At 37.6% G+C, this 72089-nt stretch overlaps 2 protein-coding genes across 2 annotated transcripts; one reads left to right on the forward strand and one right to left on the reverse strand.

Moving 5' to 3' along the window:
• Positions 1-2851: 2851 nt before the first annotated feature.
• LOC127121202 (uncharacterized) lies at positions 2852-4486 on the reverse strand (the record flags this gene model as incomplete). The annotated part of the gene is made up of 1 exon (XM_051051773.1): positions 2852-4486. A coding segment is annotated over exon 1 (1635 nt), but the record flags the coding sequence as incomplete, so codon positions are not given.
• A 20648-nt stretch (positions 4487-25134) lies between these two features.
• Positions 25135-38268, forward strand: LOC127122135 (uncharacterized). Its single transcript, XM_051052523.1, has 4 exons — positions 25135-25210; positions 25437-25655; positions 37463-37732; positions 38138-38268. The coding sequence occupies exons 1-4, from the start codon at positions 25135-25137 to the stop codon at positions 38266-38268; spliced, it is 696 nt and encodes a 231-aa protein (XP_050908480.1).
• Positions 38269-72089: the final 33821 nt, after the last annotated feature.

Below are 72089 nucleotides of genomic sequence, written 5' to 3' on the forward strand. Positions count from 1 at the left end.
TATAATTCAATAATTCAATTTATTTAATTAAATTATTAAATATATTATTAACTTAATTAAATAATCCTTTTATTTAATTCGGGGTGTTACAACTCTCCCCTACTAAAAGAGTTTTCGTCCTCGAAAACATACCTCAAACAAATAACTCTGGATAGGACTCCTTCATCCGACTCTCAAGTTCCCATGTCATGCTTTCGCCCGTAGCTCCCAACCAAACGACTTTAACCAACACAATCTCTTTTCCTCGGAGAGTCTTCGTTTCGCGATCTTCAACTCGTACAGGCTTTGTCTCTACTGTTAAATTATCTCGCACTTGTACATCATCCATACTAACCACATGAGATGGATCTGAGATATACTTCCGAAGCTGCGACACGTGGAATACATCATGCAAATTCGAAAGATTAGGTGGTAACGCCATCCGATAAGCAACTTTTCCAACTCGTTCCAAGATTTGATACGGACCAATGAAGCGAGGAGTGAGCTTTTTAGACTTCAAAGCCCTCCCAACTCCTGTCACAGGCGTGACTCTCAAAAACACATGGTCACCAGCTTGAAATTCTAAATCCTTCTTCCGCTTGTCATGGTAACTCTTCTGCCTACTCTGAGAAGCTTTCATCTTCTCCCGGATAAATTTCACTTTCTCGGTAGTTTCCCGAACTAATTCTGGTCCAAGTACTACACCCTCACCAGATTCGTGCCAACACAACGGAGTTCTACATCTACGACCATATAATGCTTCAAAAGGCGCCATTCCGATACTAGAATGGTAACTATTATTGTATGTGAACTCGATCAATGGAAGATAAGTGTCCCACGAACCTCCTTGTTCAAGAACACAAGCTCTCAGTAAATCTTCCAATGACTGAATAGTCCTCTCAGTTTGGCCATCAGTTTGAGGATGATATGCCGAACTCAACCTCAACTTAGATCCCAACGAATCTTGCAAACTTTTCCAAAATTCCGATGTAAACCTCGGATCTCTGTCCGACACAATACACAGGGGAACACCATGCAACTTTACAATTACTCGGATGTAAATCTCTGCCAACTTCGCAATTGGGTAAGTGATGTTAATAGGTATGAAGTGAGCCGACTTCGTGAGCCTATCAACGATCACCCAAATCGAATCATGCCCTCTTAAAGTAGCAGGCAGCCCCGTTACAAAATCCATAGAAATGCTATCCCGTTTCCATTCTGGAACTTCTAACGGTTGCATCAACCCAGCAGGCTTCTGATGCTCAATCTTCGACTTCTGACAAGTTAAGCACGCATACACAAAACGAGCCACATCCTCTTTCATTCCTGGCCACCAAAATAATTTCTTTAAATCCTGATACATTTTAGTAGCTCCTGGATGAATACTCAAGCTACTTCTATGACCCTCCTCTAGAATACTTCTCTTCAAAATTGCGTCGTCAGGAATACAAATTCTTTCCCCTAATTTCAACACACCTCTCGCATCAACCGTAAAGTCACCTTTCTCTGATTGACCACAACGATTAAGGATATCTACCAATTTCACATCCAATTTCTGTGCCTCTCGAATACTATCCATAAACTCATTATTAATCTTTAGCATTCCTAGCATCACACTCTGCGGTGTTACTTCGCAAACCAAACTCATATCCCGAAATTGCTCAATTAATTCCAACTCCTTAATCATCATTGCTGACACATGCAAGGTCTTTCTACTTAAAGCATCGGCCACAACATTTGCCTTTCCTGGATGATAATTCAAACCGAAATCATAATCCTTAAGCAATTCGAACCACCTACGTTGTCTCATATTCAGCTCTTTCTGATCAAATAGATACCTTAAACTTTTATGATCGCTGAAAACTTCAAATCTGGAACCATAAAGGTAATGCCTCCAAAGTTTTAGCACAAACACTACAGCAGCAAGTTCAAGATCATGCGTAGGATAATTCTTTTCATGAATTCTCAACTGTCGCGACGCATAAGCAATTACTTTATTATTCTGCATGAGCACACCTCCCAAACCCATCAATGAAGCATCACAGTAAATTACAAACGGTTCCTCCGGATTTGGCAAAGTCAAAACCGGCGCCGACGTCAATCTCCTCTTTAGTTCATTAAAACTCTCTTCGCACTGAACATCCCACACGAAAGCTTTACCTTTGCAAGTTAATTTAGTCAACGGAAGTGCTAACTTAGAAAATCCTTCAATAAATCTTCTATAATATCCAGCTAATCCCAAAAAGCTTCTAATCTCGGTAACCGACTTAGGAGTTTCCCATTGCAATACAGCTTCTACCTTGGAAGGATCTACAGCAATACCTTCTCTTGAAATTACATGGCCGAGAAAACTGACTTCTCTTAACCAAAACTCACACTTGGACAACTTCGCATACAATTTCTTATCTTTCAAAACCTCCAATACTAATCTCAAATGTTCCTGGTGCTCTCCTTCGGATTTAGAGTAAATCAAAATATCATCAATAAATACTACCACAAAATGATCCAGATAAGTATGGAAAATACGATTCATGTATTCCATAAATACTCCCGGCGCATTAGTCACACCGAAAGGCATCACAGAATACTCATAATGTCCATACCGAGTTCTGAATGCTGTCTTCTGTATGTCTTCATCTTTCACTCTGATCTGATGATAGCCCGATCTCAAATCAATTTTACTAAACACACAAGCACCCACTAACTGATCCATCAAATCATCTATCCTCGGTAGCGGATACTTATTCTTGATCGTTACTTTATTCAATTGTCTATAATCAATACAAAGCCTCATACTACCCTCTTTCTTCTTCACTAGCAACACTGGAGCTCCCCACGGCGACACACTTGGTCTTATAAACTTCTTCTCAAGTAAGTCTTCCAATTGCTTCTTTAATTCATACAATTCAGATGCCGACATTCTATACGGTGCCATCGAAACAGGCCTAGTACCAGGTACCAGATCAATAGTAAATTCAACTTCCCTCTCTGGCGGCACACTAGGAATTTCATCAGGAAAAACTTCAGGGAATTCTCTCACCACTAACAGTTCCTCTATCTTCGCTTTACTTTCAACCGACAACGTCGCCATCAAAGAAAACATCTGAGCTCCCTCTTTCATCAATTTTCGCAATTCTCTGAAAGGTAATAAGTCAACTCCTTCCTCTTCAGGAGTGGAAAACCTCACCGACTTATGATAACAATTTATATGAACATAATTATGCTCTAACCAGTTCATACCAAGAATTACATCCATCCCATCCAACTGCAAACATACTAAATCAACATAGAAATCTTTATCGAAGATCGACAAAGGACATTTCAAACACACCAAAGAAGTAGTTACTGATCCCTTAGCTGGGGTCTCAACAATCAATTCACCATCCAAAGCGGACAATTTTAAACCCAGTCTTCGAGCACAGTTAGCAGAAATAAAACAGTGGGTAGCACCGGTATCAATAATAGTAATTAAAGGAGTACCATTTATGAAACATGTACCTCGGATAAGTCTGTCCTCATAGGAGGTTTGAGTTCCGGTCAATGCGAATACCTTCCCAGTCTGAGATTTCTTTGGCTTCTGACACTGACTTCCAATATGCCCTTCTTCGCCACAATTAAAACAAATCACTTCCTTGTGCTTGCAATCAGCTATTGCATGACCAGTCTTACCACAGCGAAAACACCTCTTTACTTCAGCAGTGCACACATTACTCTTATGACCAGCCTGACCACATTTGAAGCAAACTATACCGGCAGGAGCACCTCCCCTACTAGTTCTCTGAGCCGGAACAGCTACTTGTTTCCCTTTTCCAGCTGGAGCCTCATACGGCTTGCCACGGTTTTGATGCTGCTTTCCCTTGCGGTCACTGACAATCTTGTAATGAGCATTATTGTCTTCTTCAAATATCCTGCAGCTATCAACCAATTCAGTAAAAATACGTATCTTCTGATACCCAACAGCCTTCTTAATTTCAGAGCGCAATCCGTTTTCAAACTTGATGCACTTTGAAAATTCAGCACCAGCACCAGTGTAATGAGGATAAAATTTGGACAGCTCCACAAATTTCGCAGCATAATCAGTGACAGACATGTTTCCTTGCTTCAGCTCAAGGAACTCAATTTCCTTCTTACCACGGACATCTTCTGGATAATACTTTCTCAGAAATTCCCTACGGAATACATCCCAAGTAATGTCTTCACCTGCCACGGTCAACCTCTCGTGAGTCTCTAGCCACCAGTCATCAGCTTCGACTGCTAGCATGTGAGTACCATACCGAACCTTCTGAGCTGGAGTGCAATCCATAACACGGAAGATTCTCTCAATCTCTTTCAACCATCCCAAGGCTGCATCTGGATCATGCTTCCCTTTAAACACCGGCGGATTCTCTCTTTGAAAGGTCGCCAAACTACGTGATCCAGCATCACCACCAGCATTTGGCAAGTTCTGCACCGCTTGTGCCATTGCTTGCATTGCGGCAGCCATTGCAGCGTCATTCCTTCCAGCCATTTCAACTTATCACTACAACACAACTTAGAAGTTAGACTAGTAACAATTACACAATTGTTAGACAGTAACGACACGACACTGGCCGGACAGACCGACCTGCTCTGATACCACTAATGTAACACCCTTCTAAATACCCCAAATATTTAATTAAAACAACAGCATATAAATCAATATCAGAGTAATCATGCACCAAGGGTGTCACATAATACTTCACATAATTCACCGTAAAAATCAGTCATGCTCATTAGTTAATTCAACATAAACACTTCTTTAAAAATTCGCAGCGGATAGAAACATTCAACAACTGTAATATCTTAAAATTAACATTTATTCAACAAATAAAACATCCCGTCCCGATGTTACATCTATCAGAGCATGACCCACTAGAACCACTCTAGACTTCAAGCACTAGCTTCTACTCAACTCACTGCTCGTTACCTGAAAAATATAACTGTAAGGGTGAGTTCCTCAATCGATATAACAAATATTATAAATCATCATGTTATGTTAAGTAACTTTACACGTTAATCACCCACATCATATCATGCATTCGGTAGCAACATATTCAACTCAACATCATATTCAAACACAACATAAATGCAACTCAAATGAGACTCGACTCTTCATGCATGTGGTACCATTTGGAGTAAAACTCCCAACTTAAAATCATTGCCATTTTAGTGGGCATCAAGGCATAAGCCTTCAACTTTCAACTTAAAATTTTGCCAATCCAGGCCAACGTGGTGTGAGCAAAAGCCCCATAATTTTGCCAATCCAGGCCAACGTGGTGTGAGCAAAAGCCCCATAATTTTGCCAATCCAGGCCAACGTGGTGTGAGCAAAAGCCCCGACTCAATGCATATGAATGTATATGGCATGTATGACTTGAAAGTTCAACAACATAATAACAACGACAACATAACAGCTTTTTCAGCAACAACAACTTAAAAATCAACTTTGGCTCATCAGCCTACAACTCAGCATTTTCAACAAAACAACTAAATTTCAACTTTGGCTCATCAGCCTACAACTCAATATTTTCCACAAAACAACTTATCAACATATTTGCATCAACCTTTCGCAACATAGACTCAACAAAATTACTCATCACAATTACCTATAATAGGCCAATCACCAAATATGGAAGACAACATGAAAATATCAATTTTTCCAATTTCCAACAGTGTTAACCGGTTAACGCCCTGGGTTAACCGGTTAACGCAGGACAAAATACAATTTCTGGCAAAACGCAACAGTGTTAACCGGTTAACGCTATAGGTTAACCGGTTAACGCAGGCAAAACTCAACATTTTTCACAATTTATAACAGTGTTAACCGGTTAACACCCTGGGTTAACCGGTTAACGCAGGCAAAACAGCAGTCCCTGCGCTAACACAAGGCAGAATGCAGAGTTTCCGCATTTTTCCGCCGTTGGAGGACTTCCGGACCTCCGATTCAATTTCCGTAAAAAGCTACACGTTCAGAATTTCACAATACACTCAAACACAAATTCGATTTCAGCTTTTATACAACTTATTCAACATAACTTCTCAGCATTCTAAATCTCAATTAGGGTCAATCGACGGCTTATCACTACCCATTACATGTTAATCGATAATACCCATTAAACGACGATAAACCCCCCTTACCTTAACAATCCGGCAACTCTTCGAGCTTCAAGCTTTTCCGTTCTCCAACCGTTGCTCTACAGCTCTTTGCCCTTTTCCTCTTCTCTGCAGCTTCTCAGTTTTCACGTAAAAACCTTTTTCCAAAATGAAAACCTTTTCTCTTATTCCACTTATATATTTTCCAATAATAATTATTATTCCAAAATAATAAATATAATTCAATAATTCAATTTATTTAATTAAATTATTAAATATATTATTAACTTAATTAAATAATCCTTTTATTTAATTCGGGGTGTTACAATAGACAATTGAATAAAGTAACGATCAAGAATAAGTATCCACTACCGAGGATAGATGATTTGATGGATCAGTTAGTGGGTGCTTGTGTGTTCAGTAAAATTGATTTGAGATCGGGCTATCATCAGATCAAAGTGAAAGATGAAGACATCCAGAAGACAGCGTTCAGAACTCGGTATGGACATTATGAGTATTCTGTGATGCCTTTCGGTGTGACTAATGCGCCGGGAGTATTTATGGAATACATGAATCGTATTTTCCATACTTATCTGGATCATTTTGTGGTAGTATTCATTGATGATATTTTGATTTACTCTAAGTCCGAAGGAGAGCACCAGGAACATTTGAGATTGGTATTGGAAGTTTTGAAAGATAAGAAATTGTATGCGAAGTTGTCCAAGTGTGAGTTTTGGTTAAGAGAAGTCAGTTTTCTCGGCCATGTAATTTCAGGAAAAGGTATTGCTGTAGATCCTTCCAAGGTAGAAGCTGTATTGCAATGGGAAACTCCTAAGTCGGTTACCGAGATTAGAAGCTTTTTGGGATTAGCTGGATATTATAGAAGATTTATTGAAGGATTTTCTAAGTTAGCACTTCCGTTGACTAAATTAACTTGCAAAGGTAAAGCTTTCGTGTGGGATGTTCAGTGCGAAGAGAGTTTTAATGAATTAAAGAGGAAATTGACGTCGGCGCCGGTTTTGACTTTGCCAAATCCGGAGGAACCGTTTATAATTTACTGTGATGCTTCGTTGATGGGTTTGGGAGGTGTGCTCATGCAGAATAATAAAGTAATTGCCTATGCGTCGCGACAGTTGAGAATTCATGAAAAGAATTATCCTACGCATGATCTTGAACTTGCTGCTGTAGTGTTTGCGCTAAAACTTTGGAGGCATTACCTTTATGGTTCCAGATTTGAAGTTTTCAGCGATCATAAAAGTTTAAAGTATCTATTTGATCAGAAAGAGCTGAATATGAGACAACGTAGGTGGTTCGAATTGCTTAAGGATTATGATTTCGGTTTGAATTATCATCCAGGAAAAGCAAATGTTGTGGCCGATGCTTTAAGTAGAAAGACCTTGCATGTGTCAGCAATGATGATTAAGGAGTTGGAATTAATTGAGCAATTTCGGGATATGAGTTTGGTTTGCGAAGTAACACCGCAGAGTGTGATGCTAGGAATGCTAAAGATTAATAATGATTTTATGGATAGTGTCCGAGAGGCACAGAAATTGGATGTGAAATTAGTAGATATCCTTAATCGTTGTAGTCAATCAGAGAAAGGTGACTTTAAGGTTGATGCGAGAGGTGTGTTGAAATTAGGGGAAAGAATTTGTATTCCTGACGACGCCATTTTGAAGAGAAGTATTCTAGAGGAGGGTCATAGAAGCAGTTTGAGTATTCATCCAGGAGCTACTAAGATGTATCAGGATTTAAAGAAATTATTTTGGTGGCCAGGAATGAAAGAAGATGTGGCTCGTTTTGTGTATGCGTGCTTAACTTGTCAGAAGTCGAAGATTGAGCATCAGAAGCCTGCTGGGTTGATGCAACCGTTAGACGTTCCAGAATGGAAATGGGATAGCATTTCTATGGACTTTGTAACGGGGCTGCCTGCTACCTTACGAGGGCATGATTCGATTTGGGTGATCGTTGATAGGCTCACGAAGTCGGCTCACTTCATACCTATTAACATCACTTACCCAATTGCGAAGTTGGCAGAGATTTACATTCGAGTAGTTGTAAAGTTGCATGGTGTTCCTCTGTGTATTGTGTCGGACAGAGATCCGAGGTTTACATCGGGATTTTGGAAAAGTTTGCAAGATTCGTTGGGATCTAAGTTGAGGTTGAGTTCGGCATATCATCCCCAAACTGATGGTCAGACTGAGAGGACTATTCAGTCATTGGAAGATTTACTGAGAGCTTGTGTTCTTGAACAAGGAGGTTCGTGGGACACTTATCTCCCATTGATCGAGTTCACATATAATAATAGTTACCATTCTAGTATCGGAATGGCGCCTTTTGAAGCATTGTATGGTCGTAGATGTAGAACTCCGTTGTGTTGGCACGAATCTGGTGAGGGTGTAGTACTTGGACCAGAGTTAGTTCGAGAAACTACCGAGAAAGTGAAGTTTATCCGGGAGAAGATGAAAGCTTCTCAGAGTAGGCAGAAGAGTTACCATGACAAGCGGAAGAAGGATTTAGAATTTCAAGCTGGTGACCATGTGTTTTTGAGAGTCACGCCTGTGACCGGAGTTGGGAGAGCTTTGAAGTCTAAAAAGCTCACTCCTCGCTTCATTGGTCCGTATCAAATCTTGGAACGAGTTGGAAAAGTTGCTTATCGGATGGCATTACCACCTAATCTTTCGAATTTGCATGATGTATTCCATGTGTCGCAGCTTCGGAAGTATATCTCAGATCCGTCTCATGTGGTTAGTATGGATGATGTACAAGTGCGAGATAATTTAACAGTAGAGACAAAGCCTGTACGAGTTGAAGATCGTGAAACAAAGACTCAACGAGGGAAAGAGATTGTGTTGGTTAAAGTCGTTTGGTTGGGAGCTACGGGCGAAAGCATGACATGGGAACTTGAGAGTCGGATGAAGGAGTCTTATCCAGAGTTATTTGCTTGAGGTATGTTTTCGAGGACGAAAACTCTTTTAGTAGGGGAGAGTTGTAACACCCCGAATTAAATAAAAGAATTATTTAATTAAGTTAATAATATATTTAATAATTTAATTAAATAAATTGAATTATTGGATTATTATTATTATTATTATTATTATTTTGGAATAATAATTATTATTGGAAAATATATAAGGGGAATAAGAGAAAAGGTTTTCATTTTTGGAAAAGGTTTTTACGTGAAAACTGAGAAGCTGCAGAGAAGAGGAAAAGGGCAAAGAGCTGTAGAGCAAAGGTTGGAGAACGGGAAAGCTTGAAGCTCGAAGAGTTGCCGGATTGTTAAGGTAAGGGGGGTTTATCGTCGTTTAATGGGTATTATCGATTAACATGTAATGGGTAGTGATAAGCCGTCGATTGACCCTAATTGAGATTTAGAATGCTGAGAAGTTATGTTGAATAAATTGTATTGAAGCTGAAATTGAATTTGTGTTTGAGTGTATTGTGAATTTCTGAACGTATAGCTTTTTACGGAAGTTGAATCGGAGGTCCGGAAGTCCTCCAACGGCGGAAAATGCGGAAACTCTGCATTCTGCCTTGTGTTAGCGCAGGAACTGCTGTTTCGCCTGCGTTAACCGGTTAACCCAGGGTGTTAACCGGTTAACACTGTTATAAATTGTGAAAATGTTGAGTTTTGCCTGCGTTAACCGGTTAACCTATAGCGTTAACCGGTTAACACTGTTACGTTTTGCCTGTAAGTGTAATTTTCCTGCGTTAACCGGTTAACCTATAGCGTTAACCGATTAACACTGTTGCAGTATGTAAAAATGGTTGATTTTTATGATGTAAGTGTAATTGGTGATTGGCCTATTGTATCCAATTGTGATAAATAAATTCGTGGAGTCTATGTTGCGAAATGTTGATGTAAATATGTTGATAAGTTGTTTTTGTGGAAAATATTAAGTTGTAGGCTGATGAGCCAAAGTTGAATATAAGTTGTTTTGTTGAAAATGCTGAGTTGTAGGCTGATGAGCCAAAGTTGATTTTTAAGTTGTTGTTGCTGAAAAAAAAAGCTGTTATGTTGTCGTGGTTATTATGTTGTTGAACTTTCAAGTCGTACATGCCATATACATTCATATGCATTAAGTCGGGGCTTTTGCTCACACCACGTTGGCCTGGATTGGCAAAATTATGGGGCTTTTGCTCACACCACGTTGGCCTGGATTGGCAAAATTATGGGGCTTTTGCTCACACCACGTTGGCCTGGATTGGCAAAATTATGGGGCTTTTGCTCACACCACGTTGGCCTGGATTGGCAAAATTTTAAGTTGAAAGTTGAAGGCTTATGCCTTGATGCCCACTAAACTGGCAATGATTTTAAGTTGGGAGTGTTACTCCAAATGGTACCACATGCATGAAGAGTCGAGTCTCATTTGAGTTGCATTTACGTTGTGTTTGAATATGATGTTGAGTTGAATATGCTGTTACCGAATGCATGATATGATGTGGATGATTAACGTGTAAAGTTACTTAACATAACATGATGATTTATAATATTTGTTATATCGATTGAGGAACTCACCCTTACAGTTATATTTTTCAGGTGACGAGCAGTGAGTTGAGTAGAAGCTAGTGCTTGAAGTCTAGAGTGGTTTTAGTGGGTCATGCTCTGATAGATGTAACATCGGGACGGGATGTTTTATTTGTTGAATAAATGTTAATTTTAAGATATTACAGATGTTGAATGTTTCTATCCGCTGCGAATTTTTAAAGAAGTGTTTATGTTGAATTAAATAATGAGCATGACTGATTTTTACGGTGAATTATGTGAAGTATTATGTGACACCCTTGGTGCATGATTACTCTGATATTGATTTTTATGCTGTTGTTTTAATTAAATATTTGGGGTATTTAGAAGGGTGTTACAAGAATAACAAACACTTAAAGAAAAAAAATTGTGTACAAACAATTGATATCTTTTCACAAAGAAAATAGACCTGTCAAAATATTGTGTCACCGACCGATTTCTTCAAGTCTCCAAGTCTCACTTATATAGCATAAGAAGAAGACCGTTAGAGGGAAAAATAGGGAAAACTCATAAAGAGGTTGTCCACTATTAGATATGAGAGGAGTGATATTGCGTATTGTCCTTCGCCCACAAAATCAGTGATACGTGTGATGTATAGTACTTTCCTTGCCCATGAAATCAGGTAGTGGAAAGGATGTTTGATTTGTACTATGTACTATTTTATCACGTTCCAATTTGATCTTATAATTAAGTTCATTGGATTTTGATGAAAGTTTATGAAACATGAAATGAAGAAACATAAAGCTGGATTCAGAAACTTCAGAATCTTTTGTCATAACCTTGACAGCGTCAGTAATCTGGCTTGAGATCTTTAGTATCTTCAGAATCTTCAAAGTCTTCAGAATCTTCAGTTAGAACCTTGATAACTTCAATCGTCTGGCTTGAGATCTTCGTAATCTTCAGTTACATAAAATAACTTCAGAATCCTTCCATTCTTGAGAAGTTTGGTGATCATAGTCACGTCCAGAAGCATGAGCTAAGACAATATTGCAGCAGCAACATAATGTCTCCTCAGAAGCTTCTTAGGAATGAATCAGCACAGAAACAGAAAGAACATTGCATCAGCAATATTGAACATATTTTAGAACTTCTAATAGTTGGTGCAGAAGTGAATTTAGAACACATAGTTCAGAAACTGATGACGTTGTACATCATATATTCAGAATCAGAACTGGTTGTTAAAGCTACACAATAACAAACCATTAGAGTACCAAAATTATTCTCAAACAAATACAATATTATTATCATCAAAACTTAAGGTATAGATGCATAACCAACTCTTGTTCTAACAATCTCCCCCTTTTTTATGATGACAAAACATGTATTTTGATGAACAAATTTGTACAAGATAATCACAAAGGAATACATCTTATAGAAGCACAAAGCTCCCCTTGAGATGTATAATCCTGAAAAGATAAAATCAGAATGAAAGAACATTTTCCTGATTAACCTTTTTTTGAAGTACCAGAGTAACTATTCAGTTGGAATCTGGTTTATCTTCAGAAGTTGATTAATGTTGTCCAGAGCACTGGTATGATTAGCATTAACATTCAGATGAGCTTCACTTCAGAAGCTTGGTTGAGTTCTTTTGAAGAAACCTTGAAATCTGGTTCTTTAGAAATTCTCTCTGAGCTAGATTGCCTTTGAAGAGCAGAACTTTCAAAAACCTTGATGAGAAGAGGAACTTTCAGAATAGAGAATTCTTCTCAAGAACTTGATTGCCCAATTTGATTACCATGGAACAACTTGATGCAAAGTACCCAATGTTCTAGGTTCAGGACATAGATATTAATTCTCAATCAGCATGAAGGTTGTACAGACTTAGATAGAAGACCATTTCATCAGAAACTGGTAGCTTATATTCTGATCTTTGAAACTTCATAAGCCTCTGATGTTTGAACAAAACCATTTTGATACTTGAACATAACCCTGCAAATCATTTAACAAACTATTCTTCGAAGTAGTTGTTAGCAAAAAACATTAATCAATGTTTGGGTTTTTAATTAAGGAATTTAGGTATATCAAAATAACTATAAATCTTCCCCTTAGATATGTTTCTCCCCCTTTGCCATCTATCAAAAATAATTAGACAAAAAATAATTAAAGTATTAAAGAGATTAATTAGAAACAAAAATATTTTTCATTGAAAAGCCAAAAAGAGGCAGAAAAGATACATCCGGTATTTAACAAAACAGAAATACAAAGAACTATAAGGAACTACAAACGAAATGCAGCAAGTAAAAGCAAACATTAAAGGCATACACACACACTTAGATAGAAATAAAATGCATACACACGTGTAAAGACACTTTTTAGAAAAACTAAGTGTTTAGGGAAGGAGGAGGAGGAGGCAGAACAATTGGGTGGTCATCCGGGAGATTTAAGGGATGTACTAAAGGATCAACATTATCTTCAACACATATCTCCAAGTAGTGGGCTAAAACTTCTGGTGGATCGATCTTTGTGAAAATGGGGTAGTTATCCGACAGAATATTACTGCCGTTGATTTCTTTTTTGGATGGAGGAGTGCTTTCACTAGAGACAAATCTAGGAGGAGATCTAGACTGAGCTAGTTGCAGTTGTTGAAACTGTTGTTGAAATGGTTGTTGTTGTTGAGCAGCCATTTAAGATGATGAAGGTGAAGAACAATTGCAGAGAGGGTTGTTTTATGTTTAAAAGAAGAAAGCGTGGGAGTATTGTGAGCATAGTGTGAAAAGTGTAAGTGAAGTGGGTTTTTATAAAAAAAATGCAACGATGACAAAAATGAAAATATGCAGTCATAGGGGGGAGCGTAAGAGTTTAACCTAATTCCAAAAAATGTGAAACCCAATGTGTCACGCTTTTATCACACATGCTCAGAAAGTGGGACAGTTGTCGCCACTTAGAACCACGTGAAATCAAACAACATGAAAACCATTTAATGCAATGACTGTTCAGAATCAGGAAGGAAAATCGATAAGATTGCTTCTGATCAAAACCTTCTTGATTCATGAAAACTTCCTTACTTCAGAAAGCTCATGTTTCAGAGTCAACAAAAACATTCTCAGAGTCTAATATAGAGTTTTGAAGACTTTAAACATTCTGAAATACATTTTTTCATTCTGGACATAAATTCATAAATAAGTTTTTTAGAATGAACATGAATTTATCTTCAACAAGGGGTTTTGTAAATATATCAGCTCATTGATGGTCTATATCAACAAATTTTAAATGAAAAATACCCTTCTGAACATAGTCACGTAAAAAGTGATGTTTAATTTCAATATGCTTAGCCCTAGAATGCAAGATAGGATTCTTAGATAAACAAATAGCAGAAGTATTATCACAAAGAATAGGAATGTTACTCTCAGAAATATGATAATCTTCCAGCTGGCTCTTCATCCATAGTATATGAGTGTTGTATCCAGAAGTTGCAATATATTCAGCTTCGGCAGTTGAAAGTGTGATTGTTGATTGTCTCTTGTTGGACCATGAGATTAGGTTATCTCCCAGAAATTGGCAACTTCCAGAAGAACTTTTCCTTTCTATTCTGTCTCCAGCATAGTCAGCATCACAATTGCCTACTAACTTGTATTCACTTAATTTTCTATAAAACAAACCAAGGTTAGCAGTACCTTTCAGATACCTAAAGTTTCTCTTAACAGCAGTTAAGTGAGTTTCCCTAGGATCTGATTAGAAGCGGGCTCATAAGCAAACATTGAATAAGATATCAGGTCTAGAAGCGGTTAGATATAAAAGAGAGCCTATTATACCTCTGAAAAGCATATGATTTACCTTACTACTTACCTCTTCTTTCTCCGGAATACATGTGGGATGCATTAGAGTCTTTGCTTGCTTACATTCTGATAAGTTAAACTTCTTCAGAAGTTCTTTTGTATATTTTCTCTGATGATTGTATGTTCCTTATGAACGTTTATCAATTTGGATTCCCATAAAGAATTTGAGTTCTCCCATCAGACTCATTTCAAATTCTTCCTGCATTGACTTAGCAAAATCCTTGCACAAAGATGCATTAGCAGAACCAAAAATAATATCATCACCATAAGTTTGCAAAACCAGAATATCATTCTTAAAGGTTTTTCAAAAGAGAGTTGTGTCCATTTTCCCTCTGGTAAAATTATTTTCCAAAAGGAAGTTACTTAGTCTATCATACCAAGCTTTGGGAGCTTGCTTCAGGCCATATAACTATTTTTTCAGTTTAAAAACAAAATCAGGATTTTGAGAGTTTTCAAAACCAGAAGGTTGATGCACACATACTTCTTCAGAAATATATTCATTCAAGAATGCACTCTTAATATCCATCTGATAAAGGATGATGTTATGATTGACTGCAAATGAAATTAAAAGACGAATAGACTCTAACATGGCAATTGGAGCAAAGGTTTTTATATAGTCTATACCTTATTGCTGACTATAACCTTGTGCTACCAGTCGAGCCTTGTTTCTGACAACCTTGCCTTTCTCATTCAGCTTATTTCTGAAGACCCATTTGGTTCCAATGACATGGAAACCCTTTGGTTTCTGAACAAGATCCCAAACATCGTTTCTGGTGAATTGATTTAGTTATTCTTGCATATCTAGAATCCATTCATTATCCAGAAGAAATTCATCAATAGATGTGGGTTCTATCAGAGATACCAAGATTCTTTTTAGTGTTTAACATAAAACATTCACATCTAAAATGGTGAAAGTAAGAAATGTTGGGTTTTATGTTCTTCCACAATTCATAAGGAGTCTTGCCCAAAATAGGTCGGATAGAAATCCTGTTTTGAATATAACAAGTTGTGTTAGCTGCTTCTGCCTAGAAATGCTTAGCCATATCAGTTTCTTGGATTATGGTGTGAGCCATTTCTTGCAAAGTCTTATTCTTCCTTTCTACAATTCCATTTTGATGTGGAGTTCTAGGACAAGATAAATCATGGGAAATACCATTTGAATCAAAGAGATTTTTAAAATGTTTATTTTCAAGTTCGCCACCATGATCACTTCTGACTTTGACTATTTTGCAGTTCATTTATGTTTGCACTAGTGAGCAGAAGGTAGAAAATACATAGTGTGACTCATCCTTCTGTTTCAAGAACTTTACCCATGCCCAACGACTATAGTAATAAACTATGACCAATACATACTTCTTTTCATTGATATAGGCAGTTTTCACTGGTCCAAACAAATCAATGTGCAGAAGTTCTAACAGTCTAGAGGTAGAAACAACAGTTTTTACTTTGAAGGATGTTTTAGAAAATTTGCCTTTCTGACATGCTTCATAAAGAGCATTTGAAGCGAACTTCAGATTGGATAGACCTCTAACTAATCCAAGCTTATTTAGATGATAAATCCTTCTCATGCTAACATGACCCAAACGTATATGCCATACCCATTGCTCCTCATTAACAGACATTAGACATTTTATATTTTCATCTTCAAGATCAGAAATTCTAATTTTATAAATGTTGTTCTTTCTCTTTCTGTTAAAAAGGATTGTACCATCTTTCTGACTGATAACCTTACACGACTTTTGATTAAAAATGATATCAGAACCATTGTCACTAAGTTGACTAATAGACGAATGGTTATGCATCAGACCATCAACTAAAAGAACATTAGTAATAGAAGGAAGTTTATCGTTACCAATGGTTCAGAGCCAATGATCTTTCCTTTCTGGTTTCCTCCGAAACTAACTAAGCCTCCAAGCTTAAGTTCCAAATCTTGGAACATAGACCTTCTGCCTGTCATGTGTCGCGAGCATCCATTGTTCAGGTATAATGACTGGTGTTTCAGCTGATATGCTAAGGATGTCTACAACATAAATTATTTTATCCTTAGGTACCCACTTTTTGGGTCCTCTCTTGTTAGTTTTCCCAAAGTTTCTTACAACTTTGGGTCTTTTAGAAAAAGGATAATGATGAGGAATTTGTGCATGATAATTAGGTTTCGGAACTGAGTTCTTATCCTTTGTATGTTTCTGTGTCTATGCAGAAATATCAAGCTCAGTGCCAGCAGGCACGAAATGCACATAAAGAGGTTTTGGTTTTACCTTCTAACTTTCATCAGGTTTTATAGTTTCTGTACAATCTAAACCTTTCTTGCCATTTGTGCTAACTCCATAGATCAAGGAAGCCATTTTTCTTATATCTATGCTTTTATCTAGAAACTAGTGGAATGCTCTGTCATATCTAATGACGCAATCAGTACCAGAAGCTTTTGAGATTATTTTCTCCTCTAGTTTTGAAATTTTTCTTTTCAAAGCATAGTTGTTACTTTCTAAAGAAAATACTTTTTCATTTAGAGAGGAAATATGTTTCTCAAGCTCACTCTGAGTTTCAGAGGCAATTACTTGGACTTGTTTAAGGTCCTTGTATTTACTCTGAAGACTCTGGTACTTTTCTAGCATTTCAAAGAGACATGATTCAATATCAGAACGAGATAGGTTAGAAAGTACCTCTTCAGAACCGGAGTCGGATTCTGATTCTGATAATACCTTGTCTTTTGGTTTTTCAGAACCTATGGGATCATATGTAGTTTCCATATTGCAACATTGGCTTTTTCTTCATCAGAATCTTCTTCTTCGAATTCCAAGTCATCCCATGTAGCCATCAACCCCTTCTTGACTTTAGAAAAAATCTTCTTAGGCCTTTTGTCCTTTTTCAGCTTAGGGCAATCATTTTTTTAGTGTCCTGGCTCCTTGCACTCAAAGAAGATAACTTCTTTTCCAGAACCTTGCTTCTTCTGTCTAGACGAAGAAACAAAGCGACCAGTAGTCCTTCTGACTCCTCTGAACTTTCCTTGACCATTTTACCTGTGTTTCCAGAGTCTGTTGACTCTCTTTGAGATTAGAGATAGCTCATCGTCATCTTCTGAGTCTTCATCAGATCCTTCTTATTCTTCCTCAGCTTGATAAGCTCTTGTCGTCTCAGGCTTGGATTTTAGAGAAAAAGATTTACCTTGCTTCTAAGGTTCATCTTCTTCGAGCTCAATCTTGTGGCTTCTAAAAGAACTAACGAGTTCTTCAAGACTGATGTTGTTGAGATCCTTTGCCAGCTTCAAGGCAGTTACCATAGGTCTTTATTTTTTGGGAAAGACTTCTGATAATTTTGTTGACATGGTCAGCTATAGACTATACTTTGTCCAGAACTTTCAGTCCTGCAACAAGCATCTAAAACCTTGAGAACATAGTCTTAATTGTTTCATCATCTTCCATTTTGAATGCCTCGTACTTCTGAATAAGGCCAAAGACTTTGTTTCCTTTACTTGAGCATTCCCCTCATGAGTCATCCTCAAAGAGTCGAAAATGGATTTGGCAGAATCTTTGTTTGTTATCTTCTCATACTCCGCATAAGAGATAACATTGAGCAATATGGTTCTGGCCTTATGATGATTTTTGAAATCTTTCTTCTGTTGATCAGTCATAGCACTTCTTGTTATAGTATTTCCTTCGGCATTCACTGGGTGAACATAGCCATCGACTACAAGATCCCAGAGATCAACATCGTAACCAAAAAGAAACTTTCTATTCTATCTTTCCAATAATCAAATTTCTCACCATCAAAGATTGGTGGTTTTGCACAGTAATAATCTCTTTCGTTATTGTTAACAACGTTAGCAGCGTTAGTAGCCATTGTTTCTCACACAAACTGGATCGATACTGAACATGGTGAGGTGTTGATAAAACTTTTATCACAATCAGAACCAGAGCTCTGATGCCAAATGAAGGTGTGAAAAACACAAGAAAGAGGGGTTTGAATTGGGTTTTACAAGCAAAAGCTTTTTCCAAATTAAGAACACTACTAATAAGTTAATGACAAAGAGATAAAAATACTAGTTTTATCTTGGTTCGCTTGAAACTCAAAGCTACTCTAGTCCACCCGCCAAGGTGATTTTGCCTTATACACAAGGACTTAATCCACTATAATCAACAGATTACAATAATCACAAAGAATAACCTTCTTTGTCTTCTCAAGGGTCCAACTATACCCTAGTCTCCTTAAGGACTCACAAAGAACAACCTTCTTTGTATTCTCAAGGATAACCTCCTCAAGGAATAAAAAAAAACAGTTTCAATAATATTTTATGTGTTACAAGATCCTTCTACACAAGCCGATTTTACATAAAAGAATTACAAACACTTAAAGATAAAAAAAAAATCTTGTACAAACAATTGATAGCTTTTCACAAATAAAATAGACTTGTCAAAATATTGTGTCACCGACCGATTTCTTCAAGTCTCCAAGTCTCACTTATATAACATAAGAAGAACACCGTTGGAGGGCAAAACAGGGAAAACTCATAGAGTGGTTGTCCACTGTTGGATGGGAGAGGAGTGATATTGTGTATTGTCCTTCGCCCACAAAATCAGTGATACGTGTGATGTATAGTACTTTCCTTGCCCACGAAATCAGGTAGTGGAAAGGATGTTTGATTTGTACTATGTACTATTTTATCACGTTCCCGTTTGATCTTATCTTCAAGTTCATTGGCTTCTGATGAAATTTGATGAAACATGAAATAAATAAACGTAAAGATGGATTCAGAAACTTCAGAATCTTTTGTCAGAACCTTGACAGTGTCAGTAGTCTGGCTTGAGATCTTTAGTATCTTCAGAATCTTCAGAGTCTTTAGAATCTTCAGTCAGAACCTTGATAAATTCAATCGTATGGCTTGAGATCTTCATAATCTTCATCTACATAACACAACTTCATAAGCTTGTCATTCTTGAAAAGTTTGGTGATCAGAGTCACGTCCAGAAGCATGAGCTGGGAGAATATTGCAGCAGTAACATAGTATCTCCTTAGAAGCTTCTTAGGAATGAATCAGCACAGAAGCAGAAAGAACAATGCAGCGAAAATATTAAACATCTTTCAGAAATTCTAATAGCTAGCACAAAAGCGGATTTGGAACACATCGTTTATAAACTGTGATGTTGCACATCATATATTCAGAATCAGAACTGGTTGTTAAAGCTACACAATAACAAACCATTAGGATACCAAAATTGTTCTCACACAAATACAATATTGTTATAATCAAAACTCAAGGTATAGATGCAGAACCAAATTTTGTTCTAACATTTTTTGCATGCTTTATCCTCACTCACACTTAACTATGGAGTTCTTATTTGTTAGACTACCGGAAAGAAGATGCATCTTATTGTTATAGATAGTACCAATCAATCCTTATAGGTCTTCCTTCAACTATGCAGTCTCACCTTTGCACAACCTTAGGATCCCTCTCATTCTGATGTGAATTCGGGTGAACATTCCTTGCCATCTTCGGCCTCAAGTGTTACTTCCACTCTCTGTCCTCTTCGGCCTCGAGTGTTACATGCCCACCAACTTCTGCTTGGTTCGTCCCTGAACCACATCGTACTGGGAGAGGTCTAGCTCTAATACCATGTTGTAACACCCCTGATTTTTTTGTCCAAGATATTACTTAAAAAATTATATTTACTTCAAATAAATTATCAAATTTAAATATTGTACTTTAAATTAAATTACAATTCCGATAAAAACCCGATTTTGTAATCTCGCAATCACGTACAAACACCGCATCAAGCTCACTTCATACCTTCAATTTTTTTGTACCTAAAATGTTATTTGTAAGGGGTAAATATTTCATCATTCGTATCAAATCACATAAAACATACAATACGGTATTATAAAACAAATCATACAAAACATAAAAGCCTGCAATAAATACAATCCACAAAAAATCATTCTTTTATAACTATATACATACTCTTAAATCTAAATGATCCAGATATAATCAATCTGCCACTAAGGCATCACACAAAATTCATCCCATAACAATAGGGAAGATAACCTGCCACTAAGACACCACAAAGAAATGCATATGTCATGTCATGATAATGCAAATGCAAATCCCACCACTTAGGCAATCATATAACCATATACTATCACATCATAAAGCACATCCTCTTTTTATTTCACACAATCATCCACCTCCAATTGTAATTCAATTCACATCACAACCACGCATAATAATAACAATCACAAACAAAACAAAGATTCACCCACATCACATAATCATACCCAAAAATACAATATATAAAAGTAGTATTTATACTTTTCAAAAAGGGATTAAAATTTATCAACTAAAAATATAACTCAAATTTTTTTCTCTTCAAAATAATTATGCATTATATAATTTATTCTATAATAACTAACTATTAATTTTGTTATAATCAATATGGGGAAGTGCCATTACCTTCTTGAGTAGAATTCCTACGCAGCGATCCATAAATATTCTACAATCGTAGCTTATGTTTCTCGTACTAGAATCTACACAAAATAGTGGTTGCCCCAAATTTTACACTGAAGTAGGAACAACGAAGTTAAGATTAGAATCAATTTAATCGACTTCAAAACACATTATTTTAAGCGAAGTTGAGATTAGGAGTTTGAAAATTCAAATAAATATATCCAAATTCTAGAGTTATTTTTAAAGCAAATATATACATTCTTTTCAATCCCTCTACTATAGTTATCAAAACATATAACTTTGATTTATCAAAGCAATGATGGAATTTTACAAATCTTTGCAACACAAATTTTACAACATCATAGTCATTTTCAATTTTGAGACAAAAAGAAAAAAAAATTCTCTTAAACAAAACTGAAGTTGATCATTTTACAACAAAACTGAAGAAAAATAAATAAATTTCTCTTAAACACCATGTATGTTTTTGAGAAATTTATTTTGCGCTGATCATTTTAGTGTATTCTTTTTATTTTTTTCAGACACTTTTTTGTCCGATTTCGGTTCATTTTTATCCTTTTTATTTCTTCTTTTTATGAAACTAATCATGAAAAAAATTTAAAACTTATTAAATGACTAAGTTATTTTGTTTTTAATTATTAAAATAATTTGAATTTACGTTTGTGTTAATTTTTAAGTTTGTTTTTATTACTAATCAATCTTTATAATTATGTTTATATAAATATTGAATTTTGTGGCCAAAAGTTAAAAAGATCAAAATATTTCTCATTTCTCCTCTCTCTCTCTCTCTCTCTCTCTCTCTCTCTCTCTCTCTCTCTCTCTCTCTCTCTCTCTCTCTCTCTCTCTCTCTCTCTCTCTCATAGTAAATATCATAAACACCCCAACATTGTCCTCACTTCATTTTGATTAACAACAAAACTTTCTCTCTCTAACTTTCTTTCACGTGTACCTCTGCTCTGTCTGTCTCCTTCTACACCACCGCGAACAACCATGCACACCTCCTCTCCCTTTCTCATCTTCAATATCACCACCATTATCACAACATCTTCACTTTCCCAAACACAATAACTTCATCACCATCATGGCAACAACATAACTACCGCTGCTAATGCTTCCTTCAGCACCACCAACTTCTCAGCCACCAACATATCCTTCTCCCTCCATCTCTTCAAGTCGTAAACACCTCTCATTCAAACCTTCTTCGCTCCACTGCCTCCTCCCTCCAGACACAACCGCTTCTTCCATCAACCACCAACAAAAATGAATCGCCACTCACTCAATCTTCTCTAACCACTCCCTCATAAACCCACGTGTTTTCGGTGAAAAGAAGTCATAAGCTCCACCGTTCGACCTCCACGTAACCTTCATCATCAACAACGAACCTCCGTGCGTCACTTTTCACAAACCGTACTCTCCATCTCCATGAACATCATCGATGATAACCACCTTATCTCCGGCCTCTACTCATCAAGCTCAACACGCACCGCCCTCCACCGTCGCGGTTGGGGTTTCCTTTTTTCTTTTCTTTTTATGCATTTTTATCATTTGGATTGTCTGAGTTTTTGATTGTTGTGTTATTTCTTTTGAGATTGCAAAAGGAAGAAGACAACATGAGAGGAAAGAGAGTTGATCGTGAGAGAGAGAGTTGATTGTCGCATTGTTTTTTATTGTTTGAGTTTTTCATGTTTATGTTACAAAAGTGTGGACCGTGGGAGGAAGAAGATGAGGTTTTTTATTTTGAATTTTTCTCCGTACCACATGTCGGGCAGGGAGTGGAAAAGGAAGTTTTTTTTAAATAAATATCCTCCTTCCTACCCGATTGCTTCACAGCCCCTCTCCCTTTTTTATTTGTTTTTTTTTTGTTTTTGTTTTTTTAGTTATATTTTATTATGATTATTAATTAATTATTATCATTATTTTTCTTAATTATTCACTATTATTATTATTTTTATTATTATTATTATTATATTTATTATTATAGACTATTATTGTTATTATTCATGATTATTTTTGTTAATTTTACTATTGACTATTATTTATACTATTATTAAAATTTATTACTATTATTATCATTTATTATTATTATTATTATTATTATTATTATTTGTGAATTATTGTTACTAATTGTTATTATTATTGTCATCATTATTTATTATTATTATTAATGTTAATAATCATTATTGGTTAATTATTGTTACTAAGTATTATTATTAATATTTCTAATTATTATTACTATTTTTATTATTATTATTACTATTATAATTATTATTATTTGTTTATTATTATTTTCATTTATTATTTTATTTGATCAATTGATTTTTTAAATTATTAAATAGAAAATTTGATTTCTTGTCCTATCGGTTTTTCACATATTAATTGCAATTTTGGAGTTTAAAAAAAATTCAATTCAACTTCAAAAACTGCTTAAATGCATATGATTTTGTTGACCGACCTCAGATAAGGTGATTCCTACATGAATCACTTTACGATTGCTTAATATAACGCTAAATTTAGTAGTTTAATTGTTGTTTCTTTTTACCTTTAAAAATATCATTTAAATCATCGGTTTTTCACATATGCATTGCAATTTCGGAAGTAAAAATTCAATTTAACTTCAGAAATTGCTTAAACGCATAGAGTTTTGTTGATTGGCCTCGGATAGGGTGATTCCTACATGAATCACTTTACGATTGCTTAATATAGCGCTAAATTCAGTAGTTCAAAACTCCGGTTTATTTCTGGTCACTTGACTTTCTCTTGGGTCTCCTTACAACGAGATTTTTGTTATTTGTCGTTGTCTATTGAGCTTGTGTTGTTAATTGTTATACTGTATCTACATTCGACAAATTGTACCCCCATTCACGTAATATGTAATAAATTTACCGTTTTCCTTTATTGGTATTGTATTAGTTAATTGTCAACTCAAGATTAAAATCAACACTTTAAAAAAAATACTCGATCCAACGTCGAGCAAATTTCCCAAATGAAAACCATTTCCATTTCCCCATCATTTTCAAAAACTCTTAAATCATTTCATCCCATTTTAATTCAATGTAAATAATAAAAATCTCGATCAAACATTAAGTGTCTTTTTCCTAATCAAATCTAAATTACTTAATCATACTTAAAAACCATTTTAAAAAAGGTGAAAATGAAGATGATCTAGAGCCTTCTATTCATCTTCTCAATTACTTGGATACGAGTTGCCTTACTTGATCATAAGAGTAATCGTCATCCAATAAAATATTTAAGGAATCAAACTTGTTTTCCGCCCTTGTGCGACTTTGAAAACCGTTTTAGAAATGAGTATGTTTTATCCATATTGGCGTGAAACAAACAAAGACTTCCGCCTCCAAGAGCGAGCAACAAGTAAATGTTTAGTCACTCGATATGTCTAAAGGATCACTCCTTAAAATCAATCAACCCAGTAGTTCTTTTTAAGTAGAACTACATAACCTTGAGTTCTCCATAGCACCTGGAGATACCTAGGAGCAAGATTGAGAAATTTGGTGAGACACCCTTTAATAAAAAAAAATGTTTTTATTTATTTATTTTTCTTGTTCAGTAATTAAAAGAAATCAATTATTATAGCTAACATTTAATCGCAAATCTAACTAAGAGGTTCCTGTACGTGAGGGGTGTTAATACTTTTCTCTTGTGTAATCGACTCCCGAACCCGAATTTGGTTGCGACGACCATTTTATTTTTGTTTTTCGTGGATTTTATTAATATTTTCCCTTTCCTTCTTTGGAATAAATAATATTTGGTGGAGACTCTGTTCGAACATCTTTTTCGCGAGCGTGCGAGTGCCTCATGAAGAATTGCATTTTTCGATATGCGGCGGTCGTTTCACCTCCCCAAGTGAGTCATGTTGGAGGATTTTCTCATATTCTATACACGGTAGGGAACCAGCTGTGGAGAGATTTTTTTTTCACATGGAAGGAGAAAATTATGTTTACTTCAAAGACTTTAAGCAAATTTGAAATGTTTGACTCAAACCAAGTGTTATCGAATCCATGTTTATAACATGGTTTGAGGCAAATAATATCTATAATGAAGCTAAGTTGTTGACATATGGTGACTTTGTCTCTAAATTTATTTACCATAAACCAACTAGGAGTTGGAATCCTAGGAAAAGAGGGTATATTATTGGTCGTCTTATTTGAGTTCCTCAAAGCATATGTGAATTATATTATTTACAGATGATTTTGACTGTCAAGAAAGGACAATTAGTTATGAAGACATAAAAAAGATTGATGGTTTCCAACTTCAAACTTTTAGAGAAGCATGTTTTGCTATGAGATTCTTCAAGATGATATAGAATTTATTAAGGCTTTAAAAGAGGTGCATGTTTGGGGTTCAGGTGTTTTTTATGGAAGTTATTTGTTACTATGTTGCTATCATCATCAATCAATAGATCATAGCATGTTTGGAGTAATACATGACAGTATTTATCTGATGTCATTCTTTACAAGAAGTGTGTTTTGACCAGAAATCCAAGTACACTTTATATGGAAACATTTTTTGGAAGTTGTTTCTATTATGTAACAAATAGTTTTATTTATGGTTTTTTGCTTTTTCTACCATAGGATTAACACTTACTGATGAAGAAATAAAAGAATTGACATTTATTGTAATAGAAACTCAGTTACAAAAGAACAACAGAGTTTTGAAAGACTTCGAGTCAATGTCGTATCCAAATGACTTTATACTTTCTTTTGTTGGAAATAGGTTGGTTTATGAAGAGAGGAAGTATGATCCAATTGCTCAAAAACATATTTTTGATACTTTGTTCTCATCTCTTACAGGTAAATTAACCATCCTTCTCATGTAGCATAAGAAATAAATTTAATGTTTCAATTTATTATTGCTAACTACATTACTTATTTTATATTTCATTATGATTTAATACCCTTTATCTTATTCTATATTTTATAATGCTTTAATGCCATTTCTCTTATTTCATATATTGCAATATACATTTGTTATTCAAAATGTCATACCAATTATAATGTCATAATAATTATATTTCTAGGTGAGTAGAAACACATTTATTTTGAAGTAATGGAAGCAGTAGAAAGACAAAATGGTGGCGTGCTTTTTTTATATGGATATGATGGAATAGATAAAACATTTATGTGGAATACTTTGGATGCAGCACTTCGTTCTAAACACAAAATTGTCTTGCTTGTTGCCTCAAGTGGGATTGTGAGTTTGTTGTTACAAGGTGGAAGAACAACTCATTATAGGTTTAAAACTAATGTCCCTACTTTGGAATCTTCAATTTGAAACATGGAAAAAAAGGATGAACTTGCTGAGCTTTTAAAGTTGACAGATCTTATTATATGGGATAAGGCTCCAATGGCTAACAAGTTTTGCTTTGAGGATCTAGATAAATCTTTGAAAGATATTTTCAGAGAGGAAATATGCATATTTTCAGAGTTCATATTGTATATTGGAGATGGAGTCTGTGAGCAAATTCTTTACTTTGAATAAGTTTTGAATGATAGCAAATTGTGTGATCATTGTCTAATTGTTGGTTGTGCATCATCTTACATGTTTCATTTGTGTTTTTAGCCTATACTATTGTTTCGTGTCTATACATCAAGATACACATTGATACATTTCTTAAAAGAACTCATAAAAACTGTCTTGTGTCAGTATGTATCGATACATGTTCATATGCATCGATCCATAAATTTGTTGTAAATCACAAAACGTTTTTGCTTCAGTATGTATCGATCCATACGAGTCTTGTATCGATACATGCTTAGTTAAAATGCTCTATGTATCGATACATACGAACTTTGTATCAATACATGCTTAGTTAAAATGCTCTATGTATCGATACATACGAGCTTTGTATCGGTACATGCTTACATTAATTCTCTAAAATTAATCAAAGTTACAGTATGTATCGATGCATAACCTTTTGTATCAATACATAATTCTGTTTTGTCTACTAACAGCTTCTGTCTTTCACATATAAGAAGTATTTTGACAGCAAAGAGAAGCACGAATTCACAAGTGAAAAACAGTTGTAAAACAAATCAAAGGAGTGTGTAGCAGCAATTGTTTTTTTTTTAGCAGTTAGAAACCTGAAAGAGACTTCATCTTCTTCATCTTCTCAATCTCTTTTCTTCAAGAACATCAACACATAATCATTCTTGTTCTTTGGATTAAAGGATCAACGAGATAACGTTCAGTGGAACGATCAAGGATCTAGCTGAGGTGTTCAGTGGAACGATCGAGGATCTAGCTGAGTTGAAGGTTAAAGGGGGTTTCGAGGAAAAACCAAATGGTTTGTCCTTCAAGAACTGGAGTGTTCTTGCGGGTTTGTTAGTCACGTTTGCAGAACAGATTCAGTCGTAGCGTAGGGTTTGGAAATTGGGTAATTTCGCAAACAGGTCGTGGAACCGGTGAATTATTTGCAATTTCTTGCAGGAAATTCTTGATCGAGCTCAGATCAAGTGGAGGTTTTATACAAGAAGAAGATCTTGGGATTTAGATTTCTGTCTTTGTATTGTAACCTTGTATCAACGAATTCGGCATTATTGATAATTACAGTTCTCAATTTCATTTGAAATTGAGAGGGAGACGTACCCACACGCGAGGACGACAGTGGGGAACTTCCTTACCAAATCTCTGCGTATCGTATTCTTTCCTTATCTCTCTTTACGTTTTCAACAGTTTTGTGATTGCAGTTGGTGTATTGTGGCTGTACATTTAGTGATACAATAGTGGCAAGAAAACTGTTTTATCTAAACTCCACCATTGTCCATCATTGATCACATACACACCAAATGTTTGACAAAACTGTCAGCTGAGTTTTATTTATTGGAATTAGAATTTAGTGATAAGTGCATTTGATTTGATAAGATTCTGGTGTTAATAATCTCTATCGTTCTAATTCAAATCCAGCAATAAATTCGCGTGTCCGGTTTTCTAGTAGCGGTTCAGAATAGACGGAAGTCGATTCGGGACTGTAATTTTCCGCTAAGTTTCAATAACTCTGATAAGATTTTTTAAATCCGTTTATTTTAAAGAGGTGATCTATTCACCCCCCCCCCCCCCTCTCGATCACTAGCCACACCGTCTAACAAGTGGTATCAGAGCGCCGGTTCGCTGGTGCTCTGTGGCTGCCTGTAACGATATGGATTCTGAACCAAAGGGGGCGTATAATAGAGCGCCGATTTTCAACGGTGAAAATTACGGCTACTGGAAAGACTGCATGCGAGTTCATATAAATTCTGTTGATAGGCTAGTATGGGCTGCCATTGAAAATGGTCCTTTTTAAATTACTATGACAAATGCGGCTGGCGCCATAGTTCCTAAACCAGAAGCTGATTGGAATGAGAAAGATGAGAAAAAGTGGTCGTGTGATTGGAGAGCTCGAAATATGCTAATTTCAGCACTTGGTGTTGATGAGTATTATTGGGTATCCCATTGCACGACAGCTAAAGAAATGTGGGATGCTTTAGAAGTTGCCCATGAGGGTACTACTGAAGTAAAACAGTCCCGCATTAACACACTCAATCAAGAGTTTGAGCTCTTTCGCATGAAACAAGGAGAATCTATCTCCGACATGCAAAAGAGATTCACTCATCTCACTAATCGGTTGAATGCACTTGGAAAACCTGTTTCCAATGAAATAGCTACTAATAAAATTCTGAGATGTCTTAGCAGGGAATGGCAACCTAAAGTAATAGCTATTAAGGAAGCCAACGATTTAACGACACTTACGATTACAACTCTGTTTGGAAAGCTGGAAGAACATCAGCAAGCATTAGAAAGTCTTGAAAAGTTTGAGAACAAAAGTAAGAAGAAAAAGGAGAAGAAGAGAGACAAAGAGGGAGAGAAGAAGCCAATAGCTCTTGTGGCCTCTAGCTCTAAGTCCTCACGAAAAGAGCAAAGTGACAATGATTCTAGTAGTGACAAAGATTCGGATGATGAGGAAATGGGACTTTTTGTAAGGAGATATAATAGATTCATTCGAAAGAATGGAGTCAAGCATTCCGACAAAAACCTCATGAAGTTTCGAAGATAATCTACAGATTCAAAACAGGAAGAAAATAAGAAGAGTAGAGGAAAAGGATCTTGTTTTAACTGTGGTAAATCTGGACATTATAAAACAGATTGTCCTATGAAGTATAAGGATCAAGGAAAAGCTCCACCAAAAGGGTACAGCAAACAAAGAAGAGCTTACATTGCATGGGAAAGTGATAGTGATTCATCAAGCACACAAAGTTCAAGTGATAGTGATGAAACCGCAAATCTGTGCCTTATGGCTCACACCAAAAAAATATGTCCTACCACAAGAAGAAAATCAATGATAAAAAGGTAAAACAAGCCTATTATAATAATTTCTCTTCTATGTCTTTTTCTGAACTGAAAATAGCTTTTGAAAAACTGCATAACAAAGCTGTAGATGCTTTTAAAAGATTATCTTCCGATAAACAAATTTTTTCATTTCTGGAAGGTAAAGTATACAAAGCTGAAAAAGATTTAGAATGGTTAAAAGCTAGTATTGCATAAAATTCAAAAAATATTGACATTGATGGATGTAGTAAAGTTGGGTATTGTGAAGCTTGTCATATTTGGCAACAAGAGGTAAACACTCTCAAGGTCAAATTGGAAAAAGCTTTACAACCTAAGGTTACTTATGTCGTTGACTCTAGATTGTTTAGGAAGTCATTAAATCCACCATATGCAAAATAATCTTTTATTCCAAAGGATTTAATGAACAAGAATAAACAAACACATCATCATGGTTTATGTCATTATTGTTGTCATGCTGGCCATACCATTGAGAAATGCAAGTTTAGGAGATTTCTTGTTCCTAAAGGTATTTATCAATGGAAGCCAAAAGGCAACCATGTTAGCACTTACCCACTTGGACCCAATGAAAATTGGGTACCAACTTCTCTCTTTTGATATTGTAGGATGAGTGCCTTGCTTCCGTAGATAGGAGATGGTTTCTTGACAGCGGTTGCTCAAGGCACATGACCGGTGACATATCGCTTTTTATAGACTTCAAAGCAAAGAAGAAGGGATATGTTACTTATGGAGACAATAACAAAGGAGCTATACTTGGCAAAGATAGTGTAGGTAATCCCTCTACCACTACTATTTCTGATGTCCATTTAGTAGAGGGGCTTAAACACAATTTGTTAAGCATAAGTCAATTATGTGACAAGGGTTATAAAGTTTCTTTCACAAAAAGTTGCTGCATAATTGAACATGCTGAACAGAACGTTGTGTTTAAGGGAGTAAGAGTAAACAATATCTATATGCTTGACCTTTTTTATGTATCTTTAACAAGTACTAAATGTCTAGTTACCTTGAATGATGATTCTTGGCTTTGGCATAGACGTTTAGCGCATGTTAATTTCGATTTGCTTAATAAGGTTGTATCTAAGGATCTAGTAGTCGGTCTTCCAAAAATAAAATTTTCAAAAGACCACCTATGTGACGCGTGCCAAATGGGAAAACAAACGAGGGTCTCTTTTAAATCTAAAAATGTAATTTCAACTTCACGACCCCTTGAGCTTCTCCATATGGATCTCTTTGGACCTTCTAGGACAAAGAGCTTAGGTGGAAATTATTATGGTTTTGTAATCGTTGATGACTATTCTAGATTTACTTGGACTATATTCCTTCATAGCAAAGATGAAACTTTTTCTGCTTTTAAGAATTTTGCAAATCTGTCCCAAAACAAAATGAATTCCAAAATAGTTACAATTCATAGCGATCATGGTGGTGAATTTCAAAACTATCACTTTGATAAGTACTGTGACAAGTATGGTATTGAGCATAACTTTTCAGCTCCTCGAACTCCACAACAAAATGGCGTTGTGGAGCGTAAAAATCGTGTTTTAGAGGAGTTGGCTAGAACAATGCTAAATGAGGGTGGATTACCAAAATATTTTTGGGCTGATGCAGTTAGCACAACTTGTTATGTTTTAAACAGGATCTTAATTCGTCCTATTTTAAATAAAACTCCTTATGAACTTTTAAAAGGAAGAAAGCCAAACTTGTCACATTTTCACGTATTCGGTTGTAAGTGTTTTGTTTTGAATAATGGTAAGGAAAATATTGGGAAGTTTGATGCAAAAGCGGATGAAGGTATCTTTCTTGGATACTCACAATCAAGTAAAGCATATAGAGTATATAATAAGCGTTTATTTACTGTTGAAGAATCTGTCCATGTTTCTTTTGATGAGTCTTATCCGAAAAGTGTCGGAAAAGGTATTTCTTTTGATGACACAGGTGTATCTACAGAAGACATACTCAAGGAGGCTGTTACGGAAACTGATCAGACCAGAACAGTTGCCCATGAGAAGGAGGAAGATACTAGTCATGAAGAAGATGAGGAAGAAAGGACAGCTGAAGTGAATGACCTTCCACCAGCTTGGAAATCTTCAAAAGACCATCCTATTGACAACATATTGGGAGATATTTCAAAGGGAGTAATGACTCGTTCTAAGATAAGTAATTTTTGTTCTCACTTCGCTTTTGTTTCACAAGTAGAACCTAAAAATGCCAAAGAGGCCTTGATTGATGAATGTTGGCTAATGGCCATGCAAGAAGAGCTTAATCAATTTAAAAGAAATGACGTTTGGGAACTTGTCCCTCGTCCGCGAGATCATCATATCATAGGTACTAAATGGGTTTTTAGAAATAAGCTTGATGAAAACGGAGTGATAACTAGGAACAAGGCACGTTTAGTAGCACAAGGGTATAACCAAGAGGAGGGCATAGACTATGAGGAAACTTATGCTCCAGTTGCTCGCCTTGAAGCTATACGTCTCTTGCTTGCCTATGCGTGTTCTAATAATTTTAAGCTTTACCAAATGGACGTAAAGAGTGCGTTTCTAAATGGTGTCATAAATGAAGAGGTATATGTCTCACAACCTCCTGGTTTTGAGAATGCTGAAAATCCAGATTATGTTTACAAATTAAAACGAGTTTTGTATGGTCTTAAACAAGCCCCTCGGGTTTGGTATGAAAGGCTTAGCAAATTTCTAATTGATCATGGATATTCAAGAGGTAAAATGGATAATACTCTCTTTATTAAACATAAGGGAAAGCACATTCTCTTAGTTCAAGTTTATGTAGACGATATAATTTTTGGTTCAACTAACATACACTTGGTCGAAGAATTTTCTAAGGTTATGCAGGGTGAATTTGAGATGAGTCTTATGGGGGAGATGAATTACTTCCTAGGTCTTCAGATAAAGCAACTTGATGAGGGTACAGCAGTATGTCAAACAAAGTACTGCAGAGAACTACTCAAGCGCTTTGGAATGAACGACTCAAAATCAATTGACACCCTTATGCCTACCAACGGAAATCTAGATAAAGATGAGCATGGTAAGAGTGTAGATGTCAAAAAGTTTAGAGGTATGATTGGGTCTCTTCTGTATCTTTATGCTTCTAGACCTGACATCATGTTTAGTGTTTGTATGTGTGCACGATATCAATCAAATCCTAAGGAATCACACCTGAAAGCTGTTAAGCGTATATTTAGATATCTTCATGGAACATCTAAATATGGGCTTTGGTATTCCAAAGGAAGTGATTGTAGCTTAGTAGGTTACTCCGATTCTGATTTTGCTGGCTACAAATCAGATAGGAAAAGCACGAGTGGTACATGTCACTTGTTTTCAAACTCCTTGGTAAGTTGGCATAGCAAAAAGCAGGTATCTGTGGCTTTGTCAACTGCAGAGGCTGAGTACGTTGCAGCCGATAGTTGTTGCGCTCAGATTTTGTGGCTAAAGCAACAACTACAAGACTTTAACATTCAACTCAAACGTATTCCAATAAAATGTGACAACACTAGTGCCATAAACCTTACTAAAAATCTTGTTTTACACTCACGCACTAAACACATAGAGATTAGACATCACTTTCTTCGCGATCATGTTGAAAAAGAAGACGTTGTATTTGAGCATGTTGATACTAAAAATCAGCTTGCTGATATTTTCACTAAACCTTTGGCAACGGAACCGTTCTTCAACATTCGTCGTGAATTAGGGATCTTAGATCTCTCTCCATTGTTGTCTTAAGCATGTTTGTTCTTATTTGTATTATGCCTCACCTTGGTTGATGAGATTTGTTTTAGATTTCATTTATACCTCACAAGGTTACATCAACAGAGGTAATATCACTCCTTTCTATATCTCTTTTAGAACTATGTGATTGTGTATGTTAGAACAAAATTTCTTATTTTCGTTTATGTGAATTTCTTTGCATATATTGTTTGAACATCAATATCTGATTTGCGAATTATACTTGGGCATCATTATCATGACATACTTCATAATGCATAACCATACTGCATAAAAATTAATTAAAATTTGGTTTGACATCAGTATGTATCGATTCAAAGATGTATGTATCGATTCATGTCTTCTTCATTTCACATTTGTCAAAATTGGTTCAGTATGTATCGATCCATCCGTCGTTTGTATCGATACATAGACCCTTTAAAAACAAAAATGCGTGACATGGATCGATCCATGCCCATATGCATCGACACATACTGATTGTTATTTGGATTAAATGCATTTTTTTCTCACTCATGGATCGACACATCAGCAATTCTTATCACATCTTTTCACAAACTTGGTATCAGCAGTTCCCATACCTCCCAAAACCTGCGGCTAACCCTAATTTCCTTCATCATCATTCTTTCCAAAACCCTAAATTCATCTCACTTTTCTTCAATATTTCATCACCATGCCTCCAAGAACCATTCCAGCTAGAGCAAAGGGAAAAGGAAAAGGAAAGGAACCGGTTGGCACTTCTCAGCAGTTACCAGAAATTCCTCCAAATGCCTTAGATTTGCTTCATCCTGCAATTGCAACTGAGTTTGAGGATTCTTTCAAGACAAGGTTAGTTATGAAACCCCATGTCTTCGATAAACATGATGTTATTCATCTGCATCTCAATGATGTGGTTAAACTCCTTCATGCACAAAAACTTGGTTCATTTTTGTCTATAAAGGATGATTACCATGAGGATTTTATCCGTGCATTTTATGCTGGCTTACAATCTGGCAAAGGATATATGTTTAAGTGTTCTATTGGTGTCAGAACCTATACTTTTGAGGCCGGTGATTGGGAAACAGTATTTCAAATTCCGCTTCCGTCGCATAATTTCAAGACTTGGCATGACTTGAAGTTTGATACTGACTTTAACCTGAAGGAGTTTACTCTGTCTATCCTGAAATTGGACAGACCGCTGGGTGAGGATGAACAGGTTACGTATGGTATGATTAAGAAAATTCCACGTATACTTCATTGGATTATCTCGCACATTCTGCGTCCAGCAAACAGTGGACATTCTAGGTTAGACATGGCAAGCATTCATCTCTTGTATATTCTTCAAAATAAGGTTCCATTGAATTAGGCAAATTACTTTGTGAAGCGCCTCTTTTTCGTGCGTAACAGTGCCAAGAATGTTGCTCTTGGTTATGCGTCTCAAATCATGAAAATTCTTAAGTTCTGGAATGTTGCAATCCCTCTAGTTCCTCTCATATCACCATCTGCTGCTCAAGAGTTCGACTCTTCCACTTTATCTCATATGGGATATCGGTGGGACAAGGAACGTCAATGTTTCTATTTCTTTGAAAGGAAATCCAAAACAAGGATCTATAATTTTGATGTGCCTTCTGAACGAATTCATGTAGTTGAAGACCAACCTGATGAAGAAATGCATGATGTGAATGAAGCAGATGTGCCTGCAGCTGATGACAATGCTGGTTGGGGTGATTGGGTGCCACAAAGGTGGTCTCCAACCAACTATGTACCTGAACCAACGGTTCCTCCGTTCTCCGGCGGTACTTCATCTTCAACACCTACTGCGCACCTAACTCAAATGCTTCAACAAATGGAGTTTGCCAACCAAGAACGTCATGAAGAGGCACGGTCTTGGCATGTACAACAAAGTAAGTGGCATAAGGAGCATCGTGAGTGGCATGACGATCATACACGGATGTACCATAACCAACACTCTTGGCACACGAACTTGGTTAAGTGGCACCAAGTCTTCTACAATGAAGTGTCTGGTTTTATGGACGACTGCCGTGCCAATCCTAGTATTATGGACAGATTCAGAAGTGTTGAAGTTCAGGACCGGTTCAGGCACTACACCTTCATGGGCCACAATCCAGATGCAATGCCTCCTCCTCCGCCTCTGCCAAGCTTCAGAGATCCTGATAGAGATGACGAGGAGTCCTATGGTGGCTATAATCCACATTAAATCATCATCATTTCATTCCACTGCATTTCATTGCATGTTGCTTGAGTTGTTTTTCTTTTCAGATTAGTTGCACCTTATATTTCTTGGCTTATGTAATTTTTAAACACTTTCTACTAGTTAAATGCTTATTTCCTTCTGCTTACTTCTGGTGTTATTGCCCTTATTTGTCATTCTTTGTGAGTGATTCTTTACTTTTTAAGCTTCCTTCTTTGTGATTGTTAGCTTCTTTATCATTTTTGATGTGTCCTGTTACAACATGTTGCCTTGATAAAACTGTTTTTTTCTTCTTTTTGATGTTGACAAAGGGGGAGAAAATGCAGATGTTGACAGATATGCACAAACTCAAGGGGAGAATCACACATCTTGCTAAAAATTTGCCATCATCAAAAACGGGGAGTTTGTGAGCAAATTCTTTACTTTGAATAAGTTTTGAATGATAGCAAATTGTGTGATCATTGTCTAATTGTTGGTTGTGCATCATCTTACATGTTTCATTTGTGTTTTTAGCCTATACTATTGTTTCGTGTCTATACATAAAGATACACATTGATACATTTCTTAAAAGAACTCATAAAAACTGTCTTGTGTCAGTATGTATCGATACATGTTCATATGCATCGATCCATAAATTTGTTGTAAATCACAAAACGTTTTTGCTTCAGTATGTATCGATCCATACGAGTCTTGTATCGATACATGCTTAGTTAAAATGCTCTATGTATCGATACATACGAACTTTGTATCGATACATGCTTAGTTAAAATGCTCTATGTATCGATACATACGAGCTTTGTATCGATACATGCTTACATTAATTCTCTAAAATTAATCAAAGTTACAGTATGTATCGATGCATAACCTTTTGTATCAATACATAATTCTGTTTTATCTACTAACAGCTTCTGTCTTTCACATATAAGAAGTATTTTGACAGCAAAGAGAAACACGAATTCACAAGTGAAAAACAGTTGTAAAACAAATCAAAGGAGTGTGTAGCAGCAATTGTTTTTTTTTAGCAGTTAGAAACTTGAAAGAGACTTCATCTTCTTCATCTTCTCAATCTCTTTTCTTCAAGAACATCAACACATAATCATTCTTGTTCTTTGGATTAAAGGATCAACGAGATAACGTTCAGTGGAACGATCAAGGATCTAGCTGAGGTGTTCAGTGGAACGATCGAGGATCTAGCTGAGTTGAAGGTTAAAGGGGGTTTCGAGGAAAAACCAAATGGTTTGTCCTTCAAGAACTAGAGTGTTCTTGCGGGTTTGTTAGTCACGTTTGCAGAACAGATTCAGCCGTAGCGTAGGGTTTGGAAATTGGGTAATTTCGCAAACAGGTCGTGGAACCGGTGAATTGTTTGCAATTTCTTGCAGGAAATTCTTGATCGAGCTCAGATCAAGTGGAGGTTTTATACAAGAAGAAGATCTTGGGATTTAGATTTCTGTCTTTGTATTGTAACCTTGTATCAACGAATTCGGCATTATTGATAATTACAGTTCTCAATTTCATTTGAAATTGAGAGGGAGACGTACCCACACGCGAGGACGACAATGGGGAACTTCCTTACCAAATCTCTGCGTATCGTATTCTTTCCTTATCTCTCTTTACGTTTTCAACAGTTTTGTGATTGCAGTTGGTGTATTGTGGCTGTACATTTAGTGATACAATAGTGGCAAGAAAACTGTTTTATCTAAACTCCACCATTATTCATCATTGATCACATACACACCAAATGTTTGACAAAACTGTCAGCTGAGTTTTATTCATTGGAATTAGAATTTAGTGATAAGTGCATTTGATTTGATAAGATTATGGTGTTAATAATCTCTATCGTTCTAATTCAAATCCAGCAATAAATTCGCGTGTCCGGTTTTCTAGTAGCGGTTCAGAATAGACGGAAGTCGATTCGGGACTGTAATTTTCCGCTAAGTTTCAATAACTCTGATAAGATTTTTTAAATCCGTTTATTTTAAAGAGGTGATCTATTCACCCCCCCCCCCCCCCTCTCGATCACTAGCCACACCGTCTAACAGAGTCTTGTATGAGCCTAATGATGGTTATGTTGACATTTCAATTCCATATGAGTTTCTAATTGCTAATTTTTCAAATCCTATTGAGGCTATTGTTGAGAGTACATATCCCGGTCTCATTCATAACTATCATGATCCCAACTATCTGCAAAGTCGTGCAATATTGGCTTCAACAATTGAAGTTGTCGATGATAATAATCAATAGATCACAAATCTTCTTCCAAGTACTACATATATTTTTTCTTTGATTAAATTCTAATAATATATTATACTTTCTATTAATATTATTTTGACATTGGTCTTTTGTTTTAACTTTATAGGAGAAGAAAAGGAAAACTTTAGCAGTGATTCTATTGATAGACCTATAGCTACAGACTTTGATGCATTTGAGCATTTGACTCTTGAATTTCTAAATGCTCTAAAAACTTCTAGATTTCCTAATCATTCAATCAAGTTGAAGATTGGTGCCACTATTATGTTGATGTGCAACTTAGATCAGTCTGAAGACTTATGCAATGGTACAAGGCTCACTGTAACAAGGTTTGCTAATCATGTCATTGAGGCTAAGATCACTTCAGGAAAGAATATAGGTAACATCATTTATATTCCTAGAATGTTTGTCTTCGTCACAATCACCCTAACCATTTAACTTGGTGAGAAATCAATTCCCCATTAATGTTTCTTTTGCAATGACAATTAATAAATCTCAAGGGCAATCTTTAGACAATGTTGGACTATACCTACCAAAGGATGTTTTTAGTCATGGTCAATTGTATGTGGCAATGTCTCATGTTAAGACTAAAAAAAGGTCTTAAAATTTTGATTCATGACAAAGATAAAAATTCAACAACAACAACAACCACTAATGCTATATTCAAAGGAAATTTTTCACAACATATAATAGGTATAACATTCATATTCTTCTCTATCATAAAGTATTCTATTACAATTATTGAATGATTTGTTATATACTTTATTTATTTTTTTGTTTTCAGGTGAAAAATTTGAAGTCAAATTGAAGATTCATGTGACTTTTGTAACTTTTATATTTATTGTTTGCAAGACATGGTTGTTCGATGACGATTCAGTTGAGACTGGTTTCATGGTATGTGAGGCTCCCGACTAGTATGGTATCAGAGCCTCGTTAAGAAGAAGGGGTGCATGTGGTGTGAATATAGTAAAGAGAGTGAGTAAGGGAGAAAACCACTTAAACATGGAAACACCTGAACGAAACACTCAACCTATTACTATTACTTCTTCTTTATCGCTTCCTAAACTCAGTAAAAAGACAAATTCTCATAAGATAAAAAAACCTTATTGAGTATTCTCATGTTCCAGAAGATGCTCAAATTTACGAAACAATACCTCCTCTATTAAGCCCGTACGACATCTTCAAAAGACAAAGAAGTGTTACAAAATCCATCCGAAATCTTATCTCTACAAACCGCCCTCATATGAAAGAATACGTCCAGTCGTCTAGACTAGACCAATGTAGCTTAAGAGCTACGAACCAGGAGCAGTACGTAGATTTGGAGATTCCCCAGTATCTCAGAAGTCACGGGAAGACGGAAGGATATACAACCTTACACTTTGGGACTGTCAGGCTCATACTTTCCCTACACAGAAGGAAGAACCAACCTGTCTTTTGCAAAATATCTCTACTGGACTCGATCTACCTCCACTATGAAAATGCTATCATAGGAACTGTTCTCACCACACTGCATGCATGGAGTTTCATCCTCGCCATTTTTCCTAATTATAACGTGAGTCTCAATGATAGTACTTTATCCACGAGACTAAAAGTACAGGTTCAAATCACTGGAACTGACCAAGTACCAGAAGCTATGTCAGCTACTCTCCATCACCAAATAATATACCGCTTGCAGAATCACTCGATAGATCTCCCTCTCTCAGGTTGCTCTTCTGATTCACTATTGGTTGTCACCAATACAGAAGAAGACATACCCTCTATAGTCCAAATTCCGAGAAGAATTACAAGGGAAGAGTTAACTCAGTTGATTCCCCTTGAATGGATAACCAACTACGAGAGACTCCATGTTGATAAAATACCTACCCAATCCCAAGAGGCTACTTTCAGAAGATCTATTGACAAGACGGTCAAGACGATTTTCAAAAAGCCAGACGAAGGGTCGACCTCAATGTCTCCAATCTTCCATACAATAATGATCCAACCAATTTTAAAAGAAGACTGGTGTCCTGTCCATGTTGTTACAACAGAAGGAAAACCCATCTACACTGATAAAATAGATGTCCACTTCATCTGGGATGTTGATCCTACAAAATGTGACCCAGATTGTGACTGTTGGATGCACGATAATGATATTGACCCAGATATCATTCTTCCCAAAACAAAGAAAAAAGGGAGGTGCAAACCCTCTCCACCTCCTCAAAGAAGATTTGATCCAGACAATGGTCCATGGGTAGGAATCCATGGGAAAAATAAACTCCTCCCTATCTGTGAGGAAGGACTAAAAATCCTTAGGAAAGAAGGATTGTTACCACCTGATGATCCAACTCTTGTTACATGGCCACCAACAGACCATTGTAACGCACTACATCCTTCAGCTGTTGTCCAACCAATTCCTTGTTTTATGTACTCAGCTGCAACTCTAGAGTACGAGCGACAATTTCCTCCCGTGGAAAGGAAAATGGATCCAATCACAGGAAGAACATCTAAACCCTTCATTCATCCTAGTGAAGTCCAGCCCAATGGGAAACTTAATCCTTTAGCTCAAGCTGAAGAAGTGCTAAACTGGTAATCTGAAAACATGGTTTCTCAAAATGAGATTCTCCAAAGCCTTGACAAAAGGGTGGATAAGATTGCTGAGAAAATTGATGAGACGGATGACAATCTCAAGGTTTTATCCCAAAAAATGCAAAAGCATTACAAGAGCTTAAAAGCCCAAGTATCTCAGTTGGATCGTGATTTGAGGTAGATGTTAGAAGAGAGAACTTTTGGCAAAACTTTTGACCAAAAGGAAAGAGAAATCAGAAATCTACAAGGCCAGGTAAAAGAGATAGATGATTTCTTAAGAGCCTCTCATGAAAGAAAGCCCAAGCCTGTTGGAAACTCTTTCTTTGACCCTCCTGCTTTTTCTACATATTTCAAACAACCAGAAAGGCCTTCTCCTTTCTACCCTACCTATGTTTCATCACCACCAGATCAAGTTAGATACATACCTACAGCTTATAGGCCAAAATCTACTATAACTGCAACTCCCTCGACCTCCAAGACAAAAGGCAAAGCTTCCTGCCTAAGCGCCTCATCCTCAGACTCTCAGGATATCCCTGAGACACCTCCTCTAAAAATCCAAAAGGAAGAAGAAACTCCTGATAAAGGTTTCCAGGCCATGGCGATCACTAGAAAGTACGAATCTTCCCAGGAAAATCACCATCTTGCTGAAACATCAGCACACAAGGAAGATGAGTCCTTAACAGATAGTGACAATAACTCTGATCAGGAAACATCTACTGAAGAAACACCGGGATCTGTTTCCTCAAAATTAGAATCTAAAGACAACTATATCCCAAGAATCTTCATGGCAAATATAAAAGAGGAAGATTCCTTTTTTGAGGAAGATTCCCCTGAAGAAACTCTGATCCCTGAAAGGATTAAACCAAATGGCGGTCCTTGGTTCACCTTTGATGATATTCCACCCAGCCGCTGGAGAAAAAGACTACTTGAATTTGGAGCTTGGCTTGACACCCAGATGATGAAAATAAGTGTAGATAGCTATAAGATCATTGAAGAACTTTGCTATAGGATGACAGGCACGATGAAAGAATGGTATCACAATCTTGTAACCTTCAAACAAGATGAGTTACACCATCTAGAAACTACATATAATATTCTTGGTGTGCTTCACCCTGAATTTATCGGTGATATGGAGATGTTTGATAGAAAAAACAGACAAGAATTCTTTGAGATGAAGTGTTGTTCCCTCAAAACAAAGGACCTCGACAGACACTATCACAGGATGGCACATAGATATTATATCCTTAATGGATACAATGACCCTAGTCTCAAGAATACCTATGTCTCCTCTCTACCACAAGAACTCCAGCCAGAAATCCATAGGATGTTATCCACAACTCAAAGGGATATCAAAACCATGAGTCTTGGACAAATTCACCAGGTGACAATAGAAGCACTTGAAAAGCTTTGCAGTTTTCATCACCAATTTTCGGAAGTTATAGAACAAAAGTCAAAATTCACCCACGCCTGTAGAAAGACCTACCTGGAGATTAAGTGTAAAGACAAAAGGTGTAGCTGTGCAACAAAAAAGAAACACCATCAACAAAAATACACTAAATCTCATAAGACCTTCAAGGGAAAGAAAAGGAAGAATATGAAGTTCTTCAGAAGAATACCTTTCAGAGAAAAAGGGAAAAATCAGAGATACTTTATTTGTTGGAAGAAGGAACATTTCTCTAAAGAATGTCTTAATAATACTCATAAAGCCGCAAAACTGATCAATTCTCTTCAACCTCTAGAAGGAGACTTAGAATCTTTGTATTCTGAGCAAAGCTCTGTTGACGAAGAAACAATTTTTGCCCTCCAAGACTCTTTGCCTGATGAAGCGTCATCTTCGTAGTCGGAAGATGGCAGATATCTCCCTATTTACTCCTTCAAAGAGATAGGAAGTTCTCTTCCTACTCCACCTCTCCCTTGTGTTGAAGTTCATGTCCTCGCAACAAAGTTTTCACGTCCAAAGAAAGTTATAGCTTATATTGACACTAGAGCCCAGGTCACAATGATGAACCCTGGCATTCTCCCAGCAACATCGTGGGTAACACATGCTGCATGCTTTATAGCAGCAGATGGGAAGGTTTTTAAGAAAAATCTAATGAACAAGGAGAAAATAGGAAATAAATTCTTCCCGGACTGCATCGTCTGGACCAGGGTCATTGGCAGTAATCTTCCAAACAAAGATATTATAGTAGGAATGGACGTCTATTCAGCAGCAAGCAGACTTCAAATTCTCCCCACAGGAATCAAATTCAAAAGATAATTTAAGCCTTATTCCGGATTATGGAAACTATATTCCTTGTCTAAGATCCCTGTTGGTTCTGAAGAAATCAAGTCCAACCTATTCAAACTCTACTCAGACATCCATGAAGAATTCCGGCATCTGAAACCCCTATGGAAAAATAAGGACCTTTTTGTTCAACTTCCTTTTTAGCTAAATGAAGATATTAATCCAACCAAAGTCATTCATCCAAAAATGAGTCCATCAACTTATTCATTAGCTAGGGAAGAATGCAACCAGTTGCTCAAGCAAGGTCTGATAGAGCCCACGAAATCAGAATGGGATTGTCAAGCATTTTATATGGAGAAAAGATCAGAAAAGTTAAGAGGGAAAAAAAGGCTAGTAATTGATTAAAAACCTCTAAATTATTTTCTCAAAGATGATAAATTTCCCATTCCAAAGGCCTCGTCCTTAAATGTTTTCATCAAAGATGCCCAAATCTATTCTAAGTTTAATCTTAAGTCAGGATTTTGGCAATTGGGTATCAACCCAGAGGATCGTTACAAAACAACATTTTGCATTCCTAACACCCAGTACCAATGGACTGTGTTACCATTTGGGCTTAAAGTTGCTCCGTCACACTTTCAAAAGGCCATGACAAGAATATTTGAACATATTCTCAATAGTATCCTCATCTATATTGATGATGTGTTATTATTCTCAAAAGATGAAAAGACCCATAAACAATTATTGGGCCAATTCCTTTAAATAGCCCAACAGCATGGAATGATGCTCTCTGAAAAGAAAAGTCAATTGGGCCAAACAGAGATTGATTTTTTAGGGATGCATTTCTCCCAAGGGAAATATCAACCCCAACCTCATATTGCCCAAGAACTGTTAAACTTTCCTGATGAAAATCTCACTGTCAAACAAATCCAACAATTTCTTGGTATAATTAATTATATCATAGATTTCCTTCCAAGACTTGCAAAATACACAAGCCCTCTATCACAAATGTTAAAGAAAAAACCCCCACCGTGGGGAACAATGCAAACTGAAGCAGTAAAAGCCTTGAAGAAGATCACACAAACTCCACCTGCCCTAAAAATCCCTGGAAATGGGAAAAGAATCCTGCAGACCGATGCGAGTGATCACTATTGGGGAACAGTTTTGATAGAGGAACTTGAAGGGAAAAGATACTATTGTGGTCATGCCAGCGGCCAATTTAAAGAAGCTAAAAAACACTATCACACCACTTACAAAGAAGCTCTCTCCGTAAAAATGGGAATTCAAAAGTTTGACTTCCACCTAAGAGGCTACCAGTTTGAAGTCCAGATGGATAATTCATCTTTTCCCAAGATCCTTGAATTCAAAAATAAGATGCCACCCGATTCTCAAACCCTTCGCCTCAAAGATTGGTTTTCCATATATGATTTCTCTGTAAAACATATCAAAGGAACCCAAAATGTGATTCCGGATCTACTATCCCGACCTATGAAACTTGTCTAGATCATCACAGCCAAACACACTTTCCCTTTGATTCTTATGGTCAGACCACTACCAGCTCATGCACCCACAACCAGAAATCTTCCTCCAGGAATAACAGTCTCCTCTTCACCATCTCAGCTCAAACAGTATGCCAGGAACAATCTCTTTTATTACATGACAAAAATCATAAGGAATAAACTCTCGGATCATACTCCTTATTTCCCTAACACACCTTTCCTCCTACCAATTTTAATAAACCCAAATGTCAAATTCACAAAAAACCATTTATGGTATATCTGGTGTGCCACAATATTATATTTTATGCCTGTTCTTATTCCCACTGAAGCCATGTATCAACACCTGATGAATCCCGAAAATCACAAGTCCTTGATTTGGACTACCCTTGAATGGTAGTGTCCATTACAATGGTGGAGGAATCAATTAAAACCAGTCATAAACGAGGTTAAAGAGAGAAGATTAGCCTTAGAAGCTATTAACAAGCTCAAGTCTGTTTTGTTTCTACACAGGCCTTATCAGGCAGATCCCGAGACAAAGTTACTAGATTGTAAGAGTTATGTTCACTTATGGGAAACAATTGATGATTATCCTCCCAGTCTAAAAATCACAAGGGAATTAATGGAATATGTCAACTGCATCAATCTTTATGACCCAAAGAATCTTGATGATAATACAACTTGTATAAGTCATGGAAAATTCAGAAGACCAGAAGTTGGAGAAAGCTCAGCTCAAGCCATACAACAAAATCCAGATTCTCCAATGGAAGCTGAATTCTCAGAAGGACAAGTGAAAGAAGCTAATAGAAAATTGATGGATCACACTTACATGATGGATGACATCTGGCAACATGAGTCATCACGATATGGAGATTCCTTTTCTGATGAGAACTTATCTGATCAGAACATGTCCCCATCTCATGAACCCATTTTCAAAGACTAGGTGACAAGTGTCCCTTATAAGCCATTAGCATTCTTATGAATAGTATTTTCTCGTCCTTTTGTGTAAAAGTAATTCCATTATGTATGATTTAGAGATAAGGGTGTCAGACTTTTGGAAAAGGCATTTCTATAATGCCATGCTTGTAAATAGTGTTTCTTTTTTCCTTTATGCTCCTCCTTGCCTATAAAAGGAGAGCTCTTGTAATATATTTTCATCAAGCAATCACAAATAAAACTCTTTGTGTGTTCAAGAACAACTATGTTCTAAATATCCTTTCTCTCTCCCTAAAAGCTTTAGATACTATATTCATATCATAATTCCCCACATAGATGCAAGTTTTCTCTACACCTGCCTCAAATGACGATCTTGTGTATCAGAAAACATCTGACCTTCGATCCATACTACGGTCCTCACTATTATGGAATATCAGTTTTAATTGATAGTCTGTGTTATGCTTATGGTTGGTTGTTTTATGACGATTCAGTTGAGACTGGTTTCATGGTATGTGAGGCTCCCGGCCAGTATGGTATCAGAGCCTCGTTAAGAAGAAGGGGTGCATATGGTGTGAATATAGTAAAGAGAGTGAGTAAGGGATAAAACCACTTAAATATGGAAACACCTGAACCAAACACTCAACCTATTACTACTACTTCTTCTTTATCGCTTCCTAAACTCTGTAAAAAGACAAATTCTCATAAAATAGAAAACCTTATTGAGTATCCTCAAGTTCCAGAAGATGCTCAAATTTCCGAAACAATACCTCATCTATTAAGCCCTTACAACATCTCCAAAAGACAAAGAAGTGTTACTAGATCCATCCGAAATCTTATCTCTACAAACCGCCCTCATATGAAAGAATATGTCCAGTCGTCTAGACTAGACCAATGTAGCTTAAGAGCTACGAACCAGGAGCAGTACATAGATTTGGAGATTCCCCAGTATCTCATAAGTCATTAGAAGACTGAAGGATATACAACCTTAAACTTTGGGGTTGTCAAGCTCATACTTTCCCTACACGGAAGGAAGAACCAACCTGTCTTTTGCAAAATAGCTCTATTGGACTCGAGCTACCTCCACTATGACAATGTTGTGATAGGAACTGTTCTCACCACACTGCATGCAGGGAGTGTCGTCCTCACCATTTTTCCTAATTATAACGTGAGTCTCAATGATAATACTTTATCCACGAGACTAAACGTACAGGTTCAAATTACTGGAACTGACCAAGTACCAGAAGCTATGTCAGCTACTCTCCATCACCAGATAATATACCGCTTGCAGAATCACTCGATAGATCTCCCTTTCTCATGTTGCTCTTCTGATTCACTATTGGTTGTCACCAATAGAGAAGAAGACATACCCTCTATAGTCCAAATTCCGAGAAGAATTACAAGGGAAGAGTTAACTCAGCTGATTCCCCTTGAATGGATAACCAACTACGAGAGACTCCATGTTGATAGAAGACCTATCCAATCCCAAGAGGCTACTTTCAGAAGATCTATTGACAAGACAGTCAAGGCGATTTTCAAAAAGCCAGACGAAGGGTCATCCTCAATGTCTCCAATCTTCCATACAATGGTCCTTGGGTAGGAATCCATGGGATAAAGAAACCACTCTGAATCTGTGAGGAAGGACTAAAAATCCTTAGGAAAGAAGGATTGTTACCACCTGATGATCCAACTCTTGTTACATGGCCACCAACAGGCCATTGTAAGGCACTACATCCTCGAGTTGTTGTCCAACCAATTCCTTGTTTTATGTACTCAGCTGCAACTCCAGAGTACGAGCGAAAATTTCCTCCCCTGGAAAGGAAAATGGATCCAATCACAGGAAGAACATCTAACCCCTTCATTCATCCCAGTGAAGTCCAGCCCAATGGGAAACTTAATCATTTAGCTCAAGCTGAAGAAGTGCTAAACTGGTAATTTGAAAACATGGTTTCTCAAAATGAGATTCTCGAAAGCCTTGACAAAAGGGTGGATAAGATTGCTGAGAAAATTGATGAGACGGATGACAATCTCAAGGTTTTATCCCAAAAAATGCAAAAGCATTACAAGAGCTTAAAAGCCCAAGTATCTCAGTTGGATCGTGATTTGAGGTAGATGTTAGAAGAGAGAACTTTTGGCAAAACTTTTGACCAAAAGGAAAGAGAAATCAGAAATCTACAAGGCCAGTTAAAAGAGATAGATGATTTCTTAAGAGCCTCTCATGAAAGAAAGCCCAAGTCTGTTGGAAACTCTTTCTTTGACCCTCCTGCTTTTTCTACATATTTCAAACAACCAGAAAGGCCTTCTCCTTTCTACCCTACCTATGTTTCATCACCACCAGATCAAGTTAGATACATGCCTACAGCTTATAGGCCAAAATCTACTAGAACTGCAACTCCCTCGACCTCCAAGACAAAAGGCAAAGCTTCCTGCCTAAGCGCCTCATCCTCAGACTCTCAGGATATCCCTGAGACACCTCCTCTAAAAATCCAAAAGGAAGAAGAAACTCCTGATAAAGGTTTCTAGGCCATGGCGATCACTAGAAAGTACGAATCTTCCCAGGAAAATCACCATCTTGCTGAAACATCGGCACACAAGGAAGATGAGTCCTTGACAGATAGTGACAATAACTCTGATCAGGAAACATCTACTAAAGAAACACCAAGATCTGTTTCCTCAAAATCAGAATCTGAAGACAACTATATCCCAAGACTCTTCATGGCAAATATAAAAGAGGAAGATTCCTTTTTTGAGGAAGAGTCCCCTGAAGAAACTCTGATCCCTGAAAGGATTAAACCAAATGGCGGTCCTTGGTTCACCTTTGATGATATTCCACCCGGCCGCTGGAGATAAAGACTACTTGAATTTGGAGCTTGGCTTGACACCCAGATTTTGAAAACAAGTGCAGATAGCTATAAGATCATTGAAGAATTTTGTTGTAGGATGACAGGCACGACGGAAGAATGGTATCACAATCTTGGAACCTTCTAACAAGATGAGTTACACCGTCTAGAAACTACAACAAATATTCTTGGTGTTCTTCATCGTGAATTTATCGGTGATATAGAGATGTTTGATAGAAAAAACAGACAAGAATTCTTTGAGATGAAGTGTCGTTCCCTCAAAACAAAGGACCTCGACAAACACTATCACAGGATGGCACAAAGATATTATGTCCTTAATGGATACAATGACCCTAGTCTCAAGAATACCTATGTCTCCTGTAACAACCCAATTTTTTTAGTATTTATTTCTTATGTTATTATTATTATATTATATTTTATTTATTTGGAGTGTTAATTAATTAATTGGTTGTTAAGTAGTATAATAATTGATTATATTAATTAACTTGGTGGGTATATTGTGTTAGTTTAATTTAATTGAACTAATTAGAGATATTTTAATATTAGGTCTTATTGGGCCTAATAATTAAATTAGAGGTATCATTCTTTAAGCCCAAATATAATACTAGAATAGTAAGAGGTGAGGAGAGTGAGAAGTAGGATTCATTTGGTCATTTGACGGCAACAGAGAAAGAAAAGAGGAAAAGTAAGGAGAAGAGGGGAAGAACAAGAGAGAAGTCCAGAAAATTGAAGAGGTAAGGGGGAGAATCCTTATTATTATGGGTTAGTATGATTGGGCCAATGGGTAGAAATATGTTTAGGTTGAAACCCTAATTTTCATAGTTTTAAAATTATTAGGTTTTGATGAGTAATCTTTGATTTGTGATGAGTAATTATGCTTGGAACTGATAAATGGGTGGAATTGAGGGATAGATTGAGAATCCAATTTGATAATTTCTATTGTAGCACCACTGCTCTCGTTAAGAGAAAAATTCAGATTTTAACCCGTGTTAACCGGTTACTATAATAGTGTTAACCGGTTACGTGCTCACAAACTTTTCCTAGAAATTGAATCTGTTTAGGTGTTAACCGGTTACCCTAAATGTGTTAACTGGTTACTTAGTTAAAAATATGCCCAATATTGAATTCTGTTTTTCAGAGTAACGGGTTACTCTAAAAGCGTTAACCGGTTACTTAGTTCAAAATCTGCCCAGAATTGTATTCTGTTTTCAGAGTATCCGGATACCAAAATGTGGTAACCGGCTACTTAGTTCAAAATCTGCCCTGAATTGTATTCTGTTTTCAGAGTATCCGGATACCCAAAATATGTTAACCGGTTACTTGCTGTGAAAAAGGGAAAATTGAGGATTTTAAATGCTGTAATCATTTTGAAATGAAATCTAATTGTGCGTATTTGATAATTAGTTTATACATGTGAATAATGGATTGTGATGATTGTGTATATGTACCATTGGTGGATAATTCATAGAGTTGAATTATGGTGATATGTGGAATGTTAAGATGGTAGAGATGGTCTTAATTGCATACGTTGTTGGTATTTGTACATTCATTCATGGCATGGTCGGCTTCATGGTTGAAGCGGTGAAACTGTGGGTTCACATGGTAATAGACGTTGATCCTTGAATGGAAATAGGCGTAGCAGACGTTGATCCTTAATTGGAAATAGACGTAGTGGCTTTGATCTTGTCCGAATCGGAAGCGTGGCTTGGATTCTAGATATTGAATCGGAAAGTGGTGAAACGTTGGGTTCACATTACGGTACCACATGCATAGAGTCACATGTCTTGCATTGAGTCACATTAGAGTTATGTGATAATTGAATGTATGCATTGATGTGATTGTTATGTGTGTATGAGATATGGTAATGGAATTTGGTGATGTTTGGATACATAACTTGGTAAGATGTGTGGTTATGTGATAATTGAATATATGCATTGATGTGATTGTGATGTGTGTATGAGATATGGTAATTGAATTTGGTGATGTTTGGATACATAACTTGGTAAGATGTGTGGTTATGTGATAATTGAATATATGCGTTGATGTGATTGTGATGTGTGTATGAGATATGGTAATTGAATTTGGTGATGTTTGGATACATAACTTGGTAAGATGTGTGGTTATGTGATAATTGAATATATGCATTGATGTGATTGTGATGTGTGTATGAGATATGGTAATTGAATTTGGTGATGTTTGGATACATAACTTGGCAAAATATGTGATTATGTGATAATTGTAGTTATGTGTAGATTTGGGAATATAATATTGGATTTGAATATTATACTCCTTGAGTTTTGATGGATGTTCGAAACATGTGAAATAAATGTTGGTTAGTATTATTTACATGGTTATACAAGGTGTGATGAATTCCGTTAATTGTTGATTTAATCATTGTGCTTTATTATACTTCTTCATAATGATTTGAATTCTCACCCTTCTGTTTGAATGCTGCCTTTACATGAGCATCGTGCAGATATTCAAGAGTAGTATTGCTGAAGTAAGTGGACGGTAGCTCACTCGAAATTTAGCCGGAGAGTTTCCGTGTTTTGTTTTAGAGACTAGGTAGTGAGTCAATGCTATGGTCGTGTAACACGGGGTAGATTAGTAGTATTGAACTCATGTCTTATTTGGAGATGTATTATGTTATTACTTGTGAACATGGTTAATTGCAATTGCTGTTTGAGAGGCCATAGTGCCAAATATTCTGGATATGGTTTTATTTTATCTTGAGTTATTGAGAGATGATCATGGTATGGGACATGGATCATTTTATGAAATACATGAGTATTCATTATTTCCGCTGCGGACGCATATTCTTGAATATTCATGATAATTGAAATGTGTTATTTTAAATGACCAGGTGTATTGTATATTGATGATGAATGATGTTGGTTTTTGAAAGCTTTTAGTTTTTGAAAACGTTGATGTGACGCCCTTTTGTTTATATGCGTGCTTATTTACTCTGATTATATGTTAAGTATTTTGGGGTGTAAAAAGGGGTGTTACATTAGTGGTATCAGAGCAGGTCGGTCCGTCCGGCCAGGTTGTTTAATTATGTTTGTTCCCTAGTATGTGACATGTGTGTGAGAACACTGTCGATGCTTATTTTATTTTCCATTGGCAGGTTGGGAATGAAATAAGTGGGGGAGAAGCGTCTGCTTATCTTGGATGTTCCAATTGTATCGAGCTTGGACATTATGTTGTCGCATGCAAGAGTGCAGTGTTGGCTAGTTAACCTGTTTGAGAATGTTGTGCTTTCCCTGAACCCGAAGGGAGGTCGGATTCGAGGATGGTGTTGGTTAGAAGTTAATCGGGTGTATATCAACTGTTTTGAGAAGACGGTTATTATTCCTGAGGTTGGTGCGAAGGAAGATTGGTTTGTGTCTGCTAAGCAAGTTGAGGAATCGGTGCAAGGTGGTGCCGAGTTGTTTATGTTGTTGGCAACTTTGGATATTCGTGAGAAGAGGACGATTGAAGAATTGTCAATAGTTTGTGAGTTTGCGGAGGTATTTCCTGAAGATATAAGTGATTTACCGTCGGAACGCGAGGTTGAGTTTTCGATTGATTTAGTTCCTGGAACTAGTCCTGTATCGATGGCTCCCTATAGAATGTCTGCTTCTGAGTTGAAAGAGTTGAAGAGTCAACTTGAAGACTTACTTGAGAAGAGGTTTATTCGTCCTAGTGTGTCGCCGTGGGGTGCACCTGTTCTGCTGGTCAAGAAGAAAGAAGGTTCTATGAGATTATGTGTTGATTATAGACAACTGAACAAAGTGACGATTAAGAACAAGTATCCACTTCCGAGGATTGACGATCTGATGGATCAGCTGGTTGGAGCTTGTGTGTTTAGCAAAATTGATTTGAGGTCTGGGTATCATCAGATTCGTGTAAAGGCTGAGGATATTCAAAAGACTGCTTTTCGGACAAGGTACGGTCACTACGAGTACTTGTTTGGATCGCGATTTGATGTGTTTAGTGATCACAAGAGTTTGAAGTACTTGTTCGATCAGAAAGAATTAAATATGAGGCAAAGAAGATGGTTGGAATTCTTGAAAGATTATAAGTTTGGTTTGAATTATCATCCTGGAAAGGCGAATGTTGTAGCCGATGCATTGAGTAGGAAGTTATTGCACATGTCCATGTTGATGATTCGAGAATTTGAATTGTTGGAGCAATTTAGAGATTTGAGTTTGGCTTGTGAAGCGACGTCTTCGTGTGTTAAGCTTGGTATGTTGAAGCTTACGTGTGGCATTCTTGACAAGATTAGAGAAGATCAGAAATCAGATTTGAAATTAGTCGATGTTATGACATTGATTAATCAAGGAAAAGGTGGTGACTTTCGGATTGATGAGAATGGTATCATGAGGTGTCGTGATCGAGTTTGTGTTCCGGATGTTGCGGATTTGAGAAAGAGGATTCTTGAGGAAGGGCATAGAAGTAGTCTGACTACTCACCCTGGTGCTACTAAAATGTATCAAGACTTGAGAAAGATGTTTTGGTGGCAAGGTATGAAGAAGGATGTAGCGGAATTCATGTATGCATGTTTGACTTGTCAAAAGTCAAAGATTGAACATCAAAAGTCGTCTGGTTTGATGCAACCGTTATCTATTCCTGAGTGGAAGTGGGATAGTATCTCTATGGCTTTTGTTTCGGGTTTGCCGAGAACATCGAGTAATTGTGAGGCGATTTGAGTCGTTGTGGACAGGTTGACGAAATGTGCTCATTTTATCCGATAAGGATGGATTATTCGATGGAGAGACTTGCTAAGTTGTACATCGAAAGGATTGTGTGTTTACATGGTATTCCGTCGAGCATTATTTCGGATAGAGATCCGAGGTTCACTTCGAGATTTTGGGAAGGTTTGCAAAGTGCTTTCGGTACGAAGTTGCGTTTGAGTTCGGCATATCATCCGCAAACTGATGGTCAAACGGAGAGGACTATTCAGTCGCTTGAAGATCTTTTGAGGTCTTGTGTTTTGGAACAAGGAGGAAATTGGGATAGTTTCTTGCCTTTGATCGAGTTTACGTATAACAATAGTTTCCATTCGAGTATTGGAATGACACCTTTTGAGACTCTCTATGGCAGAAGGTGTAGAACTCCTTTGTGTTGGTACGAATCGGGAGAGAGTGTTGTGGTTGGACCCGAGTTGATTCAAGAGACTACGGATAAGATTAAGATGATTCAAGAGAAGATGAAGGCTTCTCAGAGTCGTCAAAAGAGTTATCATGATAAGAGGAGGAAGGCTCTTGAGTTTGAGAAAGATGAGCATGTGTTTCTTCGAGTTACGCCAATAACGGGTGTTGGTAGAGCTTTGAAGTCGCGTAAGTTGACGCCACGTTTCATTGGTCCTTATCAGATTTCCGAGAGGGTGGGTGAAGTGGCATAACGGATTGCATTACCACCATCACTTTCTAATCTTCATGATGTGTTCCATGTGTCTCAATTGAGGAGGTACATTGCGGATCCATCGCATGTTGTTCCAGTAGATGATGTTCAAGTGCGGGATAATTTGACGGTTGATACGTCACCTATGCGAATTGAAGATCGAGAAGTGAAGAAGCTTCGTGGTAAGGAGATTTCTTTGGTGAAAGTCATATGGGGCGGAGCCGCCAATGGCAATATTACTTGGGAACTCGAGGATAAGATGAAGGAATCGTATCCGGAGTTGTTCGTTTGAGGTATTTTCGAGGCCGAAAATCTTTTAAGTGGGGGAGAGTTGTAACAACCCAATTTTAGTATTTATTTCTTATATTATTATTATTATATTTTATTTTATTTATTTAGAGTGTTAATTAATTAATTGTGTCATACCCCAAAATTTACCCATCATTTTTCCTGAAAAAAAAAAAAAAAAAAAAAATTTAAAAAAAAAAAAAAAAAAAAAAAAAAAAAAAAAAAAAAGAGAAAAAAAAATTTAATTAATTAAATAATTAAAATAAATAAATAAATAAAATATAACAAATTATTTTGGACTTGGGTCTCCCTCATTCCAAGCCCATTACCCACAAAATTAGTCTATAAATACTGAAGTTTCAGTAGAGGAAAAGGGACTTGGAGTTAGACTTGGAGTTACACTTGGAGTTACACTAGGAGATTCACTTGAGAAAAAGGGAGAGAAGCAAAAGTACTCTGAGGTTTCCTTAGAACAAAACCACGAGGAAAAAGATAGTGAGAGAAGGAAATCTAGGAACTACTCTGCAGCAACCTCCAGGCAACTCTGAAAGGTTCATTCTGACTCACAGACTTTCAGCTCAAGCAAACCCTGCCATTTGATTTTTCTTCTCCAATCAGGTTCGCCCTATATCCATCATCTTTATGCCTTTAATTTGAATGCTCTAAATATATGAAGTATTATGGGTGAATTTGATACCCTTTTGATGCATGTGTTTGACAAGAGGTTTAGGCCTCCTACCCTTTATTGTTTTTTGTGAATTGAAAGGGCATGATTCATGTGGTTACATTTTGATTTGAGGGCAACTCTTGGTTACCCTATTTTGTTTCACTAACCCTTTTGTTGAGTTTTTGTGAAGGCACATGACTTTTGCAGGGATAACTTGCGTGGTTTCCCACTTTATTTGTGGGATACCCCTAGAGGTTTCATTCCGATTACCTGTACTGACTCACTTTCTTTGATGGTGTTTAGCTTGGAAGGATCCCTGGGTTTCCCATTCCTTTAATTGCTGTAACTTCGGATCTTTATCCGTGTGGTAATTTTTTCCCTTTCTCATACTTTATCGCTTTCTTAGCTGGAAGACCTCGATAGGAGGCAATGTTTGAGCCCCTTGGTGGCATTTTACTTTGAGATACATGTTTTGTGTTTTGTATTCATATCCCTGCAGGTAGCGCGGTTCCTTCGTCAAGGACTGCCTTTTTGCCCTCGAGCATCCCAAACCCTAAAACCCAAAGCAACATGTTTACTCCTTCTACTACAGGCGAGTAAGTCTCCAAAGGTCGAGCATCCGGTAGATTGCGTAGTAACGTCATTCGTCCAAAACACATCCCCCAACCCATAGGTCAGCCGAACTACGGTTTGCTCTGATTCTCATTCCAGATGAGATACGTAGGCATAAGACGCGATGTCTTAGCGAGCACACATCCCCCAACCCATAGGTCAGCCGAGCTACGAAGACTCTGATTCTCATATTCAGATGAGATACGTATGCAGTGGATGCGACATCCACGCGAGTCATTTTCATTTAACCTTTTTTTTTTTTTTGGTAAACAGCACAAGATAAACTCACACCCTTTAGACAAGAACTACAAAAGTGGATCCCGTAGAGTACTACGGATGTGTAGGGGTGCTAATACCTTCCCTTCGCATAACCGACTCCCGAACCCAAGATTTGGTTGCGAGACCTTGTCTTTTCCTTTCCTCTTTTCAGGTTTACTTCGAGCGTTTCCTTTCCCTCCTTTGGGATGAATAACGCACGGTGGCGACTTTTCTGTCATTTTCTTTCGCCGGTTGTTTTTTCGCACACTGTATTTTTCAGGTTGCGACAGTTCACATATCCCAGGAAAAGGTTATTGGCTAGGTATTCCACTTTATTTGTGGGATACCCTTGTGGAGTTTCACCCTAAATTAATTTTTAATGTATTAATTTCTAATGTATTAATTTTTTTATATATTATTTTTAATAATTTTAATGTGGAGTTTCATCCTAATTATATAATTAATTGTAAAACTTTGCCTTTGAATAAGTGATCTTGAACCTCTCTTTGTTGCCTTACGATTACGATATTACGGTCATGTCCCGCGAATGTGGGGATACCCTTAGCAAAGACCCTTCGGTTAAATCATCATAAAATAAATTATAGTCCCTCGGATGTTGCCTTCGAATATACAACTTTGTCCCTCGATGACCCTCCGATGTTGCCTACGGTTAAAAGATGATAGTCCCTTCGAATGCTAAGGTATCCTCGTAACTGTTGCCTTCAATGACCAATCGATGACCCTACGATGACCCTTTTACATCCAAAGGATAAAACTACTTATTTCTCAATAATAAGGACAGTTTTACCCTCATAAGGATAGGAAATACTCATAAAGACCTTGGGTCGGTATACCTCTTAATTGCTGGCTCACAATCTAAAACATTTTTTCACACCTCACACCTTTCAAAATACCTTCAGAAAATCACCACTTGGTATACATTCATACTAGAATCATTACCGAGTTATATTTTTCTAAACAATTTTCAAAACTAAACGAGATAATCACTTTGTATACATTCATACAAGAATCATTACAAAGTTAAATTCTCTTTTCAAAACAATTTTTCTAAACAATTCACAAACACTTTTTTAGACAAAAATAATATAAGTGATCGAGCAATTAAGAGCCCATGGATAACCATGGATACAAAGGGTGCTAACACCTTCCCTTTGTATAATGTACCTCCCGAACCCAAAATCTAAATTAAGGTTTTTCCTGTTCTTTTCCACCTTTCCTTATTGGATAAAAGAAAAGTCGGTGGCGACTCTTGCTAACCGCGACATTGCGATTAAAACCACAAAAAAAGTCCAGTTCACCGTATGACAGAACTGGCGACTCTGCTGGGGAATATTTAAAAGGAGAGGTTACCTTAAAAACAAGATCACTTATTCAATTTGTCTGATTTATTTTTAAGGGATTGCTTGGGTATGTTATGCTTGAGTGAAAGATCCTACACCCGGATCTAGTGTACCTTAGGTAAGTAGCAAGAGATCATCGCGACTGTCCGGCGTATACTGGAATGGTCAAAATGATGGCTACGGTTAATGTGGCACTTTGGATGTCCTGATGTTCCTCATGTTAGTTGAGGAAATATTTGGCATTCGCGTGGTGTCATAAAAGCATTAACCAGACCTTTAGAACCCTAATTGACTCATCCTGGCCATTAGAAAGTAGTGAGATAACTGGCTTCGGTTCCGACTGAAGTTGGTTGAGACTCGATACTACACTCTTTGAGATTGGACTTTAGGGAAGCTTCGGTCAACCACTTGGTGTTGCACTGAAGTGGACTTAAGGAAAGGTCAATGATTTGAGATCCTTCTAGAACCCGGTTACTATTCTAAGACAGGTTGAACCCACCAAACTTCAGTGGGGAGGGTACTTACCTATGGAACTCATGCAAGCCTTAAAACCTAGGAATGATTGTTGTATGACTTGCTTATGCTTGTTATTTGTTTAATATCATAATATCATAACATCATAACATCATAACATCATAACATCATAACATTATGACATTGCACTAATCACTTCGAGGACTTAGGGATTTAACTTGGCTCTATTTTGTAAGGCTATGGCTCCCAGGAAGACTATCCGGATAAATTTTGTAGTCATCTCTCCTCAACTCAAGGATTTAGTGTCAGAACTTCCTGATCAGGCTCAGTTCGTCAAAAAGCATGGTTCTCTCCTCGATTTGGTTACCACTGGTTTCAAAGAAGATATGATGAGAGTCCTATTCCAGTTCTTCGATCCTAAACATCATTGCTTCACATTCCCAGATTATCAGTTGGTGCCCACATTAGAAGAATTTTCCCAGCTACTTGGGATACCTATTCTTGATCAAATACCTTTCAGTGGTTTAGAAAAGATTCCGAGGTCCGAAAAAGTTGCCGCAGCTTTACACATGACAAAGTCAGATATTGAAGCTAATTGGGTAACAAGAAGTGGAGTTAAGGGTTTACTTGCCAAATTTCTGATGAATAAGGCCCGAGAATTCTTAAAAGTCATGAATGTCCATGCTTTCGAGGAGATTCTAGCATTACTAATCTATGGTTTGGTGTTATTCCCTAATCCAGATCAATTCATAGATATGAATGCTATTCAGATATTTCTCGCTCGTAACCCTGTGCCTACCTTGCTCGGCGACATTCTGCATTCCCTTCACACTCGTACTATGAAGAGGCAAGGGACTCTCATGTGCTGCATACCTTTATTATCCAGGTGGTTTATTTCGCACCTTCCTCAGTCAGTCTTGAAGAATGAGCAAAGTTTGAGATGGTCTCAAAGGATAATGTCGCTCTCCCACTCAGACATCCGTTGGTGTCCTCATTTCAAAGAAAACAATATCATCATTGACCGTTGTGGAGAATTCCCTAATGTACCACACATGGGGATAAGAGGAGGTATTACTTATAATCCTGCTTTAGCCCTACGTCAGTTTGGTTGTGCTCGAAGAGATGGTCCACATGAAATAATTATACAAGGCACGGTGTTTGACTATGATAACGATTCCCAAGGTCTCCGTCAAAGATTTGTGCGAGCTTGGGGCATGGTGAAAAGAAGTACTTTAGGACAGAAAAACTCTATTCCTATGGAACCTTATCTCAGATGGGTCCGCACAAGAGCTCGTGAACTTGTCATGCCATATCTGGCAGTCGGACCACTGATTGTTGAACCAGAAGCTGAAGGAGGTACTCCTCAGATCGTTCCTTATCCAGATATGCCTACCGATGTTGAAGAGTTAAAGAAGTCCTGGATCCAGTTGAGAGAGGAAAGGGATACTTTTGAAGCCCAGCTCTGTGCTACAAGGAAGAAGGTGTTAGAGCTCACCGGCCAGCTTAATGAGGAACGAAGACTCAATACATATCTTCGCCCAAAAAGAAGCCGTCCCTGGGAGACCTGAGCTTTTATTGTATTTTACTTCTTATTATAATGAATATTAATCAAATATTATTAATAAAAGTGGCTTTCTTTTTTGGTAGTTTATGCAAAATTAAATTCCAAAAGTCCTTGAAAACATTTCATACATTGCATAGCATAACATGACATTGCATAACAGGTACTCTAAAAGGATCAGTATTCTCACGGTTTTCCTTCAAACAGAAAAATGGACCTCGAACAAACTGTCAAAGATCTCCAGGCTCAGAATGCTCAACTCCAGGAGATGATCTTGAACTTATCCAAGGGGCAGGAGGAACTAAAGACTCTCTTGCTCAAGAAGAAAAAGGACAAGAAATCTGTGAGGCACATTAACCCGGGAAGAAGGCAGTTTACGAAGATCAATATGACTTTAGCACAAGCACTGCAGGGTATGCTAAAAGTAAATTTAATTACCCTCAGAGATCCTCCTGCAAAACCCAACACTACTTCTCCTCGTTATAATCCCAACGCCAGGTGTGCCTATCACTCCGATAGCCCCGGGCATGATACGAATGATTGCTGGTCGCTGAAGAACAAGATTCAGGATATGATCGACGCTGGGGAATTTGAATTTGATCCTCTGGATATTCCTAATGTCATCACTGCTCCTATGCCCGATCATGACAAGACTGTTAATGCTGTAGAAGATGTGAATAGCGATTGCAACTTGGATAATTGGAAGGCTGAAGACACTATTCCAACTTCCTTTAGTCAGGAGTAGTTGTTTGTTGTTTATTCAATGTATCAAATTTGGTTAAATGTTTTGTCATTCTCATAAGCATATTCATATTCAATAAATCAATGGACTTTTTGCATTCAAATATTGCGCTCTTTATCTTTCCTGTCATTTTTCAAATAAGCTATGCTTTCTTGCACACACTCACGTAACAAATTGCGTATCTACATCCACTCTGGATCCTGTTGATAATAGTTCTGCTACTGTTCATTATGACTTCGAAAATCCGATCTACCAAGCCGAAGATGGAAGTGAGGAAGATTGTGAAGTACCTGAAGAACTTGCCAGACTGTTACTGAAAGAAGAAAGGACTATACAGCCGCATGAGGAGTCAATTGAAACTGTCGATCTGAGTACTAAAAATAGACAAGAAAGAAGTCAGAAGCCTCTTGGGGCACTTGAATTACATTGCCCGGTTTATATCCTACTTGACTGCTACTTGCAAACCTATCTTCAAATTACTGAGGACAGTCAAGAGATGATGAATGTCAGGAAACTTTTGATAAAATCAAGAAGTGTCTCCAAGAACCTCCAATTCTGACACCACCAGTTGAAGGAAGACCTCTAATCATGTATTTGACCGTGTTAGAAAATCCAATGAGGTGTGTTGGGGCAACATGACGAGTCTGGTCGAAAAGAGCATGCCATATACCGCCTTAGCAAAAGGTACCGACTGTGAAACAAGATACTCATAACTCGAGAAAGCTTGCTGCGCTTTGGCTTGGGCTGCTCGCCGACTAAGACAGTACATGTTGAATCATACCACTTTATTGATTTCTAAGATGGGTTCTATCAAATATCTATTCGAGAAACTTGTTGTCTCCTGAAAGAGTTATCACTGATAATAGTGCTAATTTGAACAACAAGATGGTTACTGCACTCTGCACGCGGTTCAAAATAAAACACTCTAATTCTTCTCCGTACCGGCCAAGGATGAACGGCGCCGTGGAGGCTGCTAACAATGTCCAGAAGCTTATACAAAAGATGACAGTAATGTACAAAGACTGGCATGAGATGTTACCATTTGCTTTTCATGACTATCGCACTTCAGTACGCACTTCGACAGGGGGCAGCTCCGTTCTCTTTAGTCTATGGAATGGAAGCCATCTTACCAGTGGAAGTTCAGATTCCCTCGCTAAGAATCATGAAAGAGGCGGGCTTAGATGAAGAGGAACGGATTCAGACTCGACTCGATCAGATAAATTTGATTGAAGAGACTCGCGGCTGTTTGTCATAGGCAGATATATCAGAAACGCATGACCCAGGCATTCAACGAAAGGGTCAAGCGACAAGTGTATCAAATTGGCGACTTGGTAATCAAGCGTATCGTGCTACCGCAAACTGATCCCAGAGGCAAATGGACTCCCACGTACAAAGGGCCATTTGTAGTTAGGAAGGTATTCTCCGGTGGAGCCAGGATACTTGCTACAGTGGATGGCGAAGATTTCCCGCATCCCGTGAACGCGGACATAGTTAAAAAATACTACGCATGAAAAAGACCCGCTAGATCGACGTATCTAGGCAAAAGTAAGGGCATCCCGGCGAACCAAAAGGGTTCGGGCAAAAATTAGGGATATATATAAAAAAAAATGTACACCCGGCAAGTCGAAAACCTGAAAAGGTGGCTTGGGCAAAAAAGGGTATCCTGGTGGACTGAAAACCTGAAAAGGCGGTCCAGGCAAAAATTAGGGATTAAAGCGTATGACTATGTCCCGTTCTCAGTCAACTTTCATCCAAGTTCAAGGGACTGACCAAGCCAATCACTTCTATCCGACAGCAGGGGATGAGATGCTTGAAGACATAATGGCAGTAGTAGACTTAAAATCAATAGGACTCTTTGTTTTTGACAATTTCCTCTTACTAGGATTTCTGTCTCCTTGTACACAATTTGCCTGTTTATAGGCCTTCTTTCAAAAATCAATACAACCCTCTTTCAAAAAAGATGCTTTTGTTTTTTACTTTTCTGTTTTGGTTGCGTAAATGTCCATTGATTTAATTTGAATTAATATGTGCATTTGAATATGACCAATGTTTACCAAAATACATGCATAGAATAGCAATAGCAATTACTACCCTACTTCAGGATCAAGGAAAAGGTCTAATCATGCTTCCAATGAATCCACTACCAATTCTCTTCCCCCCAGCAAGCCTGTTCTTTTTCCCCAGAAGAAGTTGGCAGTATTCCCCGGCACAGCCAGCTATTCCCCAACAGAGGTCGGCATCATCAGACAGATTGATCATCTCATCCATCCCCAGCCAGGCTCTGTTGAATATCTCTACCATCAGACAGAAATCAGAACCCCCAGCCGAGAGAGGGTCCTCAACACGAATATCTCCAATCAGTAGATGGGGATTTATTTTCCCCAGTAGAGTCCCCAAGCAGAACTTCTCATACGCATAACTCATTCATTACATCATTTCACAGCATACGCATGCATACAACATTCGCATTTATTTTCGAAAGCATAAAACATCTCATGCATCATGACATAGCATAAAGCTAACTTTTCTTTGCAGGTTAATTATCCTCCTGATATAGTCAAAGTAAAAGGCTCATTCAGGCAGACGCCTTTATCAATCACAGACAAGATTCAGATACATATTCCAGATGCAATTCATGGGAACATTCATTCTGACAACACTTCGATATCCTCCTAGCGATGGCATCTTTAAGCCCATCCCAGACATTTATTGCAAGTACAACGTATACAGATACAGCCTAACATACGGTTCATTCTGATTCAGCTCAACATATGACTCCTTCAACTCAGATACGATCTAGCATACGATCTATTCTGACCTTCGACAACTCAGATACGATCTAGCGTACGATCCATTCTGACCTTCTTCAACTCAGATACGATCTAACAGACGATCCATTCTGACCCTCAACAACTCAGATACGATCTAGCGTACATTTCTGGATGGTAGTCTAGTATACGGCTACTCCCTTTCTCAGATGCTACCTTCGGACAGGTACATTTCTGGATGGTAGTCCAGTATACGGCTACTCCCTTTCCCAGATGCTACCTTCGGACAGGTACATTTCTGGATGGTAGTCCAGTATACAGCTACTCCCTTACTCAGATGCTACCTTCGGACAGGTACATTTCTGAATGGTAGTCTAGTATGCGGCTACTCCCTTTCCCAGATGCTACCTTCGGACAGGTACATTTCTGGATGATAGTCTAGTATACGGCTACTCCCTTTCCCAGATGCTACCTTCGGACAGGTACATTTCTGGATGGTAGTCCAGTATACGGCTACTCCCTTTCTCAGATGCTACCTTCGGACAGGTACATTTCTGAATGGTAGTCTAATATACGGCTACTCCCTTTCCCAGATGCTACCTTCGGACAGGTACATTTCTGGATGGTAGTCCAGTATACGGCTACTCCCTTTCCCAGATGCTACCTTCGGACAGGTACATTTCTGGATGGTAGTCTAGTATACGGCTACTCCCTTTCCCAGATGCTACCTTCGGACAGGTACATTTCTGGATGGTAGTCCAGTATGCGGCTACTCCCTTTCCCAGATGCTACCTTCGGACAGGTACATTTCTGGATGGTAGTCCAGTATACGGCTACTCCCTTTCCCAGATGCTACCTTCAGACAGGTACATTTCTGGATGGTAGTCTAGTATACGGCTACTCCCTTTCCCAGATGCTACCTTCGGACAGGTACATTTCTGGATGGTAGTCCAGTATACGGCTACTCCCTTTCTCAGATGCTACCTTCGGACAGGTACATTTCTGAATGGTAGTCTAGTATACGGCTACTCCCTTACTCAGATGCTACCTAGTGTACGGTACATTTCTGAAGTGTAGTCTAGTGTACGACTACTCCCTTTTACCATCAGATTCAACCTACTGGACGGCTCATTCTGCAACTCAGATTCGATTTAATGTACGATCCATTCTGAGCTCCAGCAACTCCAATGCGGTCTAACGTACGACCCATTCGGATCCTCAACTACTCAGATGCTACCTAGTGTACGGTACATTTCTGTAGTGTAGTCTAGTGTACGACTACCCCTTTCATCATCAGATTCAGCCTAACGGACGGCTCTCTCTTCAACTCAGATACGATCTAGCGTATGGTCCATTCTGATCCTTTATCCCCAACAGCATATGACACACTCCGACTCCCCAGCGAAGTCGGCAGCCTAATGGATGACTCATTATTCGGTCTAATGTACGACCCAGTGTGGCACCCATGTCTTCAAATTGGCCTAATGTACGGCTCGATCTGAAGCTTTCGTCATCAAACCTCCCGGATGGCATCTTTAAGCCCATCTCCATCAAGACCAACTGTCGATCCTCAAGTGCAAATTTTTGGGGCATTCTAGTGTTCAATAATCTTCCACCTCCAGACCACGAATGGCATACACGCCATCCTAACTCTCTCGGTTCAAGAATATTGAACAGGGGCAGCTGTCATACCCCAAAATTTACCCATCATTTTTCCTGAAAAAAAAAAAAAAAAAAAAAAAATTTAAAAAAAAAAAAAAAAAAAAATTTAAAAAAAAAAAAAAAAAAAAGAGAAAAAAAATTTAATTAATTAAATAATTAAAATAAATAAATAAATAAAATATAACAAATTATTTTGGACTTGGGTCTCCCTCATTCCAAGCCCATTACCCACAAAATTAGTCTATAAATACTGAAGTTTCAGTAGAGGAAAAGGGACTTGGAGTTAGACTTGGAGTTACACTTGGAGTTACACTAGGAGATTCACTTGAGAAAAAGGGAGAGAAGCAAAAGTACTCTGAGGTTTCCTTAGAACAAAACCACGAGGAAAAGATAGTGAGAGAAGGAAATCTAGGAACTACTCTGCAGCAACCTCCAGGCAACTCTGAAAGGTTCATTCTGACTCACAGACTTTCAGCTCAAGCAAACCCTGCCATTTGATTTTTCTTCTCCAATCAGGTTCGCCCTATATCCATCATCTTTATGCCTTTAATTTGAATGCTCTAAATATATGAAGTATTATGGGTGAATTTGATACCCTTTTGATGCATGTGTTTGACAAGAGGTTTAGGCCTCCTACCCTTTATTGTTTTTTTGTGAATTGAAAGGGCATGATTCATGTGGTTACATTTTGATTTGAGGGCAACTCTTGGTTACCCTATTTTGTTTCACTAACCCTTTTGTTGAGTTTTTGTGAAGGCACATGACTTTTGCAGGGATAACTTGCGTGGTTTCCCACTTTATTTGTGGGATACCCCTAGAGGTTTCATTCCGATTACCTGTACTGACTCACTTTCTTTGATGGTGTTTAGCTTGGAAGGATCCCTGGGTTTCCCATTCCTTTAATTGCTGTAACTTCGGATCTTTATCCGTGTGGTAATTTTTTCCCTTTCTCATACTTTATCGCTTTCTTAGCTGGAAGACCTCGATAGGAGGCAATGTTTGAGCCCCTTGGTGGCATTTTACTTTGAGATACATGTTTTGTGTTTTGTATTCATATCCCTGCAGGTAGCGCGGTTCCTTCGTCAAGGACTGCCTTTTTGCCCTCGAGCATCCCAAACCCTAAAACCCAAAGCAACATGTTTACTCCTTCTACTACAGGCGAGTAAGTCTCCAAAGGTCGAGCATCCGGTAGATTGCGTAGTAACGTCATTCGTCCAAAACACATCCCCCAACCCATAGGTCAGCCGAACTACGGTTTGCTCTGATTCTCATTCCAGATGAGATACGTAGGCATAAGACGCGATGTCTTAGCGAGCACACATCCCCCAACCCATAGGTCAGCCGAGCTACGAAGACTCTGATTCTCATATTCAGATGAGATACGTATGCAGTGGATGCGACATCCACGCGAGTCATTTTCATTTAACCTTTTTTTTTTTTTGGTAAACAGCACAAGATAAACTCACACCCTTTAGACAAGAACTACAAAAGTGGATCCCGTAGAGTACTACGGATGTGTAGGGGTGCTAATACCTTCCCTTCGCATAACCGACTCCCGAACCCAAGATTTGGTTGCGAGACCTTGTCTTTTCCTTTCCTCTTTTCAGGTTTACTTCGAGCGTTTCCTTTCCCTCCTTTGGGATGAATAACGCACGGTGGCGACTTTTCTGTCATTTTCTTTCGCCGGTTGTTTTTTCGCACACTGTATTTTTCAGGTTGCGACAGTTCACATATCCCAGGAAAAGGTTATTGGCTAGGTATTCCACTTTATTTGTGGGATACCCTTGTGGAGTTTCACCCTAAATTAATTTTTAATGTATTAATTTCTAATGTATTAATTTTTTTAATATATTATTTTTAATAATTTTAATGTGGAGTTTCATCCTAATTATATAATTAATTGTAAAACTTTGCCTTTGAATAAGTGATCTTGAACCTCTCTTTGTTGCCTTACGATTACGATATTACGGTCATGTCCCGCGAATGTGGGGATACCCTTAGCAAAGACCCTTCGGTTAAATCATCATAAAATAAATTATAGTCCCTCGGATGTTGCCTTCGAATATACAACTTTGTCCCTCGATGACCCTCCGATGTTGCCTACGGTTAAAAGATGATAGTCCCTTCGAATGCTAAGGTATCCTCGTAACTGTTGCCTTCAATGACCAATCGATGACCCTACGATGACCCTTTTACATCCAAAGGATAAAACTACTTATTTCTCAATAATAAGGACAGTTTTACCCTCATAAGGATAGGAAATACTCATAAAGACCTTGGGTCGGTATACCTCTTAATTGCTGGCTCACAATCTAAAACATTTTTTCACACCTCACACCTTTCAAAATACCTTCAGAAAATCACCACTTGGTATACATTCATACTAGAATCATTACCGAGTTATATTTTTCTAAACAATTTTCAAAACTAAACGAGATAATCACTTTGTATACATTCATACAAGAATCATTACAAAGTTAAATTCTCTTTTCAAAACAATTTTTCTAAACAATTCACAAACACTTTTTTAGACAAAAATAATATAAGTGATCGAGCAATTAAGAGCCCATGGATAACCATGGATACAAAGGGTGCTAACACCTTCCCTTTGTATAATGTACCTCCCGAACCCAAAATCTAAATTAAGGTTTTTCCTGTTCTTTTCCACCTTTCCTTATTGGATAAAAGAAAAGTCGGTGGCGACTCTTGCTAACCGCGACATTGCGATTAAAACCACAAAAAAAGTCCAGTTCACCGTATGACAAATTGGTTGTTAGGTAGTATAATAATTGATGTCGCATACGCGAAAAACAACCGGCGGGAAAAGACACAGAGCCGCCACCGTGCGTTATTTATCCCAAAGGAGGGAAAGGAAACGCTCGAAGTAAACCTGGAAAGGAAATGGTCTTACGACCAGAGATTGCAAGGATTGGGAGTCGGTTACGCAAGGGGAAGGTATTAGCACCCCCTCACGTCCATCGTACTCGACGGGATCCACGCTCAGAAAGAATAGAAAAAGGTTGCTAAGAAACTGCTGAAAAACTGCACAAGACTGGAATAGAACACAGGTGAAAGACGGAAGAAAGCGGACTCGGCAGGATGTCACATCCTGGGCCTACATAGTTTGTCAGAGACAAACATCAGAGTTAACGTAGTTCGGGGACACGGGGAAACGTGCTCGCTAGGACATCGCATCCTATGCATACGTATCTTCTCTAACCAAAGGAAGAATCAGAGCACTCGTAGCTCAGCTAACGCACGCCGAAACAAAACACTGAAACAGGGACGCTGAGACGTCAAACGAAACACGCCAACGGAAACAGACTACCAATAGCTGGTCTTACACCTGACTCCAGACAACCAAACGCAAATAGGAAACGGAATGCCAATCGCTGGCCTTACATCCAACTCCACAAAAGAAACACCAACAGGAAACCGAATGCCAATCGTTGGACTTACATCAGACTCCAAGCAAAAGAAACAGGAAACAGACAGCCAATCAATGGTCTTACATCTGACTCCGAACTCACACAAACAAATTGGAAACCGAAGGCCAATCGCTGGACTTACATCAGACTCCGAACAAACAACAAACAAACGGGAAACCGAATGCCAATCGCTGGACTTACATCAGACTCCTAACACAAACAAACGCAAATAGGATACGGAATGCCAATCGCTGGTCTTACATCCATCTCCTAACACACACAACACAAAAGGGTTGAAAAAGAAAAAGGGCGCCCGGAGAGATCAGCTCAATCTCCTGCCTACGTACCTCATCTGGTATGAGGATCAGGGCGACGTAGTTCCCCTTAACAAGGAAAAACTATCCTAACCAGAGACTAGGGAGATAACAACTAAAAGGGAGACTACGACTCGAGCCTAGAAGTTGTCATGCAAACGATCCCTATGTTGAGGTCTCTAATCAGTAACTTGCACAGGAAGCAAGCTAGCCTAAACAGCAAATAAGCAATCACAGGTGAACATGTATCACACACTATATGCAAACAAGTGGCTCATACAAGGCTGGGCTTTAGTCAAGGGGTCATATCAACCTCGACAAACAAGCCAACACTGGAAGGGGTGTCTGAGGCTCTTAACCACTGACATTGACCGTCAGGGTGAGCAGATGAAATGGGAGATGAGGGTAAGACCTCATAGCTCTTAACCCTGGCCTGGGTGAGCTTAAGACAAAGAAGGTGTGGGGGTCCAGAATGAGGGACCCTATTCCACATGACTGACACAACAAGATTTTGGGTGTTTATTCCAAATTGCATCAGCACGTAGTGCGAGCAAAATGAAAGACTCAACTGAATAGCAGGGGATGGATTACACATCCCTTCTATCTGCCAATGCCTCTTCACTTAGGAGGTCTTTGAAGTACATGGCACAAACATAAACAGTCACAAACATTGCCTCTTAAGGAGGGCTTCAGACAGGTGCCTGCCAACAGAAATGACAGGTCTTCCAGACTACATGGAGTTAGAGGATGATTACCTAGGTGGTATGCCAACCACAAGCAAAGCAAAGCAACTCAAGCAGTGAGTTAAAGCTACTAAAGTACCTGTGAGAAAAGCTAAACAATCAGTACTATGTTCAGACAAACAACCAATCAGTCAATCACAGTGTTACAACTCAATAGGCACACAAGTCAAGCTTTATGACTCAAGAATTCAAGTGATTCCACCACACTCCATGAACCTACAACACAAAGGGTTAGTGCACGAAGTAATTTGCATCTCATGAAGTGAGATTACATCAATCATTAAGATTAGAAGCTTGAACCTGAAATACAAAGCTTAGAAAGTGAGTACCAACCACTAGCACCAAGGCTAGGGTCAAAGGTAAGGCAAAAAGTTAAAACAGCAACCAATATTCAACATATAGCACATTTAATTTATCATGAACATGTCCTAAAAAGGACCAAGTCAAAAGCATTAAGCAAAGTCACCACATGAGCAAAATATGGCAAAAGGCAATTTCAAGGCACACAATTGGTCATCAAGAATGAAAATTCCATATTAAAACAGAAATGAATCAAACAATCCTGGAAATTTTTATGAGCATACAACATATCCAACACAATCATCATGCCAAAAATTATAATCAGAGAAGCTGAATTGGCAAGGCAATGAAAATGAATAAGATCAACATCAAATTGTGTGACACACATTGTCACACCATACAATCATGTGTCTAAAACAGCGATGAAAAATGAGAAAAATGCACAACCAAGCCTCAAAAATCATGCAACATGTTGAGAATCAGCACATAAAATTTCATGGCATTTGGACAATGTATGAGCATTTCACAATAGAATGAATGAAGCATGTCACATTTGCATACATGTCCAAAGAATCAATCACATTTAAAAATCCAGAAATGGTAAAATCATGAAATCACATCACAAAAATACTAGACATCTCAAAGATCATGTAGAAAAAAATTGGGAATTATTTGGATCAGTATACTATTTTTTATCAATTTTTGAATGAGCATGAAAATAAAAGGAAATAATGTTGAATTAATGGAAATAATAGTGAAATGAATGGAAATGAAATGCTGCATGGAAGAATCGAACCGTGTAGGCTTGAAAATATAGGCGCTGGAAAAAATAAATGGAATTGTGCTGGAGCCAGGGATCGAAGCCAGGGACACCAAAACGCAGCGCTTAGTAAAAATAACGTGGAATTAGAATGTGCTTTCGCCTGGAATCGAAGGGAGTGTGCCAGGCGCACAAAACGACGCCGTTTTGGTTTATGGAAGGGAATTAAAATGAATTTCAGAAACGCTCCCAGCGGGAATCGAATGCAGGCTTTGCATGCTCATAAGCGCGCCCAGCAAACCCTAACCAGGCGGCGGCGCTACAGTAGTGGAACGGTGGTTTCCACCGTCTTCTTCATGAAGACGGTGGTGCTACAATACATCTTCAATTTTTTTTTGCAGAAACGTGCGAAATTTATATCAATGGAAAGCTTATCACACGTACATTCCAAATCTAACATCATTTTCAGCTAACACTCCATAAATCATGCAAATCGATCAAAGACATATTTCACACACAAACTTTAAACTAACATATCTCCATGAATATTGCACCATTTTTCAAGATCTTTATATCAGCGTGATCAGCATTCAAGGCTCTACAAGTCTATGGCAATAAAAACAAGAATTAAGAGGTTCGAAAATCACACCTCTTGAAGATCAATCAATGGCAGCAGTGGATTCAGGTGCTTAGCAATGTCCAAATCTCCTCTATCAACCTGGATATGAAGCTTGAAGTAGAAATTGAAGCTTGAAACGAACTAGATCTTGATTAATTTGCCATTTCCATCTTCATGTTCTTGAGCTTGCACACCTTGATTCTTCACCAAATGCTTCAATCAAGAGCTTGAATTCTACCAAATGATGATCAAGAAACCAGAATATGCAATAAAAATCATGTGTTACTTGAAGATTTTTTGAATTATGATTAAGAGAAATTTTGGAGGGAAAACTTAGATCTAGATCTAGAATGAATGAAACTGAAAAATTCTGTTAGGATTAGCCTTTTATACCATGTCTTAATCACATTGCTAATTACACTTAGGCATGGCTAATGAAAGTTTAATGAGATATGAGGTGTAATGCCAAATTGGAAATTTCACCCTATGCATGGCCATTATGAACGTGAACAGTAGCATGCATGATCTAATTACACGTAAAATGAGCTTATGAACATGTTGGAATGGTTAAAAAACTCATATGATCAACCAATTTTAAATTCATGATTTTCCCTCCATAAATCACATGCATGGCCAAATGATTATGTGAATAAATTTCATGCCATGTAATGAATGATTTGGAAAATATATGTCATGAGGAGCATAATGCAAAAAGAGGCACTCCATTTGGAGCTTTGGATCAAAAGTTATGGCTCTTGGAAGTTCCATGCACACTTGGTGATCATTTGCTCATAACTCCTCAACCATTCATCAGATGCTCATGATCTTGGACTTTTTGGAAATGGGAGAGAAAGATCTTAAACTATCATGTTGGACAAAATCTCATTTGAAGCTTCTTTGATGTTGGAAAGTCAAGTTGAAAGTGGTCCAAAAACTTGCCATTTTTGGAAACTTGAAATTACAGGTCACTTTCCATTTTGGGAAACTTTTGATCTGGCTTCAAAATCTTCAAGGTAGATGTTTGACATGACGAATAAGCCTCTTTTGGACATGAATGAAGTGTCTCAAACCAATTCTCCACCTCCTAGCCCTCAGTTGACTTTCAGTTGACTTTTATGGGCCTCAGATGACTTGGCAATGTACTGATGACTTTTGAGCCTTTAACACTTGGTACAATAGCTTCAAAATGAACCTTGGATCATACAAGCTCTCTAGAATACTCATGTGGCTCTCATCTCAAAGAACTACTTGGTCTCTTGCACAGATGAATTCTCTTGATGCCAGTTCCTATTGATGTGATGCAATGTACTATGCAGTGTTAATGTAATGTTAATGACCTAAAAAAATGAAATGAATGGATGAATGTGGGGTGCAAATTTGAGGTGCTACAATTGATTATATTAATTAATTTGGTGTGTTAATTAATTATTTAGTTGATATGAGATATAATGAATAATTGAATTAATTAACTTGGTGTGCATGTTGAGTTGGTTTAATTTATTTGAATTAAATAGAGATATTATAATACTATGTCTTAATTGGGCCTAATAATTAAATTAGAGGTATCATTCTTTAAGCCCAAATATAATACTATAAATAAGAGGTAGGAGAGTGAGAAGTAGGATTCATTTAATCATTTGACGGCAATAGAGAAAGAAAAGAGGAAAAGTAAGGAGAAGAGGGGAAGAACAAGAGAGAAACTAAGGTTTCCAGAAAATTGAAGAGGTAAGGGGGAGAATCCTTATTATTATGGGTTAGTATGATTGGGTCAATGGGTAGAAATATATTTACGTTGAATTCCCTAAACCCTAACAATTTTGATGAGTATTCTTGAATTGTGGTGATTGATTGTGTTAAAACTGCAAATTAACGTTATATACTTAGAGTATTGTGTGAGTTATAATTTTCTGAGCATTTGGCTTTTTACGGAATCGAAATCGGAGGTCCGAAAGTCCTCCAACGATGAAAAACGCAGAAAATTCTGCATTCTGTTTTGTGGTAACCGGTTACCCACCGAGCGTTAACCGGTTACTTGCTTAAAAATCTGCCCAGGAAGTTGATTCTGTTTTGTGTTAACGCAGGAATTGCATTCTGTTTTGCGTTAACCGGTTAACCAAAAGCGTTAACCGGTTAACACTGTTGAAAACCTGTTAGAAATTGTGTTCTGTTTTGCGTTAACCGATTAACCAAAAGCGTTAACCGGTTAACACTGTTGAAAATTGCCAGGAAGTGCATTCTGTTACGCGTTAACCGGTTACCTAAATGCGTTAACCGGTTAACACTGTTTGAAAAGTGAAAAATTGAGATTTTAAATGCTGTATTCGTTTTGGAATGAAATCTATGTGTGCGTATTTGATAATTAGCCTATATTTGTGAATGATATATTGTTATGAATGTGTATATGTACCATTGGTGGATAATTCATAGAGTTGAATTATGGTGATATGTGGAATGTTAAGATGGTAGAGATGATCTTAATTGCATATGTGTTGGTATTTGTACATTCATTCATGGCATGGTCGGCTTCATGGTGGAAGCGGTGAAACTGTGGGTTCACATAGACGTTGATCCTTAATTGGAAATAGGCGTAGCATACGTTGATCCTTAATTGGAAATAGGCGTAGTAGACGTTGATCCTTAATTGGAAATAGGCGTAGCATACGTTGATCCTTAATTGGAAATAGGCGTAGTAGACGTTGATCCTTAATTGGAAATAGA

This window comes from Lathyrus oleraceus, chromosome 2, assembly GCF_024323335.1.
Source record: "Lathyrus oleraceus cultivar Zhongwan6 chromosome 2, CAAS_Psat_ZW6_1.0, whole genome shotgun sequence".
NCBI classification, from domain to species: domain Eukaryota; kingdom Viridiplantae; phylum Streptophyta; class Magnoliopsida; order Fabales; family Fabaceae; genus Lathyrus; species Lathyrus oleraceus.

Bases quoted from the DNA above. Each gene is read 5' to 3' on its own strand.
- LOC127122135 (XM_051052523.1), top strand. From the start codon at position 25,135: ATGTTTTGCTATGAGATTCTTCAAGATGATATAGAATTTATTAAGGCT. The intron at 25,656-37,462 runs GTAAATTAACCA...TTAACTTTATAG, and splicing joins TTTGTTCTCATCTCTTACAG to GAGAAGAAAAGGAAAACTTT. The intron at 37,733-38,137 runs GTAACATCATTT...TTTTGTTTTCAG, and splicing joins CACTTCAGGAAAGAATATAG to GTGAAAAATTTGAAGTCAAA.